This window comes from Mytilus galloprovincialis, chromosome 6 (assembly GCF_965363235.1).
Source record: "Mytilus galloprovincialis chromosome 6, xbMytGall1.hap1.1, whole genome shotgun sequence".
Classification (NCBI taxonomy): Eukaryota; Metazoa; Mollusca; class Bivalvia; order Mytilida; family Mytilidae; genus Mytilus; species Mytilus galloprovincialis.
In genome coordinates, this window is record NC_134843.1 from 32,239,608 (window position 1) to 32,305,784 (window position 66,177).

The 66,177-nt window shown below is 32.4% G+C and overlaps 1 protein-coding gene and 3 long non-coding RNA genes across 9 annotated transcripts in view; all 4 read left to right on the plus strand.

The window, feature by feature from the left end:
• Nucleotides 1-10,544: 10,544 nt before the first annotated feature.
• LOC143079380 (uncharacterized) lies at nt 10,545-22,865 on the plus strand. Of its 4 annotated transcripts, XM_076254667.1 has the most exons (7): nt 10,573-10,590; nt 10,690-10,783; nt 14,742-14,970; nt 18,613-18,678; nt 19,326-19,412; nt 21,010-21,150; nt 21,974-22,865. In XM_076254667.1, exons 3-7 carry the CDS (start codon nt 14,746-14,748, stop codon nt 22,088-22,090), a joined length of 636 nt encoding a protein of 211 aa, XP_076110782.1. In that variant the 5' UTR covers nt 10,573-10,590; nt 10,690-10,783; nt 14,742-14,745; the 3' UTR covers nt 22,091-22,865. The 4 variants fall into 4 exon arrangements, with proteins under 4 accessions (XP_076110780.1, XP_076110781.1, XP_076110783.1 ...); XM_076254665.1 differs by having other exon boundaries at nt 10,545-10,783; XM_076254666.1 differs by having other exon boundaries at nt 10,545-10,759.
• A 5,440-nt stretch (nt 22,866-28,305) lies between these two features.
• Nucleotides 28,306-60,540, plus strand: LOC143078090 (uncharacterized). The gene is made up of 5 exons (XR_012979047.1): nt 28,306-28,508; nt 30,762-30,827; nt 31,981-32,067; nt 33,664-33,795; nt 59,578-60,540. It is a non-coding gene; the product is annotated as an uncharacterized LOC143078090 (long non-coding RNA).
• Nucleotides 35,530-53,687, plus strand: LOC143078089 (uncharacterized). Its single transcript, XR_012979046.1, has 3 exons — nt 35,530-35,660; nt 51,946-52,064; nt 53,604-53,687. It is a non-coding gene; the product is annotated as an uncharacterized LOC143078089 (long non-coding RNA).
• Nucleotides 60,541-65,906: 5,366 nt separating the features above from the next.
• LOC143078091 (uncharacterized) overlaps nt 65,907-66,177 on the plus strand; it is a 5,090-nt gene continuing 4,819 nt past the window's right edge. Inside the window, exon 1 of one of the 3 annotated variants that reach the window (XR_012979049.1) lies at nt 65,907-65,991. This is a non-coding gene — a long non-coding RNA (uncharacterized LOC143078091). Of the gene's footprint in view, nt 66,102-66,177 lie in introns of all 3 variants that reach the window. The other 2 variants (XR_012979050.1, XR_012979048.1) reach the window with 2 other exon arrangements.

Consider the following 66,177-nt stretch of genomic DNA (forward strand, 5'->3'; position numbering starts at 1 on the left):
AGAAGGAGAGAGGACGAAAGACAATAATTACACATAAAATGTTACCGACCTTTCTGTAAGTGGGTGTTAATTAGTTGAGATCGTCTCTTTCACAGAGGGAGATTTTGTCCTCATTACATACCCGAGTAAGAACGGAAACACCCGAAGTCTCATGAACTGACCAGATGTCCAGTTATTGATATGTTAAAATGATTTTTTGTGATATTTTTTATTAAGTAATTAAAAATTAATATTTTATATTGAAAGTAAACTGTAAACTTATTAACAAAAGAAATGAAACGAATATTCGTCTAATTGCAGTCAATGTTAATATCAGCAGAAAATCACTTTTACGTTGTTTCCGATAAATTTCTCTATGTTTCAATTGCAAATATTCCTTCCGATCGTTACCGGTCACCGTAACTAAATTACTTTGCATATCCGTAAATTTTCTATGATTATAACCTGCCATTTCTCATAAACAGAAATTGAAAGGTGAAGAGAAAATCTTAGTTTAAAGCAATGTAGTGTTGAATAAAAATCGTACACTAACTTTCCTTTAAACCCTCATAATTTTGTCATTTCTTGATCCTTTTTCACAGTAGACAGACGATTGATTTTGAAATTGCGCGTCAAATATTTTTCAATATCATTTACACCTATACACTGCATTGTTACCAAAAATACACCTGAACTTTTATGAACCAGTCACTGATAACAATCACGTGACATATACAATTTATCTAATAGATCGAACTGCTCGCGGTAACAGCCTGGTACATCAGAGGGCCATGTCAAATGGGTAATAAACATGTCGGTTTCTTAATAATTTTATAATTTTTCTCTGATCAAATCGCTATTCTGGGGATGCTAATTTTGTATCAAGCAGAGTGTCCACTCTCCTTCTCATATAACTTCCTTGATATAACATACAAATTATTCGTATGAAAACTTTGCTGTTAGTAGAACTATTATTATTAAAATAATTATAACTTACATATATTACAAACAATTTCATTTGGTAACACATGACATGGAATACTTTTCATCCAATAGCAAGGAAAGACACGAATTACCCTTAAAATTTACACCAGTGGTGAATCAGTCTATTATATACCAGCGACTTATCTTTTTAGTTTCGTGATTTTTAAGCGAGTTATTTCCCATGAAAATGACGTCAGAAACGTAAATAAACAAATTGGGAACGTTCACGTTATAGAAAGTTCATCCAGAGATGGAAAATAGGCTTTGAAAAAATGCAAATAGTGCCGATGATATCTCTTGTAAACGGTCCTTTTCAGGGCAATCAATATTTTACAAAAAGATTCTACCTTTGTTGAACATACGAGCAATTGTACGACATAAACGTATGTTCGAACGTCAAATTTTGACTTGTATTAGTTACTTAGGTCTAAAGTTAGGTGAGTGTTTTTCAATGATTAAAAAACGCCCTTCTACAGTAAGGTCGGTATAATAAAACAGTCGTGGAGCCTTAGAAGCGAGGAATTTCCAAAATTATCAACCCTTTAAAGTTTTCTCACTTCGGGCTGCGCCCTCACTGAAATAACCTTCTCGTGTTGACAATTCTGGATATTTACCTTTTCTACGGGCCATAATTGTATAATATTATCATATTCTGAAGGACAAATATCAAGTTTAAGTTGCTATAATAACTTTGCCTCCTTTTTTATGGTGAAATATCTATTAAAAAAGACCAATGTTTTTTTCTCAATGTGAATTCACTAGAAGGTGCAATGTTTATTATGCAACAAAATAGGAAAATAAAAAAGTAATGTCAGAGTACTACATAAGAAGTTGGACTTTACGCAACTTTCTAAAGCAACGTTGACAGACATTAGGTCGAATTACCGATGTTTTCATGGATCACTGATATCAACCCAGTTATTGTGAGACTTGTGTGTTCTATTGTTTGTCCTTTTCCTTTTCCGTTTTATTAATGACGTTGTTAGCTTTCGTATGTAGTCGTAGGTATTGCATCAAACAAATATAACATAATTAGACAATATCTTGGCAAACAGCTTTGCTCTGGATATAATAACAATCTAAATTAAGAATATTCTTCATTTTAATTGTGACGATTATTACTTAACATTATCTGATATCTTACAATACAGTATGGGATCAGCACATCGTCAAAGGTCATGCGTCGACGCATAATCTTTCTAAAATGTAAGTAATTTTGGTTCCTGCGAGAAAGTTGTACCACATCATCGTATTGCAGTATGATTACAATATATACATAACAACTCAACAATATAGGCCGAAAGCTTTGCATAGCACCAATGTTTCGCTAGGGTTTCGATTTTTAATAATAATGTGCCAAATATACTAGCAAAAATGCATACTACATTGAATAATACCTGTGATAAAAAGAATGGCTGCGCTCACTTTGAGTCTTTTGTAGACAAAACGCACTTCTGGTGTAAGAGTAAAAATTTAGTCCTGGTATCTATGATGATCTTGAGATCATCGATTTATGAATATCTTTATCTGACCAAAAACATTCAGATACGTGCATTTAACACATTATAATGAACATCTGGAATATAAAGAAAACAGGAATACTAGTCAAAATGACATTAAAGAGGCATATTTGTGACAACTATGATCAAATAGAATCCACTGACATTAACTTTGCCGTATATATGAGTTTATTGTAACAACAAAAGAATAACAACAAAGTTATGCTTATCAATTCCAGATTAAATCTGTGATTCGTGTAAAAATATTCTTTCCGAAGTTCGGTGGTTTTATCCGGGTAATACTTTCACTTTCTATAAAAGCCGGTCGCCATGATACGGCAAAGTGTGTTGAAATGGTTTTATCATCACACAAGGTAAATCTATATAAACAAAATTGAAAATTTTAAAACACAAAATAAACAATACAGATTGCTGGAACTCAAATATTGAAGTCCATGTCTTTAAGTTTAGGTCTATAATTATGTGATTCCATAGCTTGTATATTAACCGAATATCGAATAATTCGAAATGTACATCAGTTGGAACGACACTCCACGCAGGAACTTTAAAGTTAACATTTTGATCTTTTACTAAGTTTTTATTTAGTTTTCTGTGTTGTGTTTTGTGTACTATTTTTGTCTGTTGGTCCCTTTTTGTTAATTTTGTCATGTCGAAAATACATAGAGATGTCCGTTCTTATCCTATTGTTTAAAAGTATTCTTGCGTTTGTTTGTACTTTTTTCCTGTCACATAGTGTCGTCGTTTTTAACCCACCATTTTTTCCTTAAATGTCCTGTTCTATGTCAGGAATATGACTGATGTAATCAAATAGTCCGTTTCTATGTATGTTGGCGTTTAAATTATGCATTATTAAATATTAACAACCAACTTGGATTTTTTCATTGTGGACATATTTGTTTGATTATATCTGATCTGCTCAAAATAACTATACAGTTTTGTTGCAGATGATGAAACTGACAATATGACATCTCCTGAATTTCAAGATGCAAATGATAATTCGGGAAGGCCATTTCCTATCAAAACCGATCCAAATCTTTCGGGAGAAAACACTTCGACAGTAGTCACAATACACCAAGATGCAGATGCTAACATTGATGATAACCAAAATGCTTCAAATGATACACATACAATACATGTCAGCACAACAGGTGAGGATTTGGAGAAGATAAAAGACCTTCAAATGATCCATAAGTATAGGAAAGTGTTTTACATCCTATCCAACAACAACAAAAAAAAATTAAAAAAATAACTCCTTATCGGAGTTTTTGCTCTCTCATGCAGATTGGTGTCTTTTTTATGTGGTTTGGTCGATTATTTTGAAACTATGGTAGAAAGAGACAATTTAGAGCGCATAATAATCCATATGCACTATTTACATATAAGTTGATATTTTTGAAATCGTTGTTCATCTCTTCTTTAACAATGCAAATGAACCAGTACACTTGGTACAATCTAAAACCTGATAATAAATTGTTCAAATAAGGCCGTCGAAAATAGTGGAATTAATTACTTTTGGACTGTCAAAAACTCGTTGGAAGTACTTGATAAATTGCATGCATATATTGGTGATTTTGAATCTGTTCAAAGTTTTGATTTTTCTACCCTATACACCACATTGCCTCACATTCTTATTAAGAAAAAAATCACACACCTAATTAAATGGGCATTTGAAAAGTCAGAATGTGAATATATGTGTTCAAACTCTTTTAGGTATTTTTTAGTAGCAATAAAAAAAAAACTATGTCAATTGGACATGCTTTGATACTATATCTGCCCTTGAATTTTTACTAGATAACATTTTTGTTCGCTTTGGAGATTCCGTTTATCGTCAGGTTATCGGAATTCCAATGGAAACTAACTGTGCACAACTTATTGCGGACCTGTTTTTGTATTGCTATGAGTTACAATTTACGACAAAAATCAGCAAAGACTCATCGAAACAACATCTGATACACAAATTTAATAATACTTTTAGATATTTGGATGATATTTTGGCTCTCAATAATGACGACTTCAGTATGTATACTATAGAAATGTATCCTGTTGAACTTAATTTAAATAAAGCTGATACTAACAATGACCACTGCCCTTTTACATCTATATCATTAACGGAAAGCTGAATACTAACATTTATGATAAAAGAGATGATTTTTCATTTCCTATCGTTAATTATCCAATTTTAGATGGTGACGTTCCCTTGTCACCATCTTACGGTATTTATATACTAGTATCTCAACTTGTACGATTCGCTCGTGTATGTAACAATGTTTTAGATTTTAATGAGAGAAATTTATGCATTACTGAAAAATAATTACACCAGGGTTTTCGATATTACAAATTAGTCAAAACATTTACTAAATTTTATCATCGGTATAAGGACATCATTCGTAAATATAGCTCAACATGCAGACTTCTTATACGTTCAGGTATTTCACATTCAATATTTTATGGAAATATTCTTTATAAAGCACAAAAATGTCAGTATTCACCTCAGAAGCTAACGAAACCTTTAAACAAACTTATTAAGAAGGAATATAGTTACGATACTGTGGTCAGGTCATTAAAGATTGCATATTTTGGCGTTAATACTGATTCGCTTATAGGGTTTTTGCATAGGAACTAAACATTGGCATGACACGGGTTATGTTCTTCTCATATATCTTATGATGGTATGATACTTAACCCCTCACGGGAATGAATGTGCTTTATATTCATATGACGAAGACAACATTTTTCAATCAGTTTAATTGAAGTCTTGAGCTGGCATGTCAGTTAACTGCTAGTAATCTGATGTTATTTATGTATTATTGTCGTTTTGTTTATTTCTTTGGTTACATCTTCTGACATCAGACTTGGACTTCTCTTGTAGTAAATATTAATTTGCGTATTGTTATGCGTTTACTTTTCTGCATTGACTAGAGGTATAGGGGATGGCTGAGATCTCATAAACATGTTTAACCCCGCCGCAATTTTGAGCCTGTCCCAAGTCAGGCGCCTCTGGCCTTTGTTAGTCTTGTATTTATTGTTTCTTGTGTACAATTTGGAGTTTAGTATGAACTTTTCATTATCACTGAACTAGTGCAAGTATGTGTTCAGGGGTCAGCTGAAGGACGCCTCCGGGTGCGGAAATTTCTCGCTGCATTGAAGACCTGTTGGTGACATTCTGCTGTTGTCAGCTCTATGGTCGGGTTGTTGTCTCTTTGACATATTCCCCATTTCCATTCTCAACTTACTTTATCATCAAAGATACATGTACCAGGATTAGAATTGTGTATTTGCGCCAGACGCGCGCTTCGTCTACAAAAGACTAATCACTAACGCTCGAATCAAAAAAGGTAAAAAAAAAAAGTCAATCAACGTAAGAAAGTGAAGAGCATTGAAGACAAAATAATGTATGATGTATATTATATATTTTTTCCAAATCAAATTATTAACATAGTAAACATGAGCTTTGTAGAGTTCTTAGCAGTATAAGCACATTTGACAAAATATTCACCACACATAAACATGAAAAATTAAAGCATGCAAGGTAAATAAAAATATTGAGAAAGAAATCACATTTTACTATAGCTTGCTTAGCAACAAAGCACTTTAAAATAATTGAAATAAGATAGACATTTGCTTTACCAGCTTCAGAGTAAATATCATTTCATACTAGTAACAAGGTGTGTATAAATGTAGGCGATGTAAAATAACTAGCAATATGATATAACTATCTTACAGTAAATTGGCCTCATAATGCTTACATTTTACTTAATATCTTAAAAACTCTTTGCAGAAATAAGCATTTTGCAGGTTCTACGGACAGGATCATGAATCGTTGTCTCTCACGTTATGTGGTTCGGATTGATGAACGAAAAAAGCATATGTGTACATCTCACACGTTTCGAAGTGTCGTTGATTTAAATGTTTGACAAAAATAAAGGATAAATCAATAATACAACAATTACTGTTCCATTTTCAACCATTCATTGTTTACTCGCGTTTCACCAGAATGAATATAAGTGAAACCCGCAGGTAAAATTTACACAATTTTGTTTACTTTAAATTTCGGTCAAAAATATACATAGCCAATGATAATAATAATCAACGCACACATCATTTGTCCTAATGATATAGATTCCTATTACTTTAAATTTATATTTTTACCAGGAATAGTAACAGTGCTTAAATATTTATCTTACGGATCATTCCGTTATTAAAAAAAAGTGTAGATCGTCACGGTCAGCGATTTAGAAGAAAATACTGTAAGTACACATTTTTTCCCCTCAAAAATATGAAATAAAAATAGTATCTAAAGAAATATTGTTTATTTTGATTGTTAATTCCTAGCAGTCTTTTTAAATGTTTTGCAAACAGAGAAAACATTTTAGAACCAGGAAGTTGAAAAAATATATAAATAGAACCTGAAAGTGTCTGAGATCACCCTTTTCTGATGTAAAAAAAAAACAACAAACGAAGCAAAACGTAGACGTGTACACTCCCTACGCAAAAGGAGTGATTAGGTTAGTTATCGCATAAAACTTTAAATGAACAAAAATATATACAAACGTTTTATACTTAGCATTGCTACCATGTCTTTAATATTTTTCAATTACGATGGCAACTTTATCGCAAATGTCTATGATAATTGATTGCAATTTGTTAAAAATAAAAGATGCATGCTGTGCAGTCACATCGAACATTTTGTTTACAAGGTAACGTTTGTTATGGGCATCGTCTTCTTGCCTAGAACGATATTTAATATTGTAGTGAAGAGAACACAGTGAAGGATGTAAAGGGATTGACGTTTTAGTCTTAGATGCATGATTTGTTTTGCATTAGTTGTTATTGTCTTTTTTATGCATACATTCCGTATAATCGTACAATAAATATTCCACTCTGTAAGTGTTGATATGAAAATATTGCAGCTAGTTACTGGTCGTGTTTTAAAGCCAAAGTTTACCGATTATAACCTTTGTGAATTATGAACAGAGAAGCATGGATATTTAGGTAAGCACGTGTATTACATGTACAAAAAAAAAGTTCAAGGCGATGGTATATATAGTCTTATGTTTTTAGTTGCACACTAAATTTGATGTTCATGTGAGTTTGTTTCAATTAAGCAAGCAGTTAAAGTGGGCTTCTAGAGAGGTCTAATAACGCGACTACTTTAAAATATGTTCAAATCATTCAAAACCATCCAAAAAGACTATGTTGAGGAAACGTATGCTAAATAAAATTTATTGCTGACGAAACACCATAAAAAGTTCAAGTCGATGACTGACCTATGTTTACGTCTCTTAACTCGCTCTGCCTATTTGGGTTTCCCCTTCACACTTGCATATTGCGATCACCGGATGTTTCCGTTAAAGGTTACGCTGAGGTAATTGCAAACGGAAACCATGGCGGCCAACTAATTTCTGGAAGCCAACAAATGTGTACATAAGTTTTATATTAAAAACTAGCCATTTAGTTATGAAAAAAAAAAACTTTTGCATCAGATTTCGTTTAATTTGAGGTTTAATATTACTTAATGTTAACAAGTAACACAGCATTTGCAAGTAACAACAACTGTAGTAATCCCATATTTTTATTCTGACATTCACAACCACAGTTTCAGCTGCGACTGATCTATTTGTTTTTATTTCTGATATTGTGTCTCTCTACAATTTAAACGTGACAAAGATCTGATCAACACAATATTCTGGAGAAGGCCTTCAAACGGTTGAAGGCCAACATTTCATGTGTTTACTTAATTTTTTCTAGAGTTGATCGGAGCATGGCCAGAGTGTTGTATGTAAGTCGTGGATAAAAGATCGGGTGCATTGCAGATGTTAGCTGCAAAGTTAGAAGCATTTCTGTAAATACTATAGGCGATTTACATGATAAGCTAAATCATCTTCACTGTTGTTATCTTTTTACCATTTCAAAAATTAGTTATTTATTGATTATGGGTTGTCCCACCGGTTAAAGGTCGAATGTTGGCCCATATGTATCATGTTTGTTTTTATTCTGAATTACACTAATTTTAATTTTTGCAAACCTCATCATCTGATATATTTTTGTTATTGTATTAACATTAAAACAAAGGTTAATTTATCGGATTCGAAGCGGCTTTACACACCCCATAAACAAACTGAAGAAGAATCATTGTCCTCCAAAAAGGTAATCAGATCCCGCAATATGTAAATATTTACTATTGAAATGATTTCATATGTTAAGCGAAATGTTAAGTTTAAGGATAAAATAAGCTTATTTTCGTTTCTCTTGTTTGAATTCAAACTAAAAAGATTATAAAGAAACAAGTCAGGATGATGTTGGGTACAGTTTAAGACATGTGGACAATAATACAGACATCGTCAAAAACATATTTTCTGACAAGAAAGTTTTTTTAATTATAAATTGGGCAATAGAATACGGGATTTTGAAGGCAGTTACTGTTTAAATGGTGATGTTTAAAAGACGTGCAATGTAACATTTTTGTCTGGTGTTTCTCTGCAGAAGCACTTGTCTCTGTGTTTTTTTCTCACATGAAAGCGATACAAATAGAATAATTTCAGTAGTTTTCAAATTGATCATTTTTTTTTTAACCAGTTCCTTTACAAATACAATTGTATTTAGATACTATATCGTACTCTTAGATTGGGTCTAGAATGGTAATTTAAGTCTGTTTTTGTTAACAGGTTGGGCCAATCTATTCTCTTTATTTTCTATTCTTTATTCTTAAGACACAGCTTATGAAGATTACAAACATTGTATAGGTCTACTAGATTAACGATATTCTCGATACTACTAGAACAACATTGGCTTAGTTGCAATTGAACTGATTTTTTTTTCAAACGCAATGTTTATTATGCAAAGTTCGATATTATTTTCCACATTTCAGCCCTAAGGTGACTGGACAAAACAATTTATTTAAGTATCCCAATGAATACTTTGATTTATGTGAACGAGTCTTGGTTGTTCTGGTGTAAATATTCATAAAATGTACCAGAATTATAATTTGAATTTAGGACCCAAAGTTCCAAAAAATTGTGCCAAAAACGGCCAAGGTTATCTATTCCGAGGATGAAAATATCGTTAGTTTTTCAAAAAAATCAGAGTTTTGTAACAAGAAATTTATAAAAATGACCATATAATTGATATTCATCTCACCACCGAAGTGCTGACTACTGGATTGGTAATACTCTCGGGGACGAAACGATCACAAGCAGTGGTATTGACACAGTATAACTGTGTCATGTTTTTCCTGTCTTTATGCATACGTCGAATGTGGATTCGAAATTAACATAAATTCAACAACAAACTCCGTTCGTTTTGATATTCGTTTCCCTAAACAACTTTGCAGAAACATGTGAATGACATTCATCTTAGTACAAATTTGCAGCCTTCGATTTGAAATGAGGAGATGTGGTACAATTGCACTATAATTAAAGAACACTATTCAATATCTTGTTAACAATAAGAAATGCAGAAATGATATCTTATTCGCATCATATAAGCAATAAATCGTTCAGGTAGATCATCAAGTCTTCAGCTTAAGTAAGTACGCAAGTAAATGTGATTGAGGGTCGGACATTATTTGTTCAAATTAACATAATCAGCGCATTTGACAGAATACTCAGCACACGTACAGTAACTTGAAAAGTTAAGTATGCAAGGTATATAAAAAAATTGAAGTAAATATCACATTTTACTATAGCTGGCTTAGCGACAAAAGCACTTTCAAATACAAAATGTAATTGAAAGAAAATAGACATTTGGTTTACAAGCTTCAGAGTAAATATCATTTTATACAAGTAACATGTTGAAACCCTTTTGCATAAATAAGCAATTCACAGGTTCTATGGACGGGATCATGATTTGGTGTCTCTTACTTTATGTTGTACGAATCGATGTACAAAAAAAGCAAATTTGTACATCTCACACCTTTCGAAGTTTCATCGATTTAATGTGTTGGACAAGAATAAATGATCAATTGATAATACAACAACTACTGTTCCATTTTAATCATTCATTGTTAAATTGCGTCCCACTTGAATAAATATAAGTGAAATACGCAGTTAAAATTGGCCCATTTTTTTACTTTAAATATCGGTAAAAAAATATACATAGCCAATAACCGGTATGTACAATTTACACAATTTCTTTTTGTAATTTACCAATAAGATAAAATTGTCCTTATGTTATACATTCGATTACTTTGAATCAATATTTTTACCAGGAATAGTAACAGTGCTTGAATGTTTATTCTAAGGATCATTCCGTTAGAAAGAAAATTGTAGATCGTCACGGTGAGTAATATGGAAGACAATACTGTAAGTACACATTTTTTTGTTATCAAAAATATGAAATAAAAGTAGTATCTAAGAGATACTGTTTACTTTGATTGTTAATTCCTATCAGTACTGTTTAATGTTTTGCAAACAGAGTAAACTATGCAGAACCAGGAAGTTGAAAGAGATATAACACACATGTAAAAATAGAGACGTTGAAGAAAAGTTTCATTTTTATGTTTCGCTTTGAGACGTCTTTATATAAAAATCAATACATTTCTGTGAAGAAAACAATGTTTTAATATATAATAAAATAAAAGGAATTATAAAGAAAGATTACACAAGATAACACTATCAATCAACCTCATTAATCAGAGAAAATATATCTATATTAAGGACAAAAAAGGAAATGTGATTGGTAGAAGCAAAACATTTTTTGGAGTTAAAGTTTTACCCGTGCACAATAAAATTGAGAATGGAAACGGGGAATGTGCCAAAGAGACAACAACCCGACCATAGAAAAAAAACAACAGCAGAAGGTCACCAATAGGTCTTCAATGTAGCGAGAAATTCCCGCACCCGGAGGCGTCCTTCAGCTGACCCCTAAACAAATATATGCTAGTTTAGTGATAATGATCGCCATACTAATTTCCAAATTGTACTTGGGACAGGCGCAAAAATGCGGCGGGGTTAAACATGTTTGTGAGATCTCAACCCTCCCCCTATACCTATAGCCAATGTAGAAAAGTAAACGCATAACAATACGCACATTAAAATTCAGTTCAAGAGAAGTCCGAGTCTGATGTCAGAAGATGTAACCAAAGAAAATAAACAAAATGACAATAATACATAAATAACAACAGACTACTAGCAGTTAACTGACATGCCAGCTCCAGACTTCAATTAAACTGACTGAAAGATTATGATTTTATCATATGAACATCAGGCATAATCCGTCCCGTTAGGGGTTTAGTATCATACCATCATAACATATATGAGAAGATCATAACCCGTGTCATGCCAACAACTGGTTTTTGAATAAATGTGTTTAGTTCCGATGCAAAGACCCTATAAGTGAATCAATATTAACGCCAAAATATGCAATCTTTAATGACCTGACAACTATATCCCTTCTTAATAAGTCTATTCAAAGGTTTTGTTAGTTTTTGAGGTGAATACTGACACCTTTGTGCTTTATAAAGAATATTTCCATAAAAAATTGGATGTAAAATACCTGAACGTATAAGAAGTCTGCATGTTGAGCTATATTTACGAATGATGTCCTTATACCGATGATAAAATTTAGTAAATGTTTTGACTAGTTTGTGATATCGAAAACCCTGGTGTAATAATTTTTCAATAATACATAAATTTCTCTCGTTAAAATCTAAAACATTGTTACATACACGAGCGAATCGTTCAAGTTGAGATAAATAAACACCGTAAGATGGTGACAAGGGAACGTCACCATCTAAAAATGGATAACTAACGATAGGAAATAAAAAATCATCTCTTTTATCATAAATTTTAGTATTAAACTTTCCGTTAATGATATAGATATCAAGATCGAGGAAAGGGCAGTGGTCATTACTAGTAAAAGCTTTATTTAAAGTAAGTTCAACAGGATACATTTCTTTAATATACATACTGAAGTCGTCATTATTGAGAGCCAAAATATCATCCAAATATCTAAAAGTATTATTAAATTTGTTTATCAGATGTTGTTTCAATGGGTCTTTGCTTATTTTTGTCATAAATTGTAACTCATAGCAATACAAAAACAGGTCCGCAATAAGTGGTGCACAGTTAGTCCCCATTGGAATTCCGATAATCTGACGATATACGGAATCCCAAAAGCGAACAAAAATGTTATCTAGTAAAAATTCAAGGGCATATATAGTATCAAAGCATGTCCAATTGACATATTTTTTTTTGTTTATTGCTACTAAAAAATGACCTAAAAGAGTTTGAACATATATATTCACAGTCTGACTTTTAAATGCCCATTTAATTAGGTATGTGAATTGTTTCTTAATGAGAATGTGAGGCAATGTGGTATACAGGGTAGAAAAATCAAAACTTTGAACAGATTCAAAATCACCAAAATAAGCATGCAATTTATCAAGTACTTACAACGAGTTCTTGTCACTCCAAAAGTAATTAATTCCACTATTTTCGAAGGCCTTATTTGAACAATTTATTATCAGGTTTTTAATTGTACCAAGTGTGCTGGTAAGAAGAATAGACAATTTAGTAGTGGAACAATGGCTTGAAGACGAAATAAATCTATATTTGTAAGGTGTTTTGTGTAGCTTCGGAAGCCAGTACATAGTTGGGCAAACATTCTCCTCACAAATTTAGACAATACATTTAAAAGTATACTTTAGATAACCACTGTTTAAGATTTAATAACAAGTGTCAATTGTAAAATGGTATGGGAGAGGTAGAACAACAACACTGGATTCTTCACTAAGACAGGAAATAACAACGTTGTATGCAATCATTTTAGAATGTATATGAGAACTTCTATAGTTTTCCACCAACCACTGCTGGTGAAAAATTGGTCCAAACACTTGTCCAGTTTAGAGCCAGGACTACAGTACCCCATGACGTAACCAATCCCACTTTAAAATATCTTTTAAATTGATTGGTAATTAAAAATATTAGGTGGAACCCCATTTAGGAAAGTTTGAATAATATTAAAGGCATTTTTGGACATATACCTATTCAATTTTTGTGGCTCTTATTTACCTGTGGCTTTCAAATACTCACTTCCTGCGTTCTTCATGAAAGCTTGAAAGAATAGGACTTTGAACGCAGGAAATTTACAAAGTGTTCTTTTAATTTTACAACACTTGTTTGATACCGCTGCTGGTTGATCTTTAGCCCCGAACAGAATCGCCATCCCAGTACTAAGCACGTTGATTCTGACTTGAATTACAGTAACACACCTTATAAATGGTTATCAAAAGTACCAGGATTATAATTTAGTACGCCAGACGCGCGTTTCGTCTACATAAGACTCATCAGTAACGCTGATCGAAATATTTATAAAGCTAAACAAGTACAAAGTTGAAGAGCATTGAGGATCCAAAATTCCAAAATTCCAAAAAATTATAACTGTCCTTTTCTAAGTTTATAAATAATTAAGAACACCATGCAGAATGGACAGATTTGCTATTATTTTAAGGTCCTTTTTGGTTATATTGCTCATCAACTATTTCAGTTGTTGTATAGGTTTGTTTTTCGAACATTCGGCTTTGAGCGTTCATGATGAGGGTAAATCTGGAAAACTGCTTCGGACGCTTGACTCCTTTAATGTGTGTTTTTTTGTTTTTTTGCTTTTGCTTTTTAATAGCAATGAATCGATACCGTTATTGCATTCCTTTAAGTCCCCAGACGATATTACCAGCTCAGTTGTCAGTACTTACATGTGTTATAAGAAACCCTTTTTAAGCTATTTCTTCATAAATTCATAAGGCACAAAAAGATTACAGCTTCAACTTTTTACTCAAAATTGACCTTAGAAGAATTTGGCTATTGTTTTTTTTTTTTGTTTTTTTTTGTTTTCTTTTATGCCATACATCTCCTCAACGGCATTGACTGTTCCTGACGAAAAGCGATACAGATGCTTGGTATCTATAAAGTGTAGATTTCATTTTGTACTATTAGATTATATTTTTTTCTAATTATTAATGTAACACACACATTTAAACATTCGATGGGAAAAATACATAAAATGCTAAAAAAATTAAAAAACAATAAAACAAACTAACTTTGAGAAACTGTGACAATAATTTAAAATGTAATCGGATAAAGTAGAAATAATATTCGTGGCTGTTTCATACCAGTGCACACATCTTTCAATTGATTTATACCTTTTTTTTTAATACACATTTTTATAGTTGTCATTTTTCTTAAGTACATATGATATCAATTTTGTATATAGTCAGCATTAAGTTTTCTATTAACTAAAACAAAAAAGTAATTGTTTTTATAGTAGAATGCACACTACAAGAAACAACGAGGGGTCAATCGTTGTGATGATGCAACCAACAGAAAATCTCGCATCTCCACAAATAATCTATGGGAAGAGAGTTAAAATATTAGGTGGTGGACAGATTGGGCTCGGCGGAGTATTATTGATCATGAGTATAGTTCAATTGATAATAAGTGCCAGCTCTCTCCTGATTGTCTATAACTTACCGATAATCATATGCTCTGGATGGGTAAGTCTGTTATATTTAATTTAGAATATTTTAGGAACGTTGATGGCTGCCTGCTATTAATTTTGATATTGTTTTAAGTTTAAATGGTATGTTTTTGATTGTAATATAATAACGATTATGTATCATATGTTTGTTTTTATTCCAGTAGGTGCTTCAGCAAAAGTCAATGTTTCAGAAACATTTCAAAAGTCTAGTCTAGTTTGGTTTATGAGGGGTTAGTAGCTCAACAATTCTAAGTATTTTCGGATCTCCTTTGTTTGCCTGTTTGCCTCCGTGCACAGTGATGCGAAATAATTTTTCAAAATGTGAATTTTGTGCTTTACGATGGTGCATGAATATGCGATTTTAAATTCCAACCATTTAATAAATTTTCTGCCAAACCAGAATTTGTTGCCTTTATTATTCTCTCGTGAGATGACACAGATCAAGCTATTAATGATAGCGAAAATTATAAACTAAATTGAATTTCATAGGCCACTTATTATTTCATCTACTGAAATTGAAAAACACATCAGTTTGTGTAAATCAAATTTGCATTTATCTTGAAAACTTGACAATTTCAAGTCAGTATATAAAAAAATATAAAAAAAAATATAAAAAAATTTCTGTAAGCGTCACTTGAAACTCGGAAACTTTTACCAATGTTATTATGCTTTTATACAATTACTATTTGACATCAATATCAATGTAGATAAAGCGAATTTTGTTATTTATTTAGATATCAACTGATGCGGCGTCATAAGATAATATACAATTATCTAGCAAAGATCAAAATTACACCGATTATATTAAATCGTCGTTTGGCCTTTATCACCGAGAAAATCAAGTTCATAAGGCAAGTCCTGAAAGGTCGTCGATAAACATTTTAAAAAATACAAACGAAAAGTGGACGGCTTGGTTTATATACATGTTAATGACGTAACAAAATATAAAATTCAGATTTAAACGACAATCATTTCAAGGCCCTTAATAACTTATAACATATCAGTTTTCTAAGACGATTTATTTCTTTTCGTGCGTATCAAGGAAACTTAAACCTAAACTTAAAACGAGATTGATTTTTTGTGATCCCTGTCAGACAAACATCAGCAGATACGTATTGTTTATAACAGTCAATATTTTTGTCTTATTTCTCTTAGTTACTGACAAATTGAATTACACTAAGAAAATCTTAACGTTGATCATTGAACCATGAATTTTCTTTAACATCATGAAGGTAAATGAAAATAAAAACACACAACCAAGAAAACTTGAGTTTGAATTTAGTAAATATATGCAACTATGGTTATTGCATAAGCTAACAAAGACGTCAGATTCGGTACTTCAATATTGACGTAGATGGACGACGTCACATGACAATCTATGATAAACGGGACGATTTCAACTTCCCAATTATCAATTTCCCATTTCTCAGCAGTAACATACCCTCTGCCCCTTCTCATGGTGTGTACATATCACAATTGATACGTTATTCTCGTGCTTGTTCACACTATACGGACTTCATATACAGGAGTGTGCTCCTCACGCAGAAACTGCTCCAACAAAGTTATGAGGAGGACAGATTAAAATTGACACTGCGTAAATTTTATGGACACCATCACGAATTGGTGAATCCATACGATGTGTTTTTAACCAAACTAGCTAAGGACATTTTTACCACATGGTAGATTGTTGTTTGTCATTATGTCGTCTAATCTTTTAATTACCAAACTTGACTTATTCCCGATTGTGACTGTTTTGCTGAGTGTGAATTCGCATTACTATAAGACGTGTTACGGTACTTGTCTATCCCAATTTCATGTATTCAGTTTAAATGTTTAATGTTATATTTGTAATTCTCATCGGATTTTGTCAAATGTGTTGACGTCTTTTCTATTATATTTATGTGTTATGGTAAAGAAAATTAATCACCGCATTCATTTATTAGATTTCATTTTATTCAACGTAATCAGTACGATATTTTACGTTTGAAGTAAGATTCAAAACAAACCGGACATAGCTTTATAATATACATGTAGGTAATTGCTACCTTAGTTTGCTATTAATAAATATTAAAATGTGCATTGTTATTAAATGCAATATCAGTATTTAGTTCAAATATAATCTTAAATCAATCCTAATTCTATCTTATTCACTCAAATGACGTCATTTTTCATTTTTTAATGATCTGTTTTACAAATTCAAATGACGTCATCATTTTTTTGTCATTTTTTACAATTTCAAATATGACGTCACTTGGCGTTGAGGTTTAAACTTATTCGGATGTGTCTACATTTTGTGTTGAAAATGTCTGGTTATGCAATGTATTTCAGTTGTTTCCTGTAATAAGTTAATATTTCAATTCTATCATGTACAGCTTTTGTTTAGTAATTTTATAAATTTACTGTTTGCAAAAGTATAAATTATTCTAAATAATAGGGAAAATCCTGATTGTTTTTGGCACAATTTTTGTTATCTTTTGGTCCTCGATGCTGTTCGACTTTGCGCTTGTTTCGGCTTTCAAACTTTTGTATCTGGGTATCACTAGTAGATCTTGTGTGGATAAAATGTACTTCTGGCGTATAAAAATTTCCAACTTGTTGCCTTTTGTTGGCTGTTGTTCGTGTGTTTCTTTGTCAATCGTATTCTCCAATTTATCTATATTGTAGTCCTGTGGTGTTGAGGTGCCATTTTAATGGTATATTTCACATGGCTGTAAAAGGGGATATTTGGCATGCCACAAAACCAGGTTCAACCCGCCATGTTTTCCATTAAAAATGTCCTGTACCAAGTCAGGAATATGGCCATTGTTATATTATAGTTCGATTCTGTGTGTGTTACATTTAAACGTTGCGTCGTTTGTTTTCTCTTATTTTGAGTGTAAATTCACATTGCGATAAGACGTGTCACGGTACTTTTCTATCCCAAATTCATGTATTTGGTTTTGATGTTATATTTGTTATTCTCGTGGGATTTTGTCTGATGCTTGGTCCGTTTCTGTGTGTGTTACATTGTAGTGTTGTGTCGTTGTTCTCCGCTTATATTTAATGCGTTTCCCTCAGTTTTCGTTTGTTACCCCGATTTTGTTTTTTGTCCATGGATTTATGAGTTTGAACAGCGGTATACTACTGTTGCCTTTATTTATAGAGCATATCCGAACCACTTAAATAAGGTCTATACAAATTTGAAAAATGATAGTCTTATTGTCTTATTATCATCACCAAAATTTAAATGTCAAATTTGTAAAGAAAAAAGGCGAAGCGAAAGTTATGGGATGGAGGCAGCAAAGACCTTTAAATAATAAAGTCTTGAATGAAGATATCATGAAAATAACAACATTTGTTTTTCTATGAAGGATGCGAGAAACAACGTTTAAACCACACATAACAAAAATAGTTTGGTTTAGTTTAGTTGAATTCTTTATGAAAGTTTAAATTCACCAAGTTAAAGTTTGAGATATGATAATGGTATATAGTAACGTCTAAAAGGTATGTCGTTAATTCTATGACAAAACAAGAATGTGTCATCTTTCTAAGGAAATGTATTCTAAATACGTGCATTTTTTTGCGGATATAACCTATCATAATAACAATAATAATAATAATAATAATAATAATAATAATAATAATAATAATAATAATAATAATAATAATTCAATTATAGTTTATTATGACTGGATGCATACCCCTGAACATTTCAAAGAAAACAGAATCAAACTTAAAATGCCAGGTATATATAATTAAAATCTTCAAAGGGGAACATATCCCTTAATAACTTTCCTACTAGGTTAAATCCATTTTAATATAATTATGGCAATTAGTGAACCAAGTCGGGAATATGTCAGTTTTCCATTCATTTGATGTGTTTGAGCTTTTCGAAAAAAGACTTTCTTATTAAAATTTTCCGTGAAAATTCGTATTTTGTGGTTTTAACTTTTTCCATGGTACTCTCACAAAAAAGCAGTAAAACATGATTCAGAGAAAACGTCTTTAAAGCACTTGATGAACACACCAAATTATTCAAAGGTTATAATTAACACTTTGATTAGATAAAATAAAATATAAGGCTTGTTTTAATAATTTGTGACATTGTTATGAAGGTGACGGGCAAATGGCTGTAAACTAGAATAACTGGTTGTCCGCATAGACAATTAAAGGCAATAAATCAAAAAATCATCTTAGATATGACAAAAGCAAAATGTACGAGCCAAAAAACTATCCTAAAACGTCCACATAACATGAAAAAGAAAATAAAATATTGACCTACACGAATATCATAAAACTTGAATTCAAACAACAGATAAAAGGTGTTTTTTATTTTGAAAAAAAAATCTCTTCTAATTTATTAGTTCATATTTATATTGTTTCTTACTTTAGAAAATAGGTTTCATGGTGTGCAGTATTATTGGGGCAGCAGTTTTTGTTCCAATTATGTTTAGTTTAACTTTTATTGTTGGATTATTTGTAAGTAATAATGTTATAAATTCGTATTTATTATTCTAGTTATATATGTTACTGACTTTTAAGCAAAACATTCAAATTACCATACAACACAAAGCGAAGCGGCGTTTGCAATACAGAACTTCCCGTACGAAATATATAGTAGGATTCTACCTAGACACTTGTAGGAATGAAGTAGGAATCTACCTAGATTCAAAGATTCCATATAGAAAGTAGGCGGAAATGGAAAATGAACAAAATTCTGACTGGATTTTTTTGTATTCCTACTTCCGAAATCCTACTACTTAGGTGGAATCTTAAAAGTCTGTGTAGATTATTTTCTGTTTTGAAAATCTGATTTGATTATTTATTTTCCTACTCCTTGTACAAGATTCCTACCAGACAATCTTTCTTCCTGGAAATATCTTGCAGTGGATTACTGTTTGCTAAGAACACACATTTTGCAGTGTTACATGCAAGCAGGTTCTATTTCAAAATTCAAAAGTTGGAGGGGAAAAGAATGCAAAATTGCTGCCAGCTAGGGTCACACAACTACAATATAGAATATATACATAACTCTTAATTTCAACTAGGCATATTTTGGTTTTCTTCATGTTTATGTTTTACACAATTTCTAGCTTGCATATATTGCAGTTTCCTTATACATTTTAAAAGTCCATTTTTTTAAAAATGAATTTATTTCATGAATTTCCTTTGATTCAAACTTAAATCATTGACCCAGTTGTGTATATGTGAATATACACTTACATTTTGTATATTTTTAGATTCCTACCAGATAATATTTTTTTCTGGGTGGAATTTAAAAAAATCCTACTAAATTTTCTATTAGGATTTTTATTTTCCTACCAAATTATTCCTGCTAATTTGCATATTCCTGGTAAAAATACAATATTCCTACTAAGAAATTCCTGCTAATGTAAACTTTTCGGCTATTTTCCGTGTGGATTCCTACTACTGTCTGACTAGAATATCACTATTTTCTGGTAGGAATTCAGACCAATATTCCTACTATATTCCGTGTACATTCCACTTGGAATATTTCATACAGGTTTGACATTTAATTGATTCCTTACCTTAACAATTTCGAAGGAAATATTTAGTAGACATATATTTAAATAAAGTTTTATGACATTAAATAAAAAAAACACCATAATATTCGTTTTATAATACAGGCGATTATAACTTATAGCACACTTGACTATCGGTTTGTTTGACAGAAATACAGCTACATTTTAGGTATTTTAATTTTAAACACATACTTTTCTTTCGATTTTGATCATGACGGGTAAAGAAGAAGTTCCCTACGTGTTTGTAGAAAGAGCTAACAATTTATCACAAAAGCACTTTTACGCTAGTTTTGCAGTAAACATACGTATACTATAACGCCTTTTGTAACCAGGAAATTTGAACTATAATTTGTCAATTTAAATGATGATATTGACTATCGTCCAAGTCGAATGTTTAAAATTAACGATTGAGTAAGTGTCTTTAATTTCCTTGTGTCGCGTCTTTTTCAATTTCTTTTAAGTCATGGAAAAAAATGGAAGATTCTATTTTTAGAGTCAAAATGGTTTTATAAGATCATATATATTTATTTCAGCATTTATTTGACGAGTACCAAAACGACGGGTACATTTTATCATATTGCATAGCTGGACTGTCCGTTATCGAAGCAATAGTTGCAGTAATTTCAGCATCCTATTGTTGCTGTTGGTCGCCTTGGCAGACATCAAGTCAGCAGGTATCACATGTATCATGTTTGACTTTATTGTAATGTTTAGATCTACTTGGCAAATATATATACATCGAAGACTAATTGGTGGCCTTCAGTTGCTATCTGCTCTTTAGACTTGTTGTTGTCTCTTTGACATATTCTTCATTTCCATTCTCAATTTTATGTATGATTTTTTTGTATTGCTAATTCGATATACAAAATAGATAATTAAAGTCAAGAGCAATATGAAATTAAAAAAACAAAACAAACCAGATGAAGCCTTTATCGGAGTGTGAAATGTTTGCGCTGCGTTTGAGACTCGTTGGTAGCCTTTGGCTGTTTTCGTCTATTAGGTCGGGTTGTTGATGCTTTGACATATTTCCCGTTTCCCGTCCCTTTCTTATTACGTATCATATGACCCCCCTCACCCGTATCAAGACAGTTACTTTAACCCAAAAGTTTTTTTTTTTGTATTTGTAGCCATATCGGCCTATAAATCAAACTGAAATATTGAACTGCATTTCAGATTAAACCGTTAGTATGCAGATTCTAACACAGCTTGAATCATTTCGTTGATATATTTGCAAAACAAATTATTAATTCTATACATTATACATTGTGTGCAAGTCTTTTTATTCCTCAATAGGCTAGAAATCCATTTAAGGTGTAGCTGTTTCACTGTTAATTAATGTTCAAGGTTGTTTAACTATAAATATATTAAGATCTATTTTAAAAAAACAATCCTTGTCGGTATTGCGTGGTACCTACATTTATAATGCTTATCTGATAGAAATTAGGTTTGTATATACAAACAATAGTTTACAATAAACATCCTTTAAATATTTAACAGATGGCTGTGTTTATGAGTCCCTTACCGTCTGGAATGAATTTAAATGGAAATCAAATTCAGGATACAAATATCAGGTCATGGGTGGATACGACCGGAAAAACCAATACTGCATTCTAGAGTCTTACAGAACAACTTTGTTGGTGGAACAAACCAAGGCATTAGTAATCCACACAATCTAAATGTGTCCTACACTTATTTACCACTGTACAAAAAATGACATACATGAACTCAACTATCCGCTAATTGTATTTAATACACTTTTTTTTATCGAGGCATAGACAATGTATTACATAATTGCATATACATATACTAGATAACATAAATATTTCATGTCCAGAATAAAAAAAACTGACTATCTTTGATTTAATACAATTTTCACTTGAAGTTTACCATGCGCTAATTACTTGATTAAGCAAACAATCATTCAAGAAAATCTAAACTATAACAAATGTGTAACAAAATACATTTAGTTTATGGTTTGAAAATTTTCTTAATTAAGTTATATAAGTGTTTTTCTTTTTGAATAAAAACAAAATATTTCATTTCATAGTTTGAAATCATGGAAAATGTAACATCACCAATGGTCCATAATTTGGTGAAGTACCAGGGATGGAAAACAGACAATTGCGTGATGTCTTATCGCTTGATATAACCTATTAACTTATTTCAAAGGAGTAACACAATGAATGTCACATGTTGAATAGGATCTTTTCACCCTTCCACAGCAGTTTAGATTTACCCCGTTATTTTGTAGGTGTTCGTGTTGCTTGTCTTTAGTTACTGTGTTATGTTAAGTATATTTCCCTCATTGATATTCACCCCATATGTTAGATAAGTTGTATTGATATAAAAGAAATTTCTTGGTATTACTAAACGGAAGAGTATACACAAACTACAACCTTTTTTTTATTTACCTGTGTATACTATGACGTAATCTTTTTTCAAAGTTGATGTTTTTCTAAACATTGTTTAACATTTCACAGCGGTTTTATACTTTTACCTTAGTTTAAACCTTTTTATTTACGTTTTACCTTAATTATTAACCACTTTTGTATTAACTAAGTATTTGCATTGTACCATAGATGACATGTATTCGTTCATTGTGTGTTTACATGTGTTACTACGTTTTTTGATAGAGTTAAGCCTTCCAATGGGTGATTTATAGTGTATCTTTCTATGTTTTGATTTTATACTATTGATTCAGAAAAAGGAGAAGCTTGTTACTATTAAAACGTTTAATCCCGCTGCTATTGTTTGCACCTGTCCCAAGTCATGGTCTGATGTTGAGTGAGTTTCGTCTGTTTATGTGGTTCATAAGTGTTTCTCATTTTTATAAAGATTAAACCGTTGGTTTTCCCGTTTAAATGGTTTTACAATTATATTTTATGTCAGATTCACAAATAATAAACGATGGTCTTGAAGAAAAGAAACTTGGTACAAACTGTGTATATCATCTGAATAACGTGTTCTTTCATTAGTCTTTATGAATATCACTTTTGCTGTTCATTTTGTGTTTGGTAGTATCTATTTTACGTGGATCTGTACTTATACATCCAGTCATCGTGTTATAGTTCGATATTTTTTGTATTCTTGTCTTCATTTTGTGCCAATATATGCTTTTTAGTGTGTTTTTTTTTATGTTACATTGACGCGTACTTGTACATCTTGTCATTGTGTTATTGTGCCATGGTAAATGTTTGTTTATATATTTGATTGTTTTTATATCACTAAGATTATAACACAAGGTTGACTACTATACCTTTATATTTGAAATATATATTTATAGTGTCTGGTTTTTTTTATGTATCGTTCTCAATGTCATTGAATTGTATGCGACTGTCGTACAAGTGAGAGGTTTGACTTGCTGTACTACCAGGTTTAATCCATCATATTTTACATAAGGAAATACCCGTATCAAGTAAGAAACATGACAGGTGTTATCTATTCGTTCCATGTGTTTGAGCTTTTTATTTTGTCATTTGATAAGAGACAATCCGTTTTGAAATTTCCTCGTATTTCAGTATTTTGTGATTTTACTTTTTTTATATGATATTATACTTGACATAGATGACATAGTATTTCAACAACCAAAGATGGTCATATACAGGTGGACTCATTTCAAGAAACATATATAAATGTCTTATATATTGACCTTTTTTGAAAGATTGGCATGCAGAATGCAGAACTTAAAAAGTGGGTGGCTGAAACTTCCATTTCTGTTGAATTATCGACAAAAACTTTGCTTAAGTGTTATCCTAAGTATAAATCTAGTTTCCGTACATACTACAACAACAACTACTACTACTACTACTACTACTACTACTACTACTACTACTTCAATCGTTTGTTGTGCTAAATATACTATGTGTTTTTCAATATATTCGAAAGCTGCATATTTTGTACATGTACATGTTTTAGCCAAAAATTTGTTCCTGTGAAAATAATTCCAGTGGAACTTATATCACAGGAAATATGTTCTAGAAGAACTTTTTTAACCGATAAATTCTATATGATTTGTTCCACTTCCATTAAATAAATTCCACACTTTACTAATTTGTGATATACGTTCTGGTTAGGCGAACATTATTCCTTACCTAGTGTAATAAGTTCCGGGTTAGTGAGATTTGTTCCTTTCCTGGTTAAATATGTTGCTTGTCCGTGAAATATGTTCCACTGGTTAACCAATTTATATTATATACTGACCATTTGTCATCAGTAAGTTTAAAGTGATCATTATACACATGTATTATATTACTGAGGTAATAAATAAAAAGGGTAAACATGCAATTTTGACTTAAATGTGAAGTAGAGCAAATGTTAAATTATGCACTCCATGAAAAATATTAAAATGACACTTAAAAGCCAGAAAGACTGGCATAAGAAAAATCATTCAGAAAAAAAGTATAGTTAAAGATGACCATTTGTACTAGATTATAAAGAACAAAGTGACTGATCAGTTATATTAAAAAAAACACGTAGAAACAAAAGACACGTTGTTTTGAAAGTTTCAAAATGAGTAATGATCTAAGTACATGTATAACTAGAACATCCATGACAGTTAACAGGAAACAAGAGGAATACTGCTTAAACCATAAATTACAAATTATTGCAATTGCTTTTATTTCTTCTATTCACCCCATAGTTACATTTATGCCTTCAATTGTAAATGTACCCCTTGCAAGCACTGTACGGCATCGAACTTGCACTGATGTTTAAGCGTAACAGGAAAATGTTTTGCTGTTTAATGTGTTGCAGAGTTCCTTATTTTCTGTGAAATATTTTTCAGTGGAACGCATAAGTTGATTTCTATGAAATATTCTCGTTCAAAACTAATATCACAGGAACTTGTTTCACTATTTTAAAACATTTATTATTGGAACAAACTGCCTGAAGCTGTGATTTTAGTTCCGGAACAAAGTTTACAGCTTGGAACATATTTTCTATGATATTATTCAGATGGAACATATTTCCTATTTAATTCGTTCAGGTCGCACACGTGTCACGCCGGAACATTTTTTTTTGTTACACATGGACCAATCCTATACCGTTGAAAAATTCTCGGCACTAGCGCTTTCTTTAAACAATGCCGGTCGGAACCAATTTGTTTTGTTCTTTCCCTGTTACGGATATGTAGATATATGAAGATGTGGCATAAATGCCCATGAAACAACTTTCCATCCATGTCACGATTTGTTAAGGTAAACCATTGTAGGTCCAAAGTATGCATATATTAAACTAAATACACCTTTGAAAGTATTTCTTTACTTTTAATACCTCGTGGCTTAAATCAATAGTTGTCTTTTTTGCACTCATTACTTCTTAGTTCAATATACATTCACATACGTATTGAACGGTGTTTTTTTGTCTGCTGTTTTATGCGACTGCAATGTATCGTATAATGGTATGTTGTTGTCGTTGTCCAAATACCTTTTGGTTCTCAGACAGTAACTCGAGTATTAGCTAATGAATATATAAAACATACCACAGAAGGATTGATCATGTTAGTAATTGTCTCAACTGTTTAGGAAGTGTCGGATAAAAACTGTTTTAACAAACATTCGACTTGTTTTTGGACAGTAACAAGTGTATTGATCTCTATAAAATTGTACCACCAGATTCCGTACCGCAACAGACAAGCTTGAATTATGGCCAAAACTGTTTCAAAATTAGGTGCAAATAAAAGATAGAAAAACTATGATTTTCTGGTTTCTAGACAATAACAACTGGAGGCCATGTATCTCCAAGCTATTGTAACGAGAGGTTCAATACTAAAAAGGAAGGATTCGAATTAATTCCATCGGTTTTGGCCTGAGTAGTTAAAAAAAATTAGGAGCTACAGATGATATTTGTCTCATACTTTACGTTAATTACTTTTAAAATCCTTAATCATTCGCAATGGGTTTCAATTAAAAGTCGTGCATTCTTCGTTCTCTTCGATATATAATGTTCTTCAAACTTACTGTCACAAAATATATATTTTCAGTCGTAAAATAAGATCCAAATGAAAGTAATATTCTGTGATATTAGTTTCAATGGAAACAAATATAACGGTAGTTGTTCCTAATGAACCAAAGGGAAGAATAGAATATGTGTTCAAACAGGAACATGTTTTATGGGAGGGAAGCCTCTGTTAGGTGAAACTGTCGTCTATTTGCACTTTTCAATGTGTCTCCCGTTGATACCAGTTCCAAAATTCTGTATGAATTTATAAAAAAAAAGGAATTCTTTGAGTTCTTCGATATGCTGAAACTGACCGGAATTTAAAAGGTTTAATTATACCCCCTGTTTTTATTACTCTACATTGATGTTAAAATGATCTAAAATTTCCGTTTATTTAAACTTGTGTGACAAACAAATAGGTAAGCAATTAATATATCGTTGAACTGCCGTGACCAATGAATACGATTTGCTAGCATATTTGTATTATTTAACAAAGATTCTACATTAATAAAAGATAGTTTGATAACAATTCTAAACAAAAAAGAATTAAAAGATATATGGAGCTATATTTCCTCCAGATTACTTTTACTACTACTGCGCATTTCATGTTCAAGATGGTGTAAATCTTGTGAATATCTCCTTCGATCTTACGTGATTTGATTTTCAATCACTTTAAACATCAAACAAAACATAAATTGGTGTCAAATCAAAATGGTATACAAATAAAACGAGGAAACTAACCCCCTGCTCAATGTACACCAAATTACCTTGGTTTGTCTTTTTCGTCGATTTATGACATTTAAACATCGACAAACTACTATTGCCTTAATTTATAGATATGTATTTTTCCACTAGCTTGCAGTAAACATTTCAGAATGAAATATTATCCTATAATTTTCATTATTTAAGATGTAGAGTAGTAATTTCATTAAAGATATGGTATAATTTGATATCTGCATGTAATAAGATAAATGTATTCCAATAAATTATTAAAAAAAAAGATCAATAGACAATACATCTATAATAAATCTCATTAGTTTGCATATTGCAATCTACCATTATTTACTATGTGTTAGCCTTTTATATTTGGCAATGTGTAATAAATTCAATAAACATAAATTTCATTTTCTAAAGACTTGTAACAGTTTTTAATTTTTATTTTTTATGTGCATTCCGCTATAAAGAAGTCTGATAGCTGTTGAGCATTACGGTTCGTTAAAAAAGACTTTATTATGTAAGTACACATTTCTGTTCTACATACTTGATTTATACCTTTTATATATGTGTCAGGAATAGTTTTTTTTAATTACAAAGTGACTATAAATAGGCACCGAAAGCGTAAGCAATCCCTCTAAACATTTCAATATAGGAGAGTCTTGATGGGGTTTACAAAAAAAAAATGACAAATAAGTATATATAAAAAGAAGATGTGGTATGATTGTTATATTCTTTATGACAAGATTTTTGGGGTACTGTGGAACATATTCTAACAAAACTCAATTTCAAAACCCAAATATCTGTAAAACATATAGTGTTTGGATACAAAATATAAAATCAAGGATATCAAAGAAAAAAATGGCAATCTTAGATATGTTTGTACTGTTTATGTAGGAATTATTAAGGATAATGAATAACAGCAAAATGATTTCTGAAAATGTAATTCTCATAAATTGTCATAAATTAATATAATATAATTATGTAATGTTGTTTAACTATACTCTAAGTAGGTCCCTGAACACTCAGAAGTAATTGAAATGAATACTCCACTGGAATTTGAACATTGTAACAGGCAAGAATAATACTTATATTTTTGTTGTTAAAAGTTTTTTGTCGATTCTACTTGCTAAACTTGACTGCTTCGTCTCGATTTTTGTTTTCATATTAAGTAAAGATGCAGACTATAACTAACAATGCTGAGCCAACACGAAGGGGAAATCTTCAACCTCAACAAATAGCCCATGTAAATACATTTAAGAATTTGGGTACTCTACAGATTGTGCTCGGTGGAATATTAGCATTCCTTACTCTAGTTGATTTAATCGGAATGGCTTTCATGCTCGTATATCTCTTACCAACATTAATCTGCTCTGGATGGGTAAATATGTTTATTTTGTTAAAGAATTAAAAACATGTTTTACTGCATTCGACTCTTTTTCATAAAGTACAAATTCTATCTTTATGATTGTAATCATGATCATATTATTAGCTCGATTGACCCAATAGGCCAAATGAATTTTTCTTATCACTGGGTGCCCGGCGTCCGTGTCAGTTACCCGTCGTTAGTCGACCTTCGTCGTCTGTTAACTTCTATTATTCTTGAATATTATTTTAGATAGAAATAAACTGTAAACGAAAATAATGTTCAGAAAAGTAAGATCTTCTAATAAGTCAACATGAACAAAAATAGCCATTTGACCCTTGAGAGTTATTGCCCTTTATAGCCAATTGGTCGCAAGTTTTTGTACATGTAATCTTTACAAAATTTTCTCGTCTCGATGTACTGGGCCATTAAAGAGTAATGACACGATTGAATTATACGTTTTTTTTTCTGGTTAATATTGATGAATGTTTTAGAAATAACATCTATCGCCAGGCTACAGACATTCTGATGAACACCAATTGAGGACTTGTCCCTGTATTGTTCTTAATCACACTTAATTGCGAAACTAAGTAAAAGACCAGTTAAAATGTATTTGATTGTCTAATTTAAAAAAAATTAGTGTTGGTGATTTTAACCTAAATTATAAAGAATTCTTGCAATATACTGTCATTAAGTATCCAAATAAACTTACTTGAAATAGATCAAATAGCAAATACGGTCTTTTCCTAGGTGAAAAAAACTTCCCTATAGTTATTTTTCTAACACGCTGCCTAATTTAACAGTGATTGTATATCACACTTTGTTTGTAATGCCCGTGTTGTAGCGCAGTTTTAGATTTGACTGAATATTACCTACGAACAACTGGTAAAAATTCAGTTAATTTTTTTTCTAGCAACGAATTACTAAAATCCTAACCTAGATTCTTTCACAGATACGAATTTGACAAAGATTTGGAACCCGCAGTGGACAAATTGTTATAAACAGAATATCATATGCAAACATGTTCAGTGATGTTGTTAAGCGAGCTCGTAAAATATGGAAACAATCCGTGTTAACTTACGATTCCTTTTAATAAATGTTTTTACCAGATTATTAACTCAACACTGTAATTTTCAATATTGTTTGAATGGTACTATATTTTTTATATGAATAAATTAAAACCTACATGTAGTTAAAAAGAATGGTTAAACATTCACGATCCTACATTATATCAATACCTATATTTTGGCATTGCAAAATATCATTTATTTATCTCAAATTTAATGAAGTCCTAATTAAATATCCATTACAGGTGTACCGATTGATATTTTAGTCTATGATACATGTGTTTCTTAATTACAATCAAACACGCATAATCGATCTTCTCATTTTCAGCTATCACATGTCTCTAAGGCTCACTTTCAAACCGTTCAAACATACTCGTGATATGAATAAACTCTTTTAAGAGTGCACCTATCTTATGCCTTCAAAGGTCATCTGATTTTCCATCAAAATTATCATTTCCACTGTACATGTATTTGGTTTTCTTTTCCTTTTTATCAAACTTTCAGGAACTGCAATTACTCTCAGATTAGTATTTTGTGCCAGGACGGCATAGGCTGCATATATATTTAACATGGTAATCGCCAATATTCATATGGAAACAAAAGCATACCTATAAATAAAAAAGTGCCAACCATTTGACAATCTAAAAATAATAGGTATATTTACACCCCCTCCTCAATTTAGAAGGAAGAGAAAAACGATATCTAAATAAAAAAAGGAAAGGTTGTAAATCTGTAGAAAATAAATCAAAAGAACCGACTTAAATCTTAACACAAAGGACATGTCACTGTAACTGAATTCTAAAGCAGTGAATGCTTCATTATACTTTATTGGAGATTATTCCACAGTACAGTACAGAAACACAACCATATTGTTTTATATTTACTTCATATATATTCTGAATGATAAGTCTACGCTATACACTGACGTCAACCCTAGATACAATAGGTAAATTGCGAGGTCGTAACTCCCGCAGTTTTCTCAACATTAGCCAATCCTGTAGCTGCATTTGAAATTCTGCGAAATATAATGACACTTGCAGTCAAATAGTTTTACCGATGTCCAATATAGTTGGAAACATTTGACCGGTCCAATAGTTCAACGCTTGCAATTTGAAAATATAGTAAAACTATTGTGCTCTTATTCTACATAGAAAATGAAGACTGATGTATAATAACTGTTTATATACATATATGATTATAGTTTGTCATGACTGGATGCTTACCAATCTGCATGTCAGAGAATACGGAGTCAAGCTTGAAATGCAGGGTAAATATAATCTTTAGCTTTATCTTGTTGAAAAAAGAAATCAACGTATCTGCTATCGCTATCTCGAAACTATGAAAAAATATGTGATGACACTGTTGTTAAAAATGTAAAATAACCAAACTACCAAACTCAACGGAAATTTCAAACCAGAAAGTGGTATTATCAAACGGTACAATCAAAACTCAAACACATCAAACGAATGGAAAACAACTGTTATATTTCTTATGTAGAATGTATGTACATTCTCAATACATGTTTTTCTCAGTACAAAGTTACATTTCTCACTACTTAGTTGGACATGCAAAATGTAGAGTTAGTGCTTAGAAATAGCATATTTGAGATGAGTTCTTTGAATTAGGAGTAAGAAACGTTATGTTGAAACATATGTAAATTCAATGCAAGTTGGGATTGAGAAATAAAAAGTTGGTACTGATAACAGTTAATTTGGAACTGGGAATTGTGAAATTGGATGTTAAATCCTGATAATTGACTATAAGGAATGTAACATTAAGACAACAAAATATTGAAAAATTGCTAATGAGGCAACAACTGAACAATGCAAACCCATTAAAAGCATGTCACAAAACAGGACTCACTCTGGTTAATATCAATTTCGCCTCCAAGAAAAGACATCTTAACGATATTTTTAACAGATTCTTATGCAATAGTTTCTTGTTACACCAAATTTTTCAATGGACATCAAGTACACTTTGATTATTTGAAAGTATGCATGAGTTTGAAGCCTTTATGAATATTCATGATATTTCCCTCCAATATTAAGATGAGGGATTGTAGACAACAACAACAAAAAACGGACATCCACCTGGACATTTTCTAATAGCGATGCTTCTCTTTGTGAAGTGAGGAAAAATAGATGCTTCTAGCTTGTTATAACCATAAACCTTATAAAAAGTATTAGCTTGCTGAAAGTGAAAAACATGTATACGAAAAAGCAAAATAAGAAAGACACAATAACAAAAAACTATCAATACAATTACCATCACAATTATTTCGAAAATGTACAGTCCACAAATCATTCATAGAAAATGTTATACTGGCCGGAATCTGCATGCATCCCATCAAAACATGGTGAAAAAATACCAAATAAACAAAAGATATTCGTTTCTTATAGGACGATTATTTCTTACTTCAGAAATCCGCTTTTATGGTGTGTAGTGTTATTGGAGCAGTTATTCTTGGCCCGACCATGTGTATGTTTTCATTTTTTTCAGGAAATTTTGTAAGTAGTAATAATTTTTAGTATAAGTAGTGATCAAAGTTTCATTAGCAAGATCTGTATCGCAAAAAGTTTTATCAATTTTAACATTTCTCATCTGTAATTTGCTGCACCGTAACAAGGGTAGTGTCTATTATTCAAGGTGGATTAACTGTATGCATCACTCTTATACTGTAAAATTTAAGTACACAATCGGTTGTGTTTTTTGCTTGAATCTGTAAATGTAAAGAAAGATTTGCAATGAATGTATAAGAATGTTTGTTTTAAGACAGATCATTGATTGAGTTATTAACATATTTAGACTGATAAACATAAACTTCACATTTGATTTATGTTCTGAAAAATTGTTCAACTTTAAAAAAAAAAGAGGGGATTACTCTTATAGATAAACATTTTTCACGAAAAAGTCGTATACCAAACCACATTTGTTTTCATTGTTTCCCCCTGAATTATGTTAACTTTGAACATACTATGAAGAAACATTAAAATAGGCCTGTCTTTTTTTTTAATTTGTTTTACTGTTTTTCAATTTTCTACAAAAACAAACAACAATACACATGAAGGAAAAAACATGATTCGTAATCGCCACATTGTACATTATCTTAAATCATGTATTTTTTTCTCTCTCCGATTTTCAAAAGAGGGGCCAATTTAAACCAGATGAACAGTCTAGCTCATAGATCGAAAATAAACTGACAACGACATAGCTTAAAATAAATAGACAAACAGACAAATAAAAGTACACAAGACACAAAACTAAATACTTAACTACACGAACCCCACCAAAACTTGGGGTGACTCCATGTGCTTCGAAATGGTAAGCAGAGCCTGCTCCATTTTTGGTACCCGTCGTGTTGCTCATGTTTTTATAAATCCGGTAAATATTATTATCAACATCGCATCAAATATCATACACTTGTGACTAAACGATTGGGTTTTTCATCTTTACCTAACCTTGAGGACTTCCAACAAAATCAGAATTACAGATTCATATCAGCTCTGGTGTGCAAAATACATACTCAGTGTCTACAGGTGTGACTTGTTAAAAAAGAAAATCCCTCTATAAATGAACACAATAAAATGAAATAAACTTACCTTTCTCATTTAAGGAAGTGTCCTATAATTGTTAGAGAAAAACCTTGTTTATTGGCGGAGAACAGAAAATGCTCAAATTTCTTAGGTCAAGTTTGTGATGAATATGTCACTATATGGCACTTTCCATATCGGCCCTACATATATCTTTCGATCAATGTCGATACCATGGGAGTAAACCATTGGTTTGATCTACTGTCTGGAACTGATGAGATTGACTGACTACAAAATGCTATGTAATATTGAAAATAGTAGGATATTAACATATGACTAACAAACAGGGACACTTTACTTGAATGCTGGACTAGTGATGTATATTGTTAAAAGCAGAAAGTGCAATTTGTTGTTGAATAAAAAGAAAAAAAAACTTATGATCTAATGAACTAACCAAATACATCCTCGTCAAAAATGAAGAAAGAAATAGAATTGTACCAATTAATACATATATTTGTTTTACTGAGTTCATCATTATTGATTTACACACACACGTTAATATATACATTTCAGCAGTACAATTATAACTCGAAAGGGTGGTTTATTTTATCATTTACCATAAGCGCATTGTCTGTACCTGCCACAATAGTTGCATTTGTGTCAGCTTCCTATTGTTGCTGTTGTTGGGGGACACAAAGTCAGCAGGTAGGGTTATATACATGTATGTGGTAAAAATGTTTTCTACCTTGTATTATTGATATTTGCGCGGAAATTATATGTTTTATATTGCTTAAATTATATCACAAGAAGCTAATCTATAGAATTGTGAGTGACAAAACAAAATCTACAAATTAAAATAAGAAAATAAGCTGATCACGTATCATGACTATTGAAATAAGACAAGTGTATAAATCAAAGCTTATATATATTCGAAAATATAAACAATTGAATTGCATCTTGTGATCTGCACCAAGAAAAAAATACATATTACGTAAGCTTAAGGTATCATATGAACACAAACATGTATAATTAAATGAAGAAAGATAATACAAATGGTTATGGTTTCAATTTAAAACGCCCAGTAGCAAATACTTAATGTGTACATATTTCATATAAGAATACGAAAATAAATGTTATATGATTGCCAGGTACAACAGCACCGTCCACAAGAAAGCAAATGACATAAAATAAACAATTTAAGGAAACCGTACAGCCTTCAACAATCAGCAACGCCCATAGCATTTAGTCAGCCATAAAATGCCCCGAAATGAAAAATGTTAAACAATTCATACAAGAAAACTAATTGTCTAACTTATGTACAAACAAAAATCAAATATGCACCGCAACAAATTACAATTACACTACCAACAATTTGACTAGCGTTTACATGTACATTAAATGCCGCTATAAAAACAGTACTTTTAGGAAACATTACTAATCAGTACATTAAATGCCGCTATATAAACAGTACTTTTAGGAAACATTACTAAACAGTACATTAAATGCCGCTATATAAACAGTACTATTAGGAAACATCACTAAACAGTACATTAAATACCGCTATATAAACAGTACTTTTAGGAAACATTACTAAACAGTACATCAAATGCCGCTATATAAACAGTACTTTTAGGAAACATCACTATTCAGTACATAAATTTTTATATCATTTTCAGTAATGTTGAGAAAAAGTTGTTTACAGTACTGAAAATTTCAGTCATTTATCAGTACTGAAAATTTCAGCCATTTTTCAGTACTGAAAATTTCAGCCATTTTTCAGTACTGAAAATTTCAGCCATTTTTCAGTACTGAAAATTTCAGCCATTTTTCAGTACTAAAAATTTTTCTCATCTTTAAGTACTTCTACACATACAATATAAGGTCAATGTCAGAAAAATATAAAATGTTTTTATACTGCAACTAGTTGTGTTTATTTTATATAAATTATTGTAACAAAACTCTATTGTGTACGATGTCAATTTCATCATGGCACACTTTCTCCACAATCAGGGGTCCATGAAGGGATGAAAATAAGTCTTTCGTTTGTGTTACGATTTGAATAGCTATCAATTTATTAATTTATGTTGCAGTATAAAAGCAATATTAGGTCAATGACAGAAAAATATAAACTTTTTTTGTGCTTGGCGCAAAACTGGGGAAGGGCTCGGTAGAACCTCGTCCTTCCCCAGTTTCTTAGCCTGATACAAAAAATATGTATAAGACTGCGAAACTGGGATAGGGCAAGATTTAAATGCGCCCTTCCTTTCCCCAGTTTTATTCAGAATACTAAAAAGTTTATATCTTTATGACATTGACCTAATATTGTTTTTTTCTTACTGCAACCTAAATTCAAATTGATTTTTAAATCGTAACTGTTATATATTATTAGCATGAATATCAAACTGTGTGTATCCCTTAATGAACCCCTGATTGCGGAGAAAGTATTGCATGATGAAATTGACATTGCATAAAATATAGAAATCAACGACAACGGAAGCCCACAATGAACGGTGTTTTAATCTTTTGCTGACGACAACTTCCAAATCTACATAGGACCAGGATTTTTTAAGGTAAAAAGTTACGAAATATATCAATGTAGTTCACATTTCATTTGGTTAGTTTGGTGATCACGAAATCAAATAACGTGTTCAAACTTGGGGCATTTTAGTTAGTTGCAGAACATGTCCGTCCTGGGACAACTCGGACCGTCTAAAAAAGACAGCTAGGACCATCTATAATGACAACTCAGACAAAGACAAAAGGAACATGTTTACTAAGTTTCAAGTTGATTGGACTTCAACTTCATTAAAAACTACCTCGACCACAAACGTTTACCTGAAGTGGGACAGACAGATGGAGGAGTGCACGCACAGACCAGAAAACATAATGCCCATAATTGAGGCATAAAAAATTGTAAAGTAACAACTTTAGAAAATTATGTATCAAGTATATTGCAGCAAAATAGGCTAGAAAGGGCTAAAGAGAAAAACAGTATCAGCGAATACACTGGTTGACAGAAAATTAGACTTTGAAATAAATAAATAAATAAAAGATTTAAGGAAAAATAACGAGTCTGATGAGAAATATCTAAATTGATACTTCTTTTTTATTCCAATTTTGAGTATATATAAAATTATAACGTAAGCATAAAATTTGCCTCAATGTAGTTACTGCCCTGTAATAAAAGTGAGGTATGTGTATCTGACACAATATAGCTCAAGTTAAATGAAACCTTTTTTCAGACATTTCAAGTATATTTTAAATAATATTAATAATATTATTATATGAACTTTTCGGAAGTGTTTCACGACTTTTTTTGGGGAAAAAATGAATTTTATGAAGAATCTGTTGCCATCTAATACTTTCGAATAGACCTGCAGAGTTTATTTTCAATGCATTGTAAGTCAGGTTATGTATTTTGAAACTACCACAGAACAAACCATTTATTTTTGTGATTATCAACCCCCCCCCCCCTCCCCCGAATATTAAACAGTTGCCTCCTTAGAAGGACACTATATGGACAACTAGCTGGATAAATAATAAAACACACGGACAATAACAGTAAGGGTACGACCTTTTGTTATTCTAAGGCCACGACAAAAAAAAATGTGAAACAATTCAGACGAAATAAACTAACGGCCTAAGGGACGACATCAAAAGTTCAATGAAGTATAACTAGAGGCTCTTAAGAGCCTGTGTTTATGAGTGTATTAAACATAGGAAAACGATGGATTCATGACAAAATTGTTTTTTGGTGATTGTGATCTGTTCGTAGATCATACTTTACTCATCATTCTTGCTACTTACAATTTTCTCTATCTGTAAGGAACTTGGCCCTTTAGTTACAGAGGAACACATTTCGTAAAAACTTACCCAAATTTACAAAATTAATGAAAATTGTTAAAAATTGACTATAAAGGGCAATAACTCCTAAAGGGGTCAATTGACCATTTCGGTCATGTTGAATTATATGTAGATCTTAATTTGCTGAACATTAATGCTTTTTGCAGTTTATCTCTATATATAATAGCATTCAAGGAAATAACCAAAAACGGCTAAATTTCTGTAAAAATTACCAATTGGGGGACAGCAACCAACCAACCAGTTGTACAATTCATATGAAACTATTTAGAGCAGATATATAAAAATATACTTTAATAATGAGTTTGGCTCAGTTTGGTTGAATTTGGTCCAGTAGTTTCAGAGGAGAAGATTTTTGTAAAAAAATTACGAAAAATTGGTAAAAAAATGACTATTAAGTGCAATAACTCCTCATGGGATCAACTTACCATTTCAATCATGTTGATTTTTTTTGTAGATCTTACTTTGGTGAACATAATGGCTGTTTACAGTTGATCTCTATCTATAATAATTTTCAAGATAATAACAGAAAACGGACAAAATTTCCTTAAAATTACCAATTCAGGGACAGTAACCCAACAACCCATTGTTCAATTCATCTGAAAATTTCAGGGCAGATAGATCTTGACCTAGTTAACAATTTTACCCCTTGTCAGATTTGTTCAATGCTTTGGTTTCAGAGTGATAAGCAAAAATATACATTTAACCCCTATGTTCTATTTTTAGCCATGGAGGCCATCTTGGTTAGTTTGGCGGGTCACCGGACACAATTTTTAAACTAGATACCCCAATGATGGTTGTGGCTAAGTTTGGTAAAATTTGGCCCAGTAGTATCAGAGGAGAAAATTTGTTTATAAGTTAACGACGACGGACGCTCAAAATTCGGATTTGTGGACATATTTTTCCTGTCGACAGGAATACATAACTTTTTTTGTATTAAAAGATAAACAGATAAACATTATCTGTTTTATGTTAAATTATTTGTAAATTCTGTTTTATATATGAAATGTTCTTTAAATGTGTGCAATTTGTTGTTTTTTTTCTTCAAATAAACCATATTTTTTTCACGAAAGTTTACTTTTGAACACTATTTTTATTTGTTTTTTTAAACTGAAAAAAGTTTTAAATGTCTGAATATCTATATTATTTCTTTTTATTAAACATAATTTGGCTAATTTATAAACTATGCACTTTCCCTCTTTTTTGCCAAATTGAGTCCTGTTACCAGGAAATGGTAAACATATGGGGCTAAGGGAAGTAGTATTTTTTTGTTAAGCTCTTGTGGCTCTATTCAACTAATAAAGTTTAATTCTGCGGTCACACTAGGCAACGATCGCACTACGATCTGTGAAAAAATGCAAATGTTGACGATCGTAGCGCGATCTTGAAGATCACAGTGAGGCCGTATCGCGGTCGTGGCGAGGTCTTCAAGTTCGTGATGAGCGTATACAACTTTGAACATGTTCAAAGCAATCGTGGTGGAATCAGGTATTAGTGAGTTCGCACTAAGGTCGTGGTAAGATCGCAAAGGTCGCTGTATCATTATAGCGAGAGCGTAGTGAAAGCGTGATTCTATTCGAAGGGACCAGTACCATAGTGTGGAAACGGAACTGTACGGTTTTCTTATAATTTGGTCATTCGGGAGACTGTCAAAAGGGGCCACGACATTTGCAAAATAACAAGTTGCTTGAAGAAAATTGGATGAACTCTTATGTTACTATATATAGCTATGTAACGTTTCTGCTTCAGGTTTTGGTAGCTTAAATATTCTCATAAAGAACCAATAAAATAATAAGAAAGCTATGTGCATCCAAACGTTTTCCTTAGAATGATGGAGCTCCATGATGTGTGAAACGATCAAATTTGCCACACAACAGGGATCAAAAATGTATAAAAAAAACGACGAAAAATGTCTAAAAAAACATCTAAAAATCTATGTTTGCTACCTGAATTTCCACATGTACCTTTTCTGATATATAGTCGTACCTGTCTGAAAGTTTTGAAGTCATTGTTCCAGTAGAAATCCAAATATATTCATTTTCTCCATGTCGGATATTTTTATTGACTGTACAATCGCTTGCAAGTTTACTGTACAATCACTCTGAGCCTTCCTGAACAATATCAATGAGAAGAATATAAACCGTGTACTATCTCTTCTGCCACATTCATGATTAGTTTATGTTTTCCATGATACTTCTGTCATATAAATATTTATTAAAACTACTGTAATCCAATGCTGCAACACATGTCTGGAATGATTTTCTCTCCTTTTTCTGTTACAATTTAATATCAATTATTTATTTTGTATTGTTATCAATTTTTATACCCCCGCTTTAAAAAAGGGGGGTATACTGTTTTACCTCTGTCTGTCAGTCCGTCCGTCAGTCCGTCCGTCCGTCCGTCCGTCCGTCAGTCAGTCCATCCCATGAAAATTTCGTCACATTTTTCTCAGGAACTACACATCCACCCTTTCTGTAATTTGGTATCAACATTTATATATGTCAGCCATACCGTGTGATGCGTTTTCAGATTCATCACTTGACAACTTCATGTTTACCGAACACTTGTCTGATTTTACACATGATAGCCAAGTTGAAAATTTTCGTCACATTTTTCTCAGGAACTACAATACAAGGATTTCTGAAATTTGGTTTCAGGATTTATATAAGTCAGCTATACCGTGTGATGCGTTTTCAGATTCATCACTCGACAACTTCCTGTTTACCGAACACTTGTATGATTTTACACATGATAGCCAAGTTGAAAATTTTCGTCACATTTTTCTCAGGAACTACAATACAAGGATTTCTGAAATTTGGTTTCAGGATTTATATAAGTCAGCTATACCGTGTGATGCGTTTTCAGATTCATCACTCGACAACTTCCTGTTTACCGAACACTTGTATGATTTTACACATGATAACCAAGTTAAAAATTTTCGTCACATTTTTCTCAGGAACTACAATACAAGGATTTCTGAAATTTGGTTTCAGGATTTTTATAAGTCAGCTATACCGTGTGATGCGTTTTCAGATTCATCACTCGACAACTTCTTGTTTACCGAACACTTCCATATTTTTACACTATTAATATTATCCACTTACGGCGGGGGTATCATCAGTGAGCAGTAGCTTGCAGTTTCACAAGTTTATACCTAAATTACACACTCAAAAGTTGAGTCTGACTGAGCGGATCCGGCATGAGGGGAGAGGGAGTGTTGGTGATTGAAACCCCATTCAAGTTTTTCGATTTTATTTTTATTTTGTGGAATTTCAGGGTGTTCCGTGGTTTGGATCCCGCACCTGATCTGATATCGTCATTGATAGTATTGAATGATGATCCGATCATTCAACTGATTTTTTTTATAGTTTGGTCTTGTGTTGTGATAGGGTTTTTTTTTTTAGAAATTGAGCGCACACAGAAATTTTTAACCCCGCCAAATTCTGTATGTACCTGTTTTAAGTCAAAAGCCCGTAGTTCAGTGTTTGTCGTTTTTTCGTGTATGTCATATATGTTTTTCGTAAATTGTTTTATTATGAATTAGGCCGTCAGTTTGTGTATTAATTCTTATTTTTCATGTCGGAACCTGTTATTGCCGACTATAATTGCTTAAATCCATTTATTTTTTTAACTTTGAAAATCCTATCACATCTCCTTCTTTTTATATTGAAGAAATAAATAATTATGGTTTGATAAAATGTTGTTCTCACTAAAAAAAAACTTTTTCGTTAATTTGTCGGATTCTATAGTTGGGAATATTGAAAAGTTCCCGATATAAAAAAAATCATGTTGTTTTCTCTGTCTTTCAGATAACAAGGCCTCTCCAATCCTTGATAATATTTAATTTTACTTGAGCTTTTTCTTCCAGTAGTTATAGCTTGTAGTAAACAGAAATCTCATTGGAAATTATACCACATCTTCTTATTTTAATATCGTGTTTATTGACATATAATACGTGTCTTTTCTTGGATCCGTGGTTAGCTACCATCATTTCACATTCGAATTCCTTTATCAAGTTACAATATCCCGATCCTATGATGAAAAATTCTTTTTTTTATTGTTCAAATATGTATTTATTTATTTTTAAATTGCTGGTCAAAACATATTAAGTAAAATTCGAAATATGCTAATTACCCTTGCAGAGCATCTAGTCACCTTTTTTATATATAAATATTTATTTTGTACGAGGATTATTTTCATTTTTATTTTAGATTAGATTCTTAACATATTTTGTACTGTCCTTTTCTTTTCGTCTTGTATACTTATTCAGTGGTTGTTTGTTTATGCGTTCAATTTGTTTTTCGTTTATTTTTTGTACATGAGTTAGCCGTTAGTTTTCTCGTTTTACATTGTTATTTCGGGGCCTTTAAAGTTTTATAGCTGACTATGCGGTATGGACTTTGCTCATAGTTGACGGCCGTTCGATGACCTATTGTTGGTAATTTCTGTCATTTTGGTCTCTTGTGGAGAGTTGTCTATTTGGCAATCATACCACATCTTCTTTTTTTATATCTATTGTATACATTTTGTTTTTGTCTCTGATATAGTCACTTTAAAAGGGTTCCTTGATAGGATCGTAATTGTTAAAATGACTGGTTTTGTGCTTATTTTCATTTCAAATACCATATATGAATATAATAGGACAGACAAGGAATATGGAAAGCCATAGCTGTGTCACAGTGGAAAAATGGACAAAAATTTATTTTGATACTTTTTGGACATTTTGTTAAAGATTTTGTAAAACCAGTGATTTTGTTATATTTGCAATATTTCACTAGGGATTTTGATATTTTTATTGTGCAAGATTTAGGTCAAGTTTAGAAGATTAAGCTAATATAATTTCATGTTTTAATTTGTTTTTTTTTTAAATGGCGACATTTTACTTCAAAATGATCTATTATTCCTGAGACTACTATAACACGTGTTATAGTAGTCTCAGATTATTCGTATTTGACAAGCCAAGGCTTTAATTCCATAAATAAGTCTGTATGTTCTATAATCGTTAATTGTTATCTACATTTATGTGTTAATTTTTCTGTTATCCCTTATTTGAATTTTCTCACTCATTTAGAGAAATATTTGTCAAGTACAAGTAGTTTTGGTTTGTTATATAAACTATGTTGTTATTTTGATGTGGCAAAATGGATTTAGTATTACACTGAGCAGTCCCAACTCTACTTCCATGCTGAACTTATTAAATTATACATCGCGCTAACCAGAGTCGTCTTTTGTTACAAGAGCTAGTCCCAGAGTCAGAGTCCGTACTGTTTATTGTGTGTGTGTGGTTCCAGACCAACACATTTCCCAATCACAGATACACCCAGAATCTATTTGTGATAGCTGTCTTTCGTTGTTCATATTTAGTATATGCTGTGAAAGTTTAATTATTTTCAGCGTTTTTTCTCGATTATGAGTGCCCTTTTTATTATGTTCACATGGTTCAGTAGTATAACAATTATGTTGAGCAATAACATCATAATGATCAGTAGAATAATCATTATATTGTGCAGATCTGGTATTATATTCAGCACTTTAATCAATATACTTTTGTCTTTATATTCAGTACTTTTGAAAATATCTTCTGTCAACATATTATTATATTATGTAGATTTCTCATTATGTTGATTACAGAAACCGAAATATTCAGTGGTCAAACACACTTTTTATACGCCCGCCGTCTTTAGACGGGACGTATTATGGTATACCGTTGTCCGTCCGTCGTCCACACTTCGGACAATAACTCAAAAACGCTGTCACCAATTTCCATGAAACTTAAGTGAATTGTTTATATCTATTGACGTAAGCTCCCTTTCGTTTTTTTTAATTTCAAATTTTAAGTTTTGGATTTATGGGGCTTTATTTATAAAAAAAAAAGGGGGATCCGTTGTCCACACTTCGGACAATAACTCAAAAACGTTTTCACTAATGTCCATGAAACATTGGTGAATTGTTTATATCTATTGATGTAAGCAAGCTCCCTTTCAATTTTTATAAATTTTAGATTTTAAGTTTTGGATTTATGGGGCTTTATTCATAAAAAGGGGGGATTTTTAACACTTCGGACAATAACTCAAAAAGGCTTTCACCAATGTCCATGAGACTTTGGTGAATTGTTTATATATATTGATGTAAGCTCCCTTTCAATTTTTATAAATTTAAGATTTTACATTTCCGTGTTATGAATTTTTATTCTTAAAAAAGGGGGGATTTTCCAATTTTTGGACAATAACTAACACTTTTAAAAACAAGTTAAAAGAGCAACGGGCGTATCATGCGCTAAAGCGCAGCACTTTATTATCAGTACTGTTATCATTATGTTGAGTGAAATAAATATTATGTTCTGTAGACTGATCATTATGTTCAGTAAAATAAATATTATGTTCAGTTCAAACAACTTTATGATCAGTGGTCAAAATGTTTTATGTTTGGTTCAAAAAATATTATACTAGGTGGTTAATCAATTACTTTCAGTGCTTTTTTTCATTATGTGGTGGTGGTAGACTTCCGAAAATAACCAAAAACATGTATATTTTTTTCGGGTTTATTTTCATACTGGCAACATGTCGTCTGCTATACAACGTGCTCTTGTAGAACTTAATCTGCAAATCTTTCAAATTAAAATTTTTAAAGATGATAGGATAGAAGATGACTCTTTTCAGCACCTTACTGATCAAGACTTGATCAGACTAGGTGTTGAAACTATTGGTGATAGAATAAAGATTGAGGGAAGCAATGAGGATGACTGTGACTATGACACAAACATTAGCAACTATAGGTCATCATAATGCCCCCAATAATAAGAAAAAGCCCCCGCATAGTCAGCTATAAAAGAGGGGGAATGATACCAGAGGGAGTGTCCCCGAAATGCTGTGTGGTAGACAGTGTTATTAATTAATTATTAGCGCCCTTGGTAAAACTTCAAATTTCATAATTAATGTATTTCATTGTTAAATAATTTACATGAAGCATATAAGTATATATTTGTTAATTGCATAGCTTTTGCTATTTGAATTCGTTGGTTAAAGATATTTATTTATATTGTAAAGTTTAATATTTGCATCGTCGCAAAATCTTTGGTTACCCTCTTTTGTATATGTTCCGGACCATATGAGTATTTGGATCATACGCGTATGGTCATGACCTGACCATATGCGTATACTCATATGGTCCGACCATACGCGTATGGTCCGACCGTACGCGTATGGTCGGACCATATGAGTATAATACTCGTTTGGTTATTAACGGGCCGGATCATATGAGTATTTGGACCATATAGGTATATTTATTTTTCCAAATTACATTATAAACGTTTCAATAATACAAGAACTTTATCTAAAAAAAAACAATGATGGTTTAAAACATGACAATTTTTTAATTTTATAATAAAAAAAAACTACGTAAAGTTTAATATTGATGCCATAGTTAGTTTTCATCGCTAGTTACATTAGTTCATGTAGGCTTGGATGACATTCACTTCCACACGGTATCATAGCTTTTTTGCATTTGCAAGTTTTGTGCACGATCTTTTTCATTTACACATTTTGTTTGCGAGTGAAAAACAAGCCTTTTTTGCAGCTGCGTACAGTGATACCGAGGTCTTTGGCAATTCTGATGTCTACAGTGTTTTTAAGAAGCTCTAGATCTCAAATATCGTAAAATGGTTGACTGCAATACACCATCTTCACAACACAACTTTAATAAATAATACTTTAAATGTAACAGTTCATTAAGAAATTTTTGGAATTTAATTTTTTAGTCGACATATTGCCATTTACTCGTAATAACAAATCGGTTATGACCATCGGTAATGACCATCGGTATAAAATGTGTTTACTTTAAATTTGACAATTAAGTAAAATTAACAATGTGAAACTTCTTATTTTTATTTAGCTTATCTTTTTATTATAATATAACGATAAAATTACCTATATGATAGCGTCTTTTGAATGAACGGTCATACCATATGAAGAGTTTAGAAGTATTAAAAGTAAACTGTAACAGAGTGTTAATTACCCCGACCATACGCGTATGGTCGGACCATATGAGTATATACCCATATGGTCATGACCATACGCGTATGGTCCAAATACTCATATGGTCCGGAACATATACATTCAGTGAGAAAGTTACATATTTTATAGATCATACAGACACCAAAATAGGAAATTGATAATTCTTGTCTATCCTTTTATTGATGCGTTTTGTTATTTGATTTAGCCACGTGATTATGGATGTTCCGAATTGAGTTTTCTCTTATACCCCAGTCCCACTAAGCCACGATCGCACTACGATCTGTGGAAAAAATGCAAATTTTGATGATCGTGTAGGTCGCAGTAAGGTCGTACCACCAAGATCGTGAAGAGCGTGGCCATCTTTAAACATGTTCAAAACAATCGTGGTGCGGTCGTGGCGAAATTAGGTCGTGGTAGAAGCGTAGTGGAAGCGCATTAAGATCGTATAAGATCGCAAAGGTCGCTGTATAATCGTTGCGAGAGCGTAGCGAAAGCGTGTTTCTATTCGGAGAGATTGCGCTACGATCTCACAGCGACGTTATCACGACCTTAAGTTCAGTATTTTTGTGATTTTACTCTCTACTCTGTTACCGGCCACAAAAGAGCTCATCAACCAGAGAATTAAGTTAATAAACACAAAGCTGTAATAAATTCCAGTAATTTTAAGTTTTGGAAGCTCTTTGGTATTGTATTAGGTACTTTAAATGAAAAGAAAAGTTACAAGTAACATGTCAAATTGATATTAGTTTAAACGAGTACACACTAGGGACTATATTCGTGAACAACGAAGCGAAGAAGAACAGACAATTGTGGTCTCGGTCATATATTGGTATGTACAGTATGACGTTGCCGTCGTCGTCGTCGTCGTCCGAAAACATTTGGTGTTTTCGCACTTTAACTTAAGTATAAGTAAATAGAAACATGTGAAATTTAAACAAAAGGTTTATGACCATAAAAGCAAGGTTGGGATTGATTTTGGGAGTTCTGGCCTTAAAGGCATAAAACTTTGCTCAGTGCTCGGAGCACAAAAATAATGCTCGAAACATGAAATCCAGCAATTTGATTGGTTGATTTTCGAGTCCAAGTACAAAAATCATGCTCGAAAGTTTTATGACCGTGAGGCCAGGTCCCAACAGTTTAGGAATTAGGGACAAAAAGGGCCCAAAATAGCATTTTACTTGGTTTTCGCACAAGAACTTTCAGTAAACAGAATTCTATTAAAGGATGTGGTACGGTAAGACTCCTTTTTGGCCCCAAAATATAGCAGTTTTACAAAATTGTGATAATGTAATCGTTAAGCCATTTTTTGGAAAGTAGAATGATTCTGGTACATAAATATGGGCTTGTTTGACAATACAATGCACCTATATCGGGTACTAGCATCATAAAGTCACGCTAAATTACTGAAATCTTCACAATTTCAGCATTTTAGACAAATTTTAGACGGTTTCTGTCTAAAATCATCTTCGCTAGCCAAGGGTTACGAGAGAGCGGGAGTGGATCGTAACCCTTGGCTAGCGAAGATGGTGTAAAATGAAAGTGGCCGCATTCGTGTTCATCCATAATATTGAAATGTAAGTTGTATTTGATGATAATACATACTATATATAAAGGTTGAGGATGAACACGGATGCGGCCACTTTCATTTTTGACCAAAACCATCTGAAAAGTGACGATTTTTGGCGAATTTGATAGATTTTTCATGTTTCACTTGAATCAGAGCGTTTTTAATGACTTAATCAGTTGAAATCTTTCACAAAAACTAATTGAATCAATTGAAATAGACACCTAAGTGTTTAAAAAGTGTCTAAAATATTTCGTCAGATGAACTTGAAAATTGAGGCCAAAATCGGCCGTTACCGGACCTACGTCTTTTAACATAAGATTTATGACCACAAAAAGAAGGTTGGGATTGATTTTGAGAGTTTTGGTCCCAACGGTTTAGGAATTAGGGGCCAAAAACGGTCCAAAACAAACATTTTTCTTAGTTTTTGCACAATATCTTTAGTATAAGAAAATAGAAATCTATGAAATTTTCACACAAGGTTTATGACGACAAAAGGAAGGTTGGGATTGATTTTGGGAGTTTTTGTTTTCGTATAAAGCTGCGCCCTGCGGAGCATCTGGTTCTTTTAGTGGCACAAAAGCGTGGAATTCATTATCCAGTGAAATAAAAAAATTATACTATAGGTGTTTTTTATACGACCTCAAACATTTTCTTGGATTGTATAATGGTATGATGTCGTTGTCGTCTGCGTCGTCCGAAGCCCAATTGGTTTCCGGACAGTTTCTTTAGTTTAACAAAATAGATCTTAATGATTTTTTTTTCTAAAGGGTCAATACCACAAAAGGAAGGTTGGGATCGATTTTGGGGATGGCTGTCCAACCGTTTTAGAATAAGAAGCCCAAAACAAGGATTTTTCTAGTAAGGATAATAACTTGTGTATAAGTATTTCATTTGCTCTGAAATTGTACCACAATGTTTAAACCCACAAGTAGAAGGTTTGGATTCGTTTACGGGGTTATGGGTCAAAAGTTTAGGAATAAAGGGCCAAAAAGGGACCAATAGCCAGCATTTTTCTAGTTCCAAGACAATAAATTTGTTTACATTTGTATATAAGTAAATTTTTCATTTATGTAGTTGATATTTTATGTAGAGCGCCTTATTGAAATTTGGTTTAATCCTAATGAGCTTTATTATATTATTATTATAACTCGGGGTGAGGGTCCAGCCTCCCTTTTTGGGAAAAAAATCCTTCTTGCTTATAAAGGGAATCACAGAAGCTTGACTGGAGCGAGGCCCCTCTTAGGCAGTCAGCGGGGCCCCATTCATGAAAATTACTGGATCCGCCACTGGATGTTGCCATCAAAACTGTGTCACTTAAAATAATTTGTCTCCGGGTATATTGTTATGCAATCTGTAACTTTACTACAATGGTTCTTTTATGGTTGCCATGGTAATGGTTGTTTTGTTTTAAGGGGACAATAATTTGATGGTTTTTTTTTTTTGGGGGGGGGGGAGTTGACGAATAGATCTAATCATTTTGATCTGTTGCTACGCAAGTTTATATTTTACTACAGCAAAGCTTCATTTTTAGGCAGTTAAGCTGCCTTATGCGAGCACTCTGGATTTGTGTGCTACCCAATAAATGCTGAAATACGTGCCATTGTTATAATCTAGCTGGCTACTATATTATTTGTAACTTATTGGACAGTTTTTTTATACTTTTCATTCTGATTTACAAAAAATATGACCAGAAAAACCTTAAATGATCGTCGATTTTCCCAAAAGTTTTGAAGTTGCACATAGGAAGTAGAGCACATTAGGAATCCTTATGTAGTTTATTATCCTCTGAGCTTTTGGCTAAGATGTCAAAGAACAAATGTATGAAATATCTAATCGCCGAAAATCTCTAAAGACAAGTAGTTATGATTTCCCAAATTGCAAAAGTCGTAAGAATATTGTTTGTCGACAATACGTAGTCAACTACGTATATAAGTTCAACTGTTGGCGGCAATTTTGAATTTAAAAGAAGACGAAATTTTCGTATCTTTTCAATTTGGACGCAGGGGTTTAAATTAGCGGTGGTCCAAGGTCTGTGACCTTCCACTTTTGCAGTCGGACTTTCTACTTTGTTACTAGCTACGCACGACATGCCCGACGGACCTTGAAATAATATAAAAAAATAACTTTGAAAACATTTTTACCAAAGTTTCCTAATAAACGATCTCAAACTTATATTCATCATTACTATTCATGACAGCCATGTTCAATTTGTTCTACCGCTAGCTTTATACATAAAATCGCCGATAAATAATGTGTAAATCCGAGTAAAATCGTATCTCACTATCTGTCAAAAACAACATTGAAACCAAAATGGCTGCCACGAGATTACAATATCGGATCCGATTCCGGAAGCGGATGAGGGTAATCCCGGATTTGGCTACTAAAAAAATCCAGACAGGTTACAAAATACATCTATGCATCTATGCATGTTAATAAATATAAACACTAGAATTAAAAACCAAAAGACTTATATGAAAAAGAAAGAAAAAGCAGAAAATATTTTGTACACCAATTTTAATGTGAAAATCCAATACATTGTGACAGCTGGGAACAGTTTATCTAACAATATATATGTTCCTGGTAACAGTATAATTTTTTTTCATCAGTGATAAATGTTGGTAATGCATGTTAAATGCTTTTCAAGTTGAACATATTACTGCAATTTCAAGGGGTATTTTTTCCTTCTCAATTTTGATAGGTCAGTTAAAATAGCTGGAAGTTTCTTATATATAAAAAAAAAGATGTGGTATGATTGCCAATGAGACAACTATCCACAAGAGACAAAAATGACCAAAACTTGGTAAAGGACAAGATCCCCACCCCTAAACCATATATATATATTCATGTATGGGACAATATAACAAATCATATGAAATATAGGTGGAGTTCGTGGGGCCACTCTGTTTGAGAATATATAATGGTCGAGATCCACAATCTTAAACAATATATATATTTATGTATGGGACAATATTACAAATCAAATGAATTATAAGGGGGTCCCTATGGTCACTGTACCCCCTCCTGTTTGAGAACTTGGAAACATTCGAGATCATCACCCCATTACCATATATACTCATGTATAATAAAATTGAGAATGGAAATGGGGAACGTGTCAAAGAGACAACAACCCGACCAAATAAAAAACAACAGCAGAGGGTCACCAACAGGTCTTCAATGTAGCGAGAAATTCCCGCACCCGGAGGCGTCCTATATAAGACTATATAACAAATCAAATGAAATATAGGGGAAGTCCCTGTTGTCACCCTACCCCTCATGTTGAAGAACTTTGAAACAGTTGGGATCCCCAACTCTAAATTAAATGAAATATAGGGGGAGTCCCTGCAGTCACCTGATTAAGAAATTGGAAAGAGTCGAGATCCCAACCTTTAAATTAAACCATATATATTCATGTATGAGCACTAATCAAATGAAATATAGGGAGGGTTCTTAAGGTCACCCTACCCACTCCTGTTTGATAACTTAGAAACATTCATTCATTCATATCTTTATTTCCTTTATCCCCACCCCTCAACCATATATATTCATGTATTGGACAATTTTACAAATCGAATGAAATATAGGGGAAGTCACTGGGGTCCCCCACCCCTCCTGTTGGAAAACTTGATAACGGCCGAGATCCCCACCCATAAACCATATAATTATATTCATATATGGGACAATATAAAAAATCAAATGAAAAATAGGGATAGTCCCTAGGGTCACCCCACACCCTCTTGTGTGTGTTTTTAAAACTTGCAAAAGATTGAGATACCAACGCCTAAACCATATTCATTCCTGTTTGTCATTTCAGAAAAGATTGAATGACATTCAAGGTCAATCTCATATGTGACACATATGCATATCACTTTGCTAGACCCTAACACCTGTCATTTTATTCCAAACTTAGACATGGTTGATTTGGGGTGAAGGTGGGAGTCGTTTACATTTACTATGGACAGGTCAGTCAGACCTCACCATTGATCCCTGTAGTAGTAAACATTTGTCTGATTTGTGTCTCATAACTTTTGTACTGTACAACACAAACTCAGTTTGCTTTCCAGGGAAGCAAGTCCATTCATACTTTTACAAGCTCGTACTAAAGTCATCTTGAACTACTAACAGTCAACTAATACGAACAATTACGATCAACTAGAAGAACTGCAATCATTGCAAATTTGTACCACTGCTGACTCATGAAAGACTCATGACCACGAATGGTCATGTGCGTTGCTATTGAAAACCGTAATAAAATATGAATTATTTGCCTTAATAATTAATTCATTAAATGAACATAAATGTACAATTATATATGAATGTTTAATGTTTGTTCTTTTAAATCTTTAAAAAATGTTGAAGCAACATTGCCACAGTTTTCGTAATTATGTTTGCCTTGGTTTTTGGTTAACTGCCTACAGTGCTTACAGCGCTTTGATTACTTTTTTATACGCCCGTCAAAATTGTTATACAAATGTCCGGTGTCCGTCCGTCTGTCCGTCTGTCCGGCGTAAACATGTCGCGCCGTAACTTGAGAACGACTTATCCAAATTTCACGAAACTTATTGTAGTTGTTTCTTATGATAGTCAAATGATCTGTATACTTTTCGGTCAAAATAAGATTAAAACTTTTTGAGTTACGGCACTTTGTAACTAAAACAGGGGGGTGTTTTTTTCACATGTCGCACTGTATATCAAAAACATTTTTTGATTATTGCTTAAAACTTTACACACTTCTTAGTTATATTAATTTTAAGATCTGTATACTTTTTGGTGATGATTCGAAATTTCATTTTTGAGTTATTTAGTATTTTGTAAAAAAGGGGAGGGGATTTTTACATGTCGCGACGTATCTCAAAAACGATTTATGATTATTGCTTAAAACTTTACACACTTTTTTTGTTATATTAATCTTAAGATCTGTATACTTTTTGGTGATGATTTAAAATATTGTTTTTCAGTTATTTAGTATTTTGTAAAAAAGGGGGAGGGTATTTTTACATGTCACGCCGTATCTCAAAATCAATTTATGATTGTTGCTTAAAACTTTACACACTTCTTTGTTATATTGATCTCAAGATCTGTATACTTTTTGGTGATGATTTAAAATTTCATTTTTCAGTTATTTAGTATTTTGTAAAAAGGGGGAGGGTATTTTTACATGCATGTCACGCCGTATCTCAAAATCAATTTATGATTATTGCTTAAACTTTACATACTTCTTTGTAACATTAATCTTAAGATCTGTATACTTTTTGGTTTTAATTCAAAACTTTATTTTATATTATTTCATATTTGTTTTAGCCCACTTTGCTATATTCATAAATTTTTATCCGTTATCATTGTCCGTTAACTTATCTAGAATTGTAAAAAACTGGTTTCCTCTGCATACTAATGAGCTTAATTATTTTACCAAACTAGGGAACAAGAAATCTTCATAGGGATACATAGATTGAACATTTTCTAAATGAATCCACAGAACTCTGTGTCTCACCTGCAGTTGCTGCTGTTAGTGTAAAAGTGTGATGTTGACTATAAAAGTGAGTATATTTATCAGTAAAATACAGAATTTAAAAAATTATATATGTGCATGCATCATACTCCATCCAAGAACTATGGATAATAAAAACAATGTTATAGCAATGACTAAAAAATATTCATAGATCTAATTTTAAGGGTTAACTTATTATAGCTCTTCATCTTTTATATACGCTTTGGATTTTAAATATTTTGGCCACGAGCATCACTGAAGAGACAAGTGTTGTCGAAATGCGCATCTGGTGCAGACAAATTGGTACCGTTAATGTTATTATTAAATTTTTGTCGAGCCTGCAACTTTTGTTGCAGAAAGCTCGACATAGGGATAGTGATCCGGCGGCGGCGGCTACGGCGGCGGCGTTAGCTAACTTCTAAAAAGCTTTATATTTTAGAAGGTAGAAGACCTGGATGCTTCACAAATTGTATATAGATGCCTCATGTTACGAACTTTTGGTCAGTAACATGTCCAATGTCCTTGACCTCATTTTTCATTTTTGTAATGTTAAATTCTCTCTTATTATAACTAATTGGATAACTATATTTGGTATGTGCATACCTTGCAAGTTCTTCATGTCCGTCAGACAGTTTTCACCTGACCTCGACCTCATTTCATGGATCAGTGAACAAGGTTAAGTTTTGGTGGTTAAGTCCATATCTCAGATACTATAATCAATAGGGCTAGTATATTCGGTGTATGGAAGGACTGTAAGGTGTACATGTCCAACTGGCCGATGTCATCTGACCTTGACCTCATTTTCATGGTTCAGTGGTTATAGTTAGATTTTTGTGTTTTGGTCTGTTTTTCTCATAATTTATGCAATAGATCTTCTATATTTATTGTATGGAATGATTGTAAGGTGTACATGTCTAGCGAGCAGATGTCATCTGACCTTGACCTCATTTTCATGGTTCAGTGGTCAAAGTTAAGTTTTTGAGTTTTGGCCTTTTTATCTAATACTATATGCCATAGGTCAACTATATTTAGTGTATGGAAATATTTTATGATCTATATGTCAGTCGTGCAGGTTTAATTTGACCTTGAACTCATTTTCATGGTTCATTGCTCAGTGTTAAGTTTTTGTGTTTTGGTCTGTTTTTCTTAAACTATAAGTTATAGGTCAACTATATTTGTTGTATGGAAGCATAGCTGTACATGTCTGCCTGGCATGGTTCATCTGACCTTGGCCTCATTTTCATGGTTCATTGGTCTTTTTTTTAGTTATCTTGGTTAATGTTAAGTTTATGTGACAGTCTTTAATAAAGCTTTATACTTAGGACTATCAACATAATATCAATGATAAGTAAAGAAGGCGAGATATTTCAGCGTGTGCACTCTTGTTTATCTTGTTCTAGTTTATCATGGAGACTGCAATGATAAATTATAAATCACAAAAAATCCTTAATCTCACCATTGCACGTGTCAGAAATACTAAATATATGGACTCATCTTAAAATTCCTTAATAATAACCCTGATTGGTAAGGTTACCGTAGTATTTGATGATTATTTAAGAAAATTGTATACCCTGAATTTTATTTTTAGATTTCAGCAACAGAATGAAGAATTCCAAGAGTCTAATACGGTTTATTAAACAGGATTTTATCATTGAATCAACATCCTACAAGAATTTAACATACAAATAAGTAATTATGTGCAGGGAAGAACATTTAAACAAAACTTTAAGAGACATACAGTGGTGGTGTATTTTTAAAGAGACCGAAAGAACCTATAATAACGCGCCATGAGTGTATATTTTCAAAACCAGAAGCTCGTTCATAATAATATACAATTTAAATTAAAATTATTGTATGAACATTACAGATAAAGTCCCAAAAGAGAAAATTTAGTTTTAAATGAAACATTTAAGTACAAAACATTGAAATAGTCCTTTCCATGTTGTGTGACATGTAGAAATTTTATGCTTTCACCATTCATTTAGCTCCATATAGAGGAAGAGGTTCCTGTCCCCCTCCCCCCCCCCCCAAAAAAAACCGCATTCGTATCCGACAGCAATCAATCGATAAAAAACACCAAACAAAAATCAAAAGGGAAACATACCATCAACACTTGATACATGTAGCATGCTCTGCATTGTGAATGAAAACTAAATCAACAAAGATGTTTTTAATGTTTTTTTGGACATGAGACAAGCAATGAGAAGGTTCCTACCTTGGTACAGGCGTTTGAATAAATTATTTTTAGAATATTAAGTTGATAAATGGATTAGAAAAAAATCTTTCGTTCTGTCTTTTGCAAGTAAGACCCTTTTCCCTGAGTAATTTGTTTCAAAGTTGATCAACAAATACAACTAAAATCCAGGATGCGAGTCATCGATGTACATGACTTTGCTTGTCTTCTTGCTTTATTGTCATGCCTGTGACATGCGAAAGATACAGATAACAATCCTACGGCGTTAGCTATTTGTATTGAGCTTGATATTTTATATGGTAATTGACTTTAACTGGAGGCTTCATACCTTGTGGCTTATACATGTATAACGAAAGTCTGCATTATGTCTGTTGGCCTTGACCTCATTTTCATTGTCAAGCAACTGCTTGAAAACAAATTTCTATTTTTATTATGTTATTTTCCCACTTACCTATTAATGAACTACCGAATTGGACTATTTAACGGGTTTGTAATAACATGAGCAACAGGATGGGTGCTACATTTATATGTGGAACAGGATCATCATACCCTTCAGGAGCACCCGAGATCAAACCCATAGTGGGATTCGTGTTGCTTAGTCATTAGTTTTCTATGTGTCTTGTGAACTATTATTTGTCTAATTTGCACAGGTCATTAGTCAATGTTAAATTTAGTTTTTGTGTCTATTTCTTTTAGCAATACTAGTATATAAAACTAGATATAGTGTATGAAATGATTTTATGATTTAAATGTCTTGTCTAGCAGGGGTCATCTGACGAGTCACCTTGACTTTATTTTTTCATGGTTCATTGGTCAATATGTAATTTTCATTGTTTTGGCTGTTTCTTGTATGAGATAAGCAATAGAAAAACTATATTACGCGTGTATAATAATTGTCAGCTATACATGTCTTTCTGACTTAAATTGGTTTATCTCACATTGACTTCATTTTCATGGATCTTTGACAATGTGTGATGTATGTGACACCTGTACTAAAACTCTAACCTTGGTCTATCAGCATAGAATAATTCGTGAATATAAAAGCAGGCGACACGTTTCAGCTTGAGCATTCTCGTTGCATCTTATAAGTTGTATTTGTCTGAGACATTATTGGTTAGAGCTTACAGGACTGACTTTAATTGTTGAGGACCAAGAAATTTGATCAACAAGAAAGAAATAAAGATAGGTTGTATAAAACATGCTCACGACCAAAAAAAGTCATATTTACTTTCTATAATATTATCTACAATATGTTCAGTTACTGTAAAGTTCTTGTGAAGACTCGATTCGTGTTCATTTCCGATTAAAAAAAAATCATGTGATAGATCGATTCACTTTGGGTTCATAGGTAGAAAATTTGTCTGTAGTTTAGATCTTTTACACTAACCGTGATTTTTAAAGTGCTTTAGGTCAAGGACAAAAAAAATCATTTTTTTGCACTTGAACACTCTTTTACTTGTAACGTAAAAGATGAAGAAAACCTAATAAGACTCCAATTAGTGATAGACTGAAATATCTTTTGTAGAAGTGTTACTGTTTTGTGGAGATTTAACTAACATTTCTTTTCATATTTAGAATTATGTATTTTAATTGGATTCTGCCTTACTACCCTAAAAATTAGTCCAGCTTTTCATTCAAAATCTACTGCTGTCAAATTCTTATGCTATATTAAAACCACACAAAGAACAATACGAAGCAAAGTTCTATTTTCTTGCCGTTGAATAGAAAATATCAGTGTTGGTAAACAAAAGGAATGTTGTTATAATTTTCAATGATACAACTATAATAATTCACCAAAGTTTTAGGTAGATATACGCAATTGTAGTCGACTGTACGACCTTCATAGAGTGAGTAAAAGTCGCTATAAAAGGTTTAAACATGTGAAATATGAATATGAAACAATTCATATCAGAATATTAACTGCCTAATGTACATGTATAACAAAACAATTTACAAACAACAAATATTGTGAACCAACCACAACCACTAGACTACAGGTTCCTGACTTGATCCAAGGTTAATGTTATAAAAATATCTTGAAAAGTATGCTTATTCTTTTGAATTACTTTTAAATTATTACTGATAACAAACTGTCATGGTATCAACAGAATCTTTTCTATCTATAAGAGAAACGTGAACTATATTAAAGACGTCATTGCATTTCAAGTGCTACAAGAAAGTATGAAAGAGCAACAGTTTTAATATAGACGACTGCATCTATATAATCTACATATTTAGTTCTATTAATAAAACAAGGAGATGTGGTATGCCTCCCACCGAACAACAACAGAACAAGGATACTATATAAATAACCATAATGTTCAACGTCAGACGTCGACAAAATCGGTTTAACCCACCATATTTATATGCACCTCTGTCCCAAGTCGGACGAAGTCATGTTATAGATATGTCTTTGTGTAGTTATACATTTAGTTTGATGAAAGATATTCTGACATTGTGCTTTACATCTAGATGACATCTATTTTTTTCTCTCGGACCTATTCAGAACTTCTTGTATGGTGCTGACTGCTTAATATTGAAAAACTGTATTGATGACCCCTGTCTGATAGTTTTGTATTTGTTGCTAATCTATACTATTAAACGAGAAGACCTCATTTTTGGTGTCGCTTCTTTTCTTTCCACAACAAATTAATCAATACGAGAAAAAAGGCATCCGGATATTGTCCCGTCATTGGACGAAATTTTAAGTCTGATTAGACTTCCGGTTTGCGTTTTTCTGTATACTGTATTTTAAGAATTCTATCTGCTATCAGTTTCAAGTTTACTATCCACGGCGGTCACATAGTTTATTAAATAGAGAGGGTCTTTATACTATATCAATGACGACCATGGTATCCACGGCGGTCACATATTTTATTAAATAGAGAGGGTCTGTATACTACATCAATGACCACCATGGATCGATTAGTAAACTTAAAATTGAAAGTAAATACACTATATTTATATAGTAATGAATGTTCATAATATACAGATAAGCCCTAAAATTATTCAAGTGAACTTTTGATACCTTTTCTGAAATTCTCCAGTTATTAAATCTTTTACAAAATTCATTGATTACAAAAAAAAAGAAGATGTGGTATGATAGCCATGTTGAGACAACTCTCCACAAGAGACCAAAATGACGCAGAAATTAACAACTATAGGTCAACGTACGACCTTCAACAACGAGCAAAGCCCATACCGCATACTCAGCTTTAAAAGGCCCCGAACTGACAAGGTAACACAATCCAAACCAGAAAACTAGCGGCCTTATTCATGTACAAAAAATGAACGAAAAACAAATATGTAACACATAAACAAACGACAACCACTGAATTACAGGCTCCTTACTTAATGTTCAGAACATACTCAATGTATTATGTTCATATTGAAATTGATAGAAAACCAAAAATTGGGAATTTTGGAAGTAAAGGAGGAGGGATATAAAAAAAAACACATTTTCCTGTCCCCAATAACCTTTAACTTATGATGCTTTTGCTGAAATTTCTTTACATAATTCTTCCAACAACACTTTACATACTTTCAACTACGCTCTGAATGCCCGCGATTTCGCGGGTGTGTTCTAGTGTGATTGAATTTGACTGTTTTTATGACAGCTCCTTTTCCGCCTTTCACATAAATCATCAATGAAAACATCATTGCGCATGGAAAGCTGTAAAAGTCATCTTGATAACTAGCGAAACTAATCGTCAGGAAAAAAAAACCCGCACTGGTTTACGCCAAAAACATTGAATAACACCAGTTATGGCAAACAACAAATAACAACAATCAAAAATGAGAAGTCGTGGCTTGAAACAGGCACATAACGAATGTGGTCATAAAGTTCATCAAAAGAATCCTCTTTAATGTATTAATGTGTTGAAATGAAAGATTAAATATAGACATGGAGTTTTAAAATAAAATTCTTGTTTTTATCCCAAACCAACTTATGATATTTGTTGATGATTAATTTTTATTGATTGTTGATTGCTTTATATCCAGTGGCAAATATTTCACGATGGTTCTGGACGAGAACAAGTTAACAATAAATACAACAGGTACTAGTAGGTCTTTTAATAATAGAGGCCCATCCCGATGATGATCAGGGGGAATTTCGACTTCCACTGGAAAATAAAGGTATATAAGTAAGGGACAAAAATTTTGCCATGCAACAAGAAGAGTTGTTGCAAGGGTTCTTAACAGAGATCTTGTCACTCTATTTACTCGAGGCATTGGATTAAACCTCGATACATGCATTCTGACAGGACGTAGCTGCAAATTTGATACATCTTTCACAGCCAGACGGACGCCCCACTTTAACAAGCTTTTTACTGCCGATCGGAACAGGACCAATGCAAGTGAGCATATTTCTATTCCCAACTCACCCTTGGGGCTTATGATATTTGTGATAGGGCCCCTTGTGATAGCATAACCGAGTTTTTTATTAGGTCTTGAATTTGACTACAACTTTCTGTACTTCAAAATGATTGAATTTTCAGTACTGTAAAATGATTAAATTTTCAGTACTGAAAAATGACTGAAATTTTCAGTACTGAAAATGACTGAAATTTTCAGTACTGAAAAATGACTGAAAATTTCAGTACTGAAAAATGACTGAAATTTTCAGTACTGAAAAATGGCTGAAATTTTCAGTACTGAAAAATGGCTGAAATTTACAGTACTGAAAAATGACTGTAATTTTCAGTACTGTAATCAACTTTTTCCAAACATTACTGAAAATGATATAAAAGTTAATGTACTGAATAGTGATGTTTCCTAAAAGTACTGTTTATATAGCGGCATTTAATGTACTGTTTAGTAATGTTTACTAAACTTACTGTTTATATAGCGGCATTTAATGTACTGATTAGTAATGTTTCCTAAAAGTACTGTTTTTATAGCGGCATTTAATGTACATGTAAACGCTAGTCAAATTGTTGGTAGTGTACTCTACTACATTACAGGCTTCTGAATTCGGACAGAAACATACATAATGTTAAGGGGTTTGAAAGAGGGTATTGTACCAATTCATCCCCCTTACCTGGGACAGTGATGAAACAGTATAATATAAGAACAAACTATAAAAATCAGTTGACAAAGGCTTAACTCATCAGATGGATACAAACATAAAAAAATAAAATTACATATCTTGCGCTAAAATTATACATTAACACAGCAGAATGACATTTTATACAGTTTGTTCAAACTAAATAACATTTAAGGAAACAATCATGCATTTAAGTCATTCACGATATTGACATTGCCAAACAAAGGGCCAAGTACAATTTGTAGGCTACCTAACGTTGGTGTTTTTCTTTTACACATACATAGTATAACCATATCTTCTTTTTTTTTCTATCTTTCACAGAGGTTTCCTGGTGTGAGCCCTTCACACCCTGCACCTACAAATCAAATTCAGCCAGCAAACATGTTGTCATTAATAAATACGACCGGAAAAACAGTACCGGATCCTGAAGCCCAACAGTACAATTCTGTTGGCGGACCTGATCAAGAGTTTGGTTATCCACAGAATCCAAACGTCTCTAACTCTTATCCACCAACATATATAAACGCCTAATAATGAAGATTTCAAACGCTAATCAGTGTAGTTAAAGTAGTTGTTATCTTTGGTAGATTGAAGAAATGAATCGCTAGACAAACGAGCCTTATCAGGCGCCATCCAGGTGAAAGCGGATGAGGATAAGAAATGTGTACAGATTATCGTACAATTCATTCAAACAAATAGTTGTGTCGGGTGTTGCAGATTATCTACTTTAATTTGTTTAAAGTTTTTTTTCTCTCTCTCTGACATTTTCAGCACAACCTGTCTTATAGACATATCTCATGATTTGAGAGGTCCTTTCTCTGCTTTACAACTACTTTTCGTTATTTAGTTTGATGTTTCTGTTTTGCTGACATTAATACGTGTTTCTATTCATGATTGGATATGTTATATAAAGTAAGGGATGTACGGAATCGTCTTTCTTAAATGATTAGTTTTAACTTGAATGTGACTTGATGGCAGTTATCTAACGTGTGGTATAAAGTGGTAATTTACGATTGTTTTGGAAAGACACTATATGATATACTATATCTCTTCCAGGAATCTCTTCTTTGTTGAGTTTTGAAAAGATGAACTATCGATTATCTGTGCACTTTCATTTAGGGGTAGGTTATAGTACGCATTCTTATCAGTTTGTTTATGTTTTCCTCTCTGAGAGGATACCAAGGCTAATATCTTTTGATTGATCACACTTTTGTTTGAGCAAAACATTTGGAGCAGGATATCCTTATCCTTCCGACGAATCAGAGATCACAGTATGTTATAGTGGGGTTCATCTTCCTTCTTGAATCTTCCTCTGGTATATTTCACTCCTATGTGTATTTATATTTTTTTCACCTTACAAATTCATAGCTTATAAAAAATGTTTTAAACGCCGATTATTAAACGTGTTTCTCTTTTTGTTAGCTTTATTTAAAACGTACTTGTATGTGTAAAGTTGGAGACAATTAGATGCAATTTTCGTGGTAGGCGTCCATCCTTTAGTTACAAATGAAAGAAGTTCTGAATATCAGAATCTTGTACACAAATGACTTTATCCTTAAATTTGACTTCTGATATACGGATGTTTTTGTTGATTTCAAGAGGCCTGCGTTGTCGAGTGGTTGTAGTAAACCATGTACAATGACCATTAAACTGTCAAAGGTCATAGTAAATACTATAACTATTAAAACATTTGCTTGTTTTGCAGTTATTAAGACTATAACACAATGATGACTACTGTACCATTATTCACAAATTGCTGTCAACATAATGAAATTTAAGTTAACTGTCATACAAGTGAGAGGTTTAGCTAGCTTTAAAACAACATAAGAAAATGCCTGTACCAAGTCAGGAATATGACAGTTGTTGTCCATTCGTATGATGTGCTTGAGTTGTTGATTTTGCTATGTAATTAGGAACTTTAATTTACGTTTTGAGTTTTCCTCGGACATGTCGGAGATCTGTATTTTGTTTTTATTATTCACAAGGTTTATTGTAATTAATATTTCTAGTTTGTCAATGCATTCAATTTGTTTATTGGTCCTATTAAGATTTGAAAGAGACGGCACTACAAATGCTTTATTACGAATGGTATTATTATTATTTTTATTATATAGTTATGCATACTAAAGTATATAGATGTCGATTGTATATGGCTATTTCGCATAATGCTTCAAAATTAAATGCATACTCATGACGAATTGTGTTAATGCGATATAGAGTTTAATCCTACTTTGTACTATAGATAGACGCTTATAATCTGAAATTCAAACGGCCTGTTTACAATAGTCAATATTAAAACTGAAATGAAAAACAGGCTCTATAACGGGTAAGATACTACACAAGGAAAGACTTCAATAAAGTCAACATAGTTTATCCTAGATCAGCCGCCTCCCTTCCTCATGAATCTCAAAAGGATTTGTTAAATAAATCGCTCAGTATTATACAGTTTTAAAAATAGTTGCAAAGAAACAACCAATTAAGTGTATATTTTTAAGCAATTCGGTTCACAGAAACGTTCATCTTTTAGGTGTAATACCACCAAAACATAAAGGTCACAACCGGTTGTATACGAAAAAGGGTAGAACAAAATAATTCATTGAATTTGATAGTTATAGGAACCTAGTCCTACATTTTATTGCATTAAATGAATCTAACAGTAGTATACCGCTGTTTTAAAGTCATAAACCTATTGAGAAAAATCAAATCCGGGTTTCAGACTGAAACCGATGGAAACAACGAAATAACAACAAAAAAATGAAGTGCAACAAATAACCAACGACATTGCAACACACACACATAAACGAACTTTGCGATATCAACTGCCATTTTCCTGACTTGGTATAGGACATTTTAAGAAAGAAAGTGGTGGATTGAACTTTGTGTTGTGGCTAGCCAAACCTGGCGCTTTAATGACAATGTTAAATATAACAATAAAAATAACATTGCATAACAGGAATACAGTACAAATAAGTACAAGAACATGCAGGACAGAGAAATAAACAATTAAACAATACAATAGTACATTTTAACATACTAACCACATAATCGATCAACACCAAAAATAGACGTCACAGGTAAAATTTAAACAATTTGATATAATTAAAGAATACATGTAGGTTTTTAATTATGTTATTTGATGTATTTTATTACAATTACAAGAATGTTAATATAGAATTGTCTTGGTAATAAGATATCCAATTGTATAACCTAACTATGACGGTATGTCTTCTAAATCAAAGTAATTAGAAACTGCAAAACCAATAAATCGTGTACATATAGTTGCATTAAACTAAAAACTTATAAATGAATTAGGTGATTAATTATCTTAAAATAAGTTTATGTATAATTACAAATAGAAAAAAAAAATAGAATTACAACTCCAACAATAAGACAGTTAACAAACATCAGATCAAAATTACAAATACAACATCATAACTAAATATATGAATGTGGGATAAAAAAAATACCGTGACACGTCTTATAGCAATGCGAATTCACACTCAGAAAAACAGTCATATTCGGTTATAGGTCATTTGAGAGTCATAATCATATGTCTTGAGTGATTCCTCTTTCCTTTTTATTTGGTGTGTCTATACAATATTTGGGAAACTTGAGGTTATATAGTCATTAAAGCTTGTACTAAAGAAAAAGGGATGAACATTTGACTGGTTGACTTCCAGTGATGATTATTATTTTATATGCAATTAAATGTATATGAAATTTAGTTTGTAGTATCGGACAGGATAAAACTTTACTCATGCCAATTATTTCTTTATTAAAAACATAGATACATCCTGGACAAGGTTTTGAAAAGTGCATATTTAACAAAGTTTATAGAAAAATAATGGTGGTATTACACCTTTAGGTGAAGGAGTCAAATCATGATAAATGGTTTAAATTCAAATTATAAGAATTAATAATCTAAATATGATTCAATTTTGTGTACAATACTTAAAATTCCTGGATTGGTTGTTTTTGTAAACGTTGAGTGGTAAAAAGTGAAGAATAAATTGACGGACTTGCTTTTTAAAGTTTATAAACCGGGATTAGGTTTTATAAATCCAATCTGTAAATAACTGCACGATGGACATAGGCAATATATTTGCAATGAACAAGCAATCTGTGAAAAAAACACAAAAGATGAAAGAAATATATAAAGTGCAGAGAAGTGACATTCTACCTAACAGAAATGTTAAATTAGGGACGAAAGATAACAGAGGGACAGTCAAACTCATAAATCGAAAATAAACTGACAACGCCATGGCTAAAAACGAAAAAGAAAAACAGACAAACAATAGGACACATGACACAACATAGAAAACTAAAGAAAAAGCAACACGAACCCCACTTAAAACTAGGGGTGATCTCAGGTGCTCCGGAAGGGTAAGCAGATTCTGCTCCACATGTAGCACCATGGAACATGTATAACGTTCACATTTCGGACAAAAATGACTGCGTATGCGTATTAATCCCCCACTCAACCACAGCTATATGGTAACTTCTGCATGGAGTTTACTGAATAGGTGCTGATTCAATATCATAGGATACCTTTTATTTTGATTTTGCAAGAACTGATCATTACATCTTTGTTTTACTTGTCATAAGTTCTGTTTTGTTAATGCGGTGTTCACACATTGCCGATTATTGCTCCCGTTTGAGATCAGACAGCGATACGACACGAAAAATGAAAAATTCGGATTACTATTCTCAATTATCTGGAATGTTCTATCATTGTTTGAGTGCAGTCATTTAAATTCGTAACAGATTCCAATGGGTCGGGAAGGGTCCGAATAGTTCGGCGAAGCACCCCGATAGTTAGGTGCGTCCCGTAACATTCGGGAAAAATCCGCCGATTTTGTCTAGTCGGATTACAATCGTGCCTATGTCGTGATAGATTCTGTTGTATCGGATCAAAATCCTAACAATGTTCTGTGTATTCTGAACGGTGTCCTGTGGTACGTGGATGATCTGGAGAAATTTTTCGTTGCTGTTTTTCTGCCGATTGAGTCAAGATTGCATCCAGAACTTGTCGATTGCGAACCGTTTTTGCCGAAACTGGTCAGGAACAGTTCCGTTATTAATACGAAATTCGGCAATGATACCCACGTCAGAGTCCCGACAATTACAGAATACAATACGACTGAGACCACATCAAGCCGTTTGCAATGCGATAGAGCGGACCGTGATAGGATTACGTTCCGACAGTACCTGATCATCCCGAGTATGCCGACAGTTTTCGAACGGATAACTTCCGTCAGCGTCGGTTCACTGTTTGGTCACTGTCTGATCTCTGTCGGATTACATTCGGTAGAATCGGGACGCAGTCGTGACAGACTCGGTCGAATTTTACCAGGCGAAAGATACAAATTGGATTAGGAGCGGATTGAGAACGGGATTATCGGGATAAATTCGCTTGGAAACGGTTGAATATCGACGCTTCCTGAACAATATCTGATTGTTGTGCTGATGAAATTATTTGTTTTACAAATTTTAATTAAAGTTTGAATTTCCATCCACGATTCACTTGTTCAGACTTTTGACAAATTTTAATCGGGAATGGTCCTGTCAAGGACATCAGTAAAAATCGCGAATGTGTGACCCCAGCTTACACAAACAAAAAATATCAAAAATGCCGAAATCCGAGGAAAATTGCAAACAGAAAATTGTAAACAAATGGCAAAATTAAAAGCTCAAACAAAACAGACGAATGGATAACAACTGTCATATTTCTGACGTTCATCTTCAAGATATGAATGTCTTTAAATTAGAAAATTATTTTTAGTTTCATTTACTAGTATCCATTGGTTGGAAAACCTTGTAGCGCAGAAAATTTGGTTAACAAGTATATCTTCTGATGAAAGTATATCAACGGATTTTTCAAGAAGGCAATAAGCTGCAAATACCTTTTTATTTTGATGTTTATAAGTAATGATTAACTTCTGGTTTTAGTGTAAATACAATGTATGCGATCAGCAGTGCGACTATTTTCTTTAAAAGCGATCTGATGTTTGTTGATTTAGTTCTTACTTTAGATGAAGTTCATTATTCTTTAATACATAACTTAATAAACAGCTTGTCAATGTTGGAACTAAATGATATGCTCTTCTAGTTTCCAGGGTCAAATGTGTTACCCTTTTTATTGAGAAGAACTTTCAATGCAGGTCTTTCAAAAAAGTAAAATAACAAAAATACTGAACACCGAGGAAAACTCAGAACGGAAGGTTCGTAATCAAATGGCAAAATCAAATGATAAAACACATCAAACGAATGGACAACTGTGATATTCCTAACTTGGTACAGTCATTTTCAAATGTAGAAAATGGTGGATTGAACCTGGTTTTATATGGTTTTTGACATAAAAAAAAACCCATGCACATCTAAACGGTCTTTTTGACCATTGGGTGCAACAAATATAGGAGAGGTTAGACATAGCCTATTTTTTACTTTAAAGGCCATAGGTTTTCATACCACCTAAACTAATAATTAAATACATTCCTAGTTGTTGTTTTTTTATTTGTAAAGTGACAGTTAATATTCAAATAAAATATTAAACAGTTAAACAGATTAAATAGAAAGGATTCTCTTGGTTTTGTACTTCCACAACATCATTCTATTTATCATGTGTATAGATATTATCATTAACATGTAAACATAATTGTACTATTTCTGTAGCACTTGACCTTGAAGTACTTCATACTTATTAATGCATGAGAAAATGAGAGGGAAACCCCCCAAGTAAGTTTAGACTTTAATCTTTTTAATGATTATGGAATCTGGACTGCCATCAATTGAGGTAAATAAGTGTAGCTTTTATACTGGTAAATCGAGATTCAGAGATAAACAAGGTAGGAACTATTACTATAGGATTAAACACATTTTTTCTAGAGGTTATTGATGTGTAAACCGGGGCTCTTACTCACA

Coding starts and splice junctions, on each gene's coding strand:
- LOC143079380 (XM_076254665.1), top strand. CDS start 14,746: ATGCACACTACAAGAAACAACGAGGGGTCAATCGTTGTGATGATGCAA. Junction 18,679..19,325: donor AATCAAACTTAAAATGCCAG/GTATATATAATT, acceptor TTCTTACTTTAG/AAAATAGGTTTCATGGTGTG. Junction 21,151..21,973: donor GGCAGACATCAAGTCAGCAG/GTATCACATGTA, acceptor AATATTTAACAG/ATGGCTGTGTTTATGAGTCC.